This window comes from Xenopus laevis, chromosome 9_10L (assembly GCF_017654675.1).
Source record: "Xenopus laevis strain J_2021 chromosome 9_10L, Xenopus_laevis_v10.1, whole genome shotgun sequence".
NCBI classification, from domain to species: domain Eukaryota; kingdom Metazoa; phylum Chordata; class Amphibia; order Anura; family Pipidae; genus Xenopus; species Xenopus laevis.
This window is the reverse complement of record NC_054387.1, coordinates 61,942,442-62,003,389: the sequence shown is the minus strand read 5'-3', so window position 1 is coordinate 62,003,389 and position 60,948 is coordinate 61,942,442. Positions and strand designations below refer to the sequence as shown.

Genomic DNA, 60,948 nt, shown 5'->3' with positions numbered 1-60,948 from the left:
CTACAAGTCTACATCATACTCAAAGTTAGTTTAAAGGTGAACAACCCCTTTAAGAACAGTGTAACCAGCTGCCTCCTCCCCCAGCCCCCACTGACTTTTCCTTTTTTAATGGTCAGGGTGGCTGGAGACCACTCCTGCCTCTGGGAGAGACCTGATGTAATAACAAATGTTAAGAGCAGTGGGGATGTGGCTCCTTTCAAGTAAGGTGGCGGTAGCAACAGCTCATTCATATATTCTTCAGGTTGAGGGCGTGGCTGCGCGGGGTAGGTGTGGCTGATCTGTTGAGGGGCGGGGTATAGGGCGCAGGCTCAGCTCTACTGATCAAAGAGTCCAGCTGGTGCGGAACTGACAGGAGCTGTCCGTGGTCCTGAAGTGGCAGGCGCTGTCTGTTGTACCGAGCCCGACAGGGGGCAAGGAGGAGAGGGGGCGGCCTCTGTGGCCAGTACCCCCTAGAGGCAACATGCCCACTGTGTGAGTCTGGACATCGGACCTGGTGAGGCCTGCACCTTTCCACAGCGGCCTCCAGCGCAAGGATGAGGCTCAGTGCCGGGCTCACTCTCTGCTTTCTGCTCCTCTCCTGCCGCCCTTTGCTGAGTCTCTCCTCCCGCGGTCACGGTGAGCTCCGAGGGGGGAGGGGTCTGGATTCAGCACTGGGGGATCCACTGTCTGGGACGCGCTGTGAATGTCCCACTACTAACTGGGGTGCAACAGCCTTTCTTTCTATCAGAGGCTAAACTGAAGCTGCTCTGTCTTGTTTTGTGTAACCATAGAGGTGCACAACTACTACTATTATTATTATTAGTTTATTTCACTGTTTCTGGGCAATGGGAGTAAATGATATCCAGAATAATCCTTTAGCTCTTGGTAGAAGTCTGAGAGTTCAACATCAGCTGGAAGACTGCAAGTAGGGGGTGTCTGATGTGTATATATTGGACATATATCTTGTATATTCCCTTGTAACTTTCCTAGTGGTCCAGGAAAAATGCTCTCTCTGCCCTGCCCCAAATCTGTCTCTGCTTGTTCCCCTCCAGCTGTCACTAATTCGTTTTTTTTGGGTCTGCTGGGAGTTGTATCTGGAATTGTGTTGGTTGGTTCTTCAGTATAAGAGCCCACAGGTATAGAGACTGCAGCTGGGGGGGGGGAGGTTTTCCTTTAAAAACCTCAGTTTATTGGTTATTCTATAAATGGAGCTGTCAATACAGATGTGTCCTACTCCCTCTGCCCCACTTGTTACAGGTACAGGCACATTGACTACTGTTCCTGCTGGAACTATCCATGTTCCTCCCTTAGATCAGGCTAGTGATATCTCATACTGGAAACCTCTCCTAAATTATTCCCTGTCCATTCCCTGAATCTGCCAAATGCCCTTGTTCCTTACAAAAGTCGCGGTTTTGTCCTTTCAGCCTGTGCGATTCGTATGAGCACCATATGCCTCACTATAGGGACCAGTAAAAATAGGCAAATGATGCTTTCAGTCGCTATTGGAAAGCTACATTTTCTTACATTATGCAGCTTTGGGTTGTAGTTCCCCTTTTATGGCTTGAGTGTGCAATGTGATGTGCAGTATGTAAATCCCAACCTTTATACTTGCTCAGTAATTAAAGATCAAATACTTTGTGGGGAGGGGGGATCACTGGGAGGTCTTCCTATTGCAGTGGAGGTTTATTTGCAGGGGACAGACCAAGTTGGAGGGAACAATATTTATCTTGTGCAAATAATTGTGACCCCAGTGTGCATAGTGGCTCTGCAATCTGTGCAAAGAGATTAATGAATAACAGAAAGAGCAGCAGGAAGTCCCTTACTGTGTATTACTTCCAATTACTCTGTTGGTTTGCTTGGCAAATGCCAGGTCCCCAGTTGGGGTCAGAAGGATGGATGGCATTGATGTAGCCCTGTCCCCATTATAACGATGTCTCTGTGGCTGATCACTGATATATACGTATTTGCATTCACTGAATATTATGTAAGAGATGTTAAGAAGTAAGGACTGGCCCGAGGGGCACTTTCAAGGTGGGGAATCAGGGGAATTACCTGTATAAAATAGTACAATTTAAGGACAATTTGATTTTGACACCCAGGGAAAATGTAATAACACTCGGCACAGTGGCCCTGGTGCAGTAACCCATAGCAACCATTCAGCAATTAGCATTGATCAGTCTAATGCTTATATATCAATGGAAATAAATCTCGGATTGTTGCTAGGGGTAACTGCACTCATTTCTATTTGCCCACTTTTTGTAAACAGTTGTGTTCAAACCAATGTATAGTCCAACATGTGGTCAGCCCCTTCAAAATATTTTATAGACAGAAGAAACGGATGTTTCCATCATATTTAAGGGCCCAATCATAATGTTAACTGGGCTTCTAGGTATATCTAGAAGCGCAAACTTACCCCAAATGGTGCTCTTCTTTTGTTCCCTGTATGCTGCAAAAATGAGATTTATATCATCCTTTGGTTGCAAGAGATTTCTAGTTTGGCGGATGAGCAACAAAATGCTTGAGATTACCCCATTTATTTCTATGGCAACCGCCTCTGCCCCTGGGTGCACTCATTTGAGGTGATGTGGTAGTCAGCATTTTTGAGTGATTATTGTATCCCCCACAAGTGTGCCTGCAGAGCTAAGATATATATATATATATATATATATATATATATATATATATATATATATATATATATATGTCCAGAGTGCCCACACTCAAACCTCTATAAGCAGAGGTGCATGATCAAGGGTTGTTGTATAAATGAATGAAGGATCAGCACACTCTTTACAGGTGAATGTTTTCTTTTTTATTGAGATACCTGTAGCATCTTATCGACGTTTTGGTCCCACTTGGGGACCTTTTTCAAGGATATATATATATATATATATATATATATATATATATATATATATATATATATATATATATATCAGCATAAAGAACACAGAGCACTCATGGGACTTTTTATGTGCAAAGCTTTAATAGTGTAAGTCGACACTCAGAATCACCAGGTGTCCCATTGCCTTTTCAGGTATTTGTGCCTTTGTAAACTATTATCAGTATTTTTATTATTATTATAGACTCATATTGAATATTTTGAATGGCCACCAGGGTGGGACTGACAGATCCCATCATTTCTCTTATTCTCCTCCATAGAGCTGTGTAATAGACATGTTCGGTCTAATGGTGCATAGAGTGGGCCCTAGAGGTCAGGTTTTCTAGTAGGCACTAAGATTCCTCATCCCTCACTTCTGGATACAAGGCATCATTGCAATCCTCTAAGTGAGCTGATTACATACCAAAAGTTTATATTTTATCATTTATATGCACCCGACCCCTTTAATCTTCTCTTCCTGTCACTCCAGAGACTTCCCTGGTCATTAGAAAATAAAACATAAAACTTGTTCAAGTGTTTAAGAACCTGAAAAGTTAAACACTGAGTTTGGCAGTCTGTTGTACCACGTGCAGATATTGCTGTGTCTGTGATGTCTAGGGGTGGTTGTTATTATCCCTCACTGGGCAGGTTATTGCTAGAGAACTAGAGGCTGTGCAATCAGACGTGGGAAGGTACTTGTGCACCTTTATGTATAAATACAGCCATGCTTCAACCATCAGAAATCATTATTCCGGCTGCTTATAGACAAGTGTTTGGTGAGGTTTTGCCCCCCCCCCCATGTACAGTCTGGGTAGAGAAACGTGTTTATCTGTGGAACTATCCATCCATCCATCTGCAGATATTCTCTTATTCTCATTCATTCCTTCCCTCTTTATTCTGTATATAGTGACTCCCATATTGCAGCTTTACCCAGAGGCTCAGTTACTCTACATCTTTAAAACTGCTACTATTGGCATTTTATTTCCCAGTGAGGCAGTTGGCATTCTAGGCTGTATTGGGCAAGTACACAAGTGAGACATGCTACAATTTCTGTGTTGTGCGGCATGAGAGGAAGGCTACAGGTGTTGCTAAAGGGGGAACAATACACTTTCCAAATCTGGTCTGTACCATTTGGCACAAATCCATTCCTCATACTCGATCCACTTGGAATCTTTATTGGCCGCTAAAGAGTTGATCATGCTTGTAGGATCCTGTGCAGGAAGATTACCAGTGGCTGATCATGCACTCATTACTATACAAGAACCATGCTATGTTTAAAGTAGCAGAGAAGCTTGAATACAGCTACCCCTCCCCCCAATTAATACCCCATAGTTTAATACCCACTAGAGTATGATGGGAAAGACTAAAACAATGCACAGGAGGGCTACCCATGGCTGTTCATTAAGGCAAAGGTTGCACATAATGACTTCATCACAACATTGGCATACTGATGTCATTGTTCTTCTGGGCTTTTACCAGTTGTCCTAGTGCTGGTGTCTGACAAAGGTGGGCATGGGGGGAGCACTCCACCAACATACTAGACATTCCATTTAGGTTTCCTAATGACTCTAATTTGAATACACTAAATGATAACTTATTGCTGGGGGTAAGTGCACCTGTCTACATACTGTATATCAGCCTGTGTGTGTCTCTGCACAGTAATGTTAGAGTTTGCACCTTGCTTGGCTGTTACTATCATTCTCTGAGAGATAGTTAATGGCCATGTACACACTCTGGGGGCTGTTTGTGCTACTCCTTTATGTGGCGTGTTGGCTGACTCAGTCTCTGACGTTAAATTTGCTCTTCTTTCTCCCTCCTCCTCCTCCTCCTGTGACTCAACCAACGTCAAAGGATGGAACTGGCCTTTATACTGGCTTTAATATTCTGGGCTACCGTGCCTGTGTGTGTGGGTGCACATCTGTACCTCTCTATTCCCAGGCAGGGGGTTGGCAGCTCAGCCTGACCTTAATTAATTCCAATAACAACAGCCAATCAGTGCTCCTGTGTCTCACATTCCTGAACATCTCTATCCACTAAGGAGTAGCCGCTGATTAGGCTTCGGCATTCTTCATACTGAAATTCATACTCTCCCTAATATTATTAAATATAGATAGAGAGGTCTACCCAGTCATTGTATTAGGGGGGATACCACACACATCAGATAGTGCTGGGACTGAGAAGGGAGGGGGGCGGATTTGGGATGCTGCCCAACAATGAGTAGTAGAGGGAATGTGCCTAGACTACAGACTTGTTCCATATAAAGAGATGAGGTTATTTATAAGGATACATTTTACCGTATAATGTAATGGATATGCAGTATTGGTTGTTTGGGACCTGTGGCTTTTGACATCAAAGAAATTTAGCTGCAGAACAACAATGAAGTAAGTGCCTCTATGCGGGTGAAACATTGATTATTATAGCATGAGAAGAGCATTTGTATCAATATTTCACTCTGTTTGCCATAATTACACAGGGGTTCCAGGCTGTGCTCTGCAGCTGTTACTACATGTGTTGCTGCCCCCGGGGCAGATCAATATGAATGAATGTGTAGGTGTTACAAGGGATCGCTAGTTATACAGGGCAATCAGTGTTCCTGAACATAAGCACATATGTACAAAATCTGTATCAATAGCAACCTGTGGGCAAATATACTGGTCAAAAATAATTACTGGAGAAATCCCTAGAGCTACATACATACTTTTGTAACAGCCTGGAACTACAAATCCCAGAATTCCACAGCAGCTAGTTGATGAAGGTTCCCAGTAGCTGGAGGGCCATGATTGGAGTCTTGCAATGGAGAATGGATAGGGGCACTACATCATCCCTTTAATATCTGCCATTTGACATTAATGACATTATGTGTATTCTGGAGGCTGCACTGGACGCTAAGCAGCCAAACAGTATGCATGTGTAATACTGGGGGAATTAGCTGTAGGGAGTCACTGTTTTCTCCTCGCTGTTCTCCCCTGGGGGCTTTTGGGATCTGGATCATTTTGCTTTGCTTAACTTTCAGCATATTCAGTTCCCTTCATTCTGTAGGCAGTAAGAATAAAGCAATTTGTCTCATTTATCCCTGTGTCACTGCAGGGTGTCTGTTTGACGTCAGACTCTGCTCCAAGGAGGAAGTGTGTGTGCGGGGTAAGTGGATTCCTGCTTCAGGCAAATTCCCAGGTACCACTGTATCGTTTTGCAGAACTGGAAGAATCAGACGAAGGTTAAAACTGGATGTTAGAAATAGGAAGGCATAAAACTGGTGGTGGACTACAGCTCCTAGCATCCTGTAAAGTTCACAGCACTTGGTGCAGGGTGTATAAAGGCTGCCAGTCACTAGAAAAGTCTGTACTATCCTCACTTTTCACACATACAACCATGATATGCACAGTGCACAGGGCAGTGGGTTCTCTTTGGGTAGCTCCTTATGTTGAAATAATTACCCAGGGCCCTATTTTATGTCAATTAATTCCTACTAGGAGATCAGAAGTCACAACCAATACTCTGCTTGTATTATTAGGGCAATGAGTAAAATTGGGGTGAGGTTGGGTATAAATCACAGTTATAGGGGAGTAGTTGCCACTGGGAATACTGGGAATTACATATCTAACCATAAACCAAAAGGAGTAGTTCAAACATATTTGTGTTTTGGTGTTACTGGTCCCTTTAAATTAAGTCTAGTTAACCTTTTATTTCCTAGCTCCAGGCTGACAAAGGATTCTAGGAGTAGTTCAGTAACAGTTTAGGAGTATCCAGTATAGGTATTAGGTTTATCAATGGGAATGTGTGCAGCTATTACTGAAAGGGCCTTCCTGTTACAGATGGTTTGTTTGGTCAGTGCCGACCACGTGCCGAGAGGGATGACCCCCCATACCAGATGGCTACAGGGACGCTACAACAACTGCAGGGTGTGCTACAGCAACTTACAGCAAAAGGTATGTTCATCATCTATGCCACTGGTAATAAAATAGTCCATATCTGGGAGTGCAAATTGTGCACTCCATATCTGGGTGTGCTAAGCTACCTCTCCTTGTGTCCACACAGGGTTCTCCTGGAAGGATGATATGACGCCACGCTTAATGGCTCATAAGATGGGTCGGATCTCTCAGCACAGACCCCTAGAGCCCTTGGATGGGTTGGATGAGGACAGGTAAAGGTTGTAGTGGTTAAAGGTCCTGTGTAGGGTGGAGAGGGGGCAAGGCAATTGAATGCTGTTAACTCTCCTCCCTTTTTCTTGGCTCTTTTAAAGGTTCCCTTTGTCCCATGCATCTGGACGGACCATGCAAAGGTTATCAGGGGCAAGCCAACCTTCTACACCAAGATGGGCCAGCTCATCTGACAAACTTCAGTATTTCCGACCCCGGCTACCCTCTCCACTAGGAGACACTTCTCTTCAAAAACCAAGGCTTCCATTAGCCCTCAGACAGGATATTTCTCCTCTGGTGGATCAGTATATGACCTACCTTCTGCTAAGCTCCCAGACCCCCAAATCCCAGGTGAGACCCTGTTGGGAACTTGTGCCTCTCATTATTTCTGCTTACCAGTACCAGGTTAAAGTAAATGAGCTTGCTTACAATTAGGGATGCACCGAATCCAGGATTCGGTTCGGGATTCGGCCAAGATTCGGCCTTTTTCAGCAGGATTCGGATTCGGCCGAATCCTTGTGCCTGGCCGAACCGAATCCGAATCCTAATTTGCATATGCAAATTGTGGGGTGGGCGGGATTTCATGAGACTTTGTGTTACAAAACAAGAAAGCAAACCAATTTTTTTCCACTTTTTCCTTTCCCGCCCCTAATTTGCATATGCAAAGTAGGGTTCGGATTTGGTTCGGTATTCGGCTGAATCTTCCAAGATGGATTCGGGGATTCGGTCGAATCCAAAATAGTGGATTCGGTGCATCCCTACTTACAATGGGCACTATCAGAAGGCAAACAATAGACCCCTCTATTGGGCTTCAGCTTAAGCAGCGGAAACAAGTTTTTGTATAAGAGCAGGCACTCCATGAGCAGTCCTCAAAGCAGGAATGTAAAAGTAATGTAGATTTATTGTAGTACCAACAGCAGAGTCAGTCTTACACATTTTATGTTGTCTTAGCCTATGACTGTAAGTGTTATAACAACACAAAACACATAAGGCTGCCTTGCCTGTTGGTACTACAATAAATCTACATGACTTTTACATTTCTGCCTTAAGGACTGTTTACTGAGTGCCTGCTCTTATACACATGGTTGTAGGCACAGCAGCATGCTCCTCATAACCTGCTACTGGGTCTCTAGCACCAGGGGTGTGCCATGGATGCTCTTGGAATGGGTCAGCCTGAATTTTCAGTATGTTTCCCTTTTTCTAGGGACTAAGCAATATCTGTCGCCTTGCTTAATTTGTGTAATTAAGCCTTCTGTGGGGCCAGTAGATAGGCTAATTTATGAACAAAGATTCTGCTTTGTACTAATACCCTTACCTATAACAACCAATCAGATCTTAGCATTCATTGTCTTACTAATTGCTGATTGGTTGCTACTGGAAACTATACTAGTCCATTATATCTTTACTCCTCGTACTTCATTTAATCCATTAAAGGGGACCCGTCACCCAAACAAATTATTCAAAATACTATTTTATCACATTAGTCAAGCAAAATGAACTTTACTTACACTATATAAATTATTTGAATCTTGTTTCCTTCAGTCTGGGAATTCATAATTATAGCAAGCAGGCAGAAGCCATTTTGTGCACACTGTTATTAAGACAAGTCTTGTATCATCTAAGAATCTTGTTTGTGCACCAGAATGGGGGACCCGATGTCCATCCCCATGCCCTGGTTACACAATTAAATAGTAAAGAGAATGGGGGAATATGTGGAGAGCAGTGACATCTAGGAAGTGCTGAATGGAAAGTGAAAGTAATTGCCTGCCCCGCCTCTATGCCCATGGCATAGAGGAGGGGCAGACAATATTTGATTGACAGCTGAGATTTTTAAATGGCCTTACAACAGCTATGAATGCTTTAATAAAAAATAGAAATTGGATTTCATGTTCAATTTGAAAAGGACTTTTATTATACAGATTTTTGTGTCTGGGTGACAGGTCCACTTTAAGCGCCTAATGACTTTAAGTTCCCATCTCTCTTCTCTGTATTTGTAGTTTGGATACCAGGAGTCAGAGCGACCAAGGAATCCTCCCCGCGTTTTTAGTGCCACTCACACCCTGCCAGATGGATCCAGTCGCTTTCTTTATGGCAGGTACCAAGAAGGGCAGGATGGGCCTTCATCTCTTTACTTATCCTCTGACAGACGCCATCATTTGGCTGATTTGAAAAGGAAGCTGCCCCGGGATAGTCTGGACAACAGCCCAGCCGCTGATATTTTAGAAAGTTCTGAAGGGATTGAAGAGGTGAACCAGATACCAGATGGTGTCCAGGAACCTCAAGCAGATACCAAAGCTGAGCCAGCTAGAGCCATGAAAGGTACATTTTCAACTAGAGCAGCCAGTAACTATGATAAAATAGATGTTGTAGGACCTCCTTCTTTTATATGCAGTAGGACTGTCCTACGTGTGGTCCTTCAATTGTTTGTAAAGGACTACTCCTACCATCCACTTATCTTGCACTACTGTCATCATCTTACCCTACTGTTTCCATTTGTTCTACTATTGCCCAGTTGTCTCCAGCTTGCCGTATTGTTGACATTTTGCATTAACCTTGTGACATTGCCCTGTTGTCTCCATCTTGTCTTACTGTTTCCATCTTGTTCTACTTTCTCATTGAAAACTCATTAAGTCCACCTCTCATCCCTCTGCTTCTCTCCATGTGCCATAATAGGACTGGCTAATTGATTAGCTTGATTGACTGGTGATTGTTCTTTGTCCTTCCCATCACATGCTCAGGTGGGGCACAGAACGTACAGGGAGCTCAGATGGTCCCTGAGTCTCCACTCCTTACTGAAGTCCAGGGCTTAGCTGGAGATCTTGATAGATACAGAGTGGACTTGAGGCAGCTGAGTGACACCCAACTGGAACAACTTTCCAGTCTTCTGCAGTTCATTCAGACATCCCCTCTACAGAACCAAGGTGAGCCAATGAGGAATAGAAAACCATTAGAACTTAAATTAGGGAATTTCAGGGGTACTCCTGTTACACATTCCCGATAACAATTATAAAATGTCATGCAGATGAAAATGAAACAAACAATTAATGTAAATTGCAATTTAACATTAAGCTGTGTGGGTAGGTCCTAGTTAATGTTTTAGGAAACAGCTTTGTTCAATGAATGAGGGAATTCAACACTATAATAATTTTTTCCCTTTACTTTGGTATTTTATTCCCACCCACTACTTGTGTCACAGACTCCCGCTCACCCCTGTAAGCTTTCATCAGAGTGCCATCTATTCTCACCCACTGCTTGACCTACAGACCTCTTGCCCCCCAAATGCTGCCATAAGAGTGTTCTAGCCCCACCCACTGCTTGAGTCACAGACTTACGACCAGTCTTGCAAACGTTCCTTCCCAGTTGTGATGTGTGGACCGGCCCAAAACCGTGGGAACCGCTGGTCAGGCGGGTTTGGGCTGGCTCCTGCACAAAATCTTCGGATAACACTGCTGGCTTCCTGAACCCTAAATTTATAAATAGATGGAACTGTGGGGCGGGTGTGGGTTTGGAGGGTGCAGGTTAGGGTTGGGTGCAGATCCGCACACCACTACTTTCATGCAATTCTTTGTAAAACAATATGTACATCTGAATCTTGTTGCCACATGGTGATAAATTGTTTATGGTTCTGTTTATCAGGCCCAAGAAGCGCAGAGAGGAGCCCTTCAAAGCGAGTAAGTACAGATGTGGGGGGGCATGCTTGGCTTACACTCTCTTCATTTATTGTTCAGGTTTTCCCTTTGTGTGGGAGAGGGTTAATTATATGACTTTACTTCTCCTTTAACAATTACGTGTTTATTGAGGCACATGTCCATGTGGAAAAAGTTTTGGAACAGCGGAATTCAACTTATAGAAGACCCAAGCCACCGATCAGAATTTTCCATTCACTAGCTCTATAGCAGTTCACTGGTTAATCTATTTGCTGATTGGTTGCTGTGGATCCACATGCAGGAAACTGTCAGCTCTCTCTCTCTCTCTGGCAGATCACAGAAGGAGAGATGCAGCACATGCCGGAAGTGGAGCCCCAGTTGCCCCCTCCTGATACATCCCCTAAAACCTCCGCTCCCTCTGTGCTGCCCTCCGAGCTGGGTGATCTGCAAGGGCCACAGAATCAAGAAGGCAACGGTTTAACAAGTGCAATCTCCATTATGCTGAGCAAGCACCCGGTACCCAATGCCCAAACAATGGGGGCTTCAGAAGCAGTTGGGCAGAGGACACTGGAGAAGAAAAGTTATGAAGGAAGTACTGGGCTCATCAATATCCCTGTGCAGAGCGCGCGTCCCGTCACCGAAGAATATGGATACATTGTCACCAACCAAAAGTAAGTACCAAGAATACTTTCATCTGATCCCATAGTAGCGAGTGGCTCTGCACAATCATCCCTTCAAATCCAACCACATATGAAACCCCCATGCAGTGTGGTTGATTATCATCAGTGCAAATTCAAACTGTAGCCTGCATTGGTTATTATGCAGGCTTGAACTGGTTGACAGTCAGCCTCGAATCAAAGTAATTTCTTGTATGACCTTTATTAAAGCAGCAAGGAGCCAACCATTGTTACTTAGGATGTGAGCTATTGATCATCACCAACCCTCACTAGTAACCATCACTAATGGAGCAAATTCCATGCCCTACAGGTTGCCAGTGCAACCTGTAGGGTGAATTGTTAAAAAAATTAAACCCTCTGACTAAGCCAATGACTAGTTTAAATCTTAAAATAGTCTATAATCAGACTTTAACCCCTTGAGTGCCACAGACAGATATTTGACACATTGCCAACCCCAATGAATCCTCTGTCCCCGTTAGTTGTACAAGTGGACCATAATTCACAAACTGCTGAGCAAACTAATGGCTAAGGATGCTGGGAGTTGTAATGCAACATTCGCTTATGTATTTGCTCTGATATGAGCAAATTCATAAGCTCCATCATCTTACAATTTGTGGACTCAAGCATCAACCTCAATATTCACTTTGATGCGTAGGCAGGAGCCCAAGTACTAAACAGTGGGTCACATTTAGGTTGTGAAATGTTGTTGAGCTACTCATGAATATGAGTCTGAAAGTAGTTTAACAACAATGTCCATTACTGCTTTAAACTTGTGGCACCCAAATCTTCCCACAGGCTCCTTTAAGTACCCGCAACTTTGTAATATTGTAATATTTCATTAAAGCTCTAATTATTTAAAGATGTATATAACAGTGGCAGGGGAGCAGTTGTAGTGTCACTGAACCTTTGGTTCTACCTCATTCCCTGCAAGGGTCTCAGCCCTGGGCTCACTTCCACCCCTCTGCCTTTCTCTTTAGGCCCCTGAGCCTGCTAAGTGGGGCACGACTTCTGGAAACCTTGGCCCAGCATGTCCATCTGTCCACTGCCAGCTTCATCAACATCAGGTGAGGATGGGCGACCTTACCAAGGTAGATACAGGGGCAAAGCCTCAGAGCAGTGAGCTTGTCTCAAACTGGCGTCTACAGCACCCTAGTTGGCACGCAAGGGGTTAATGCCTTATCACACAAGCAAATTTACCAATTGGAAATAGAGAATATTGTTTAGAGCCTTGGTCAAACCTACTTAAAGGAACAGTAACACCTAAAAATTAGAGTGATTTCAACTAATTAAAATATAATGTACTGCTGCCCTGCAGCTTCATAAATGTATTGAAAAGGACTAGCACTCCCGTTTCTTCACTCAAAGTGGTTTCTTTTATAGCATGATGTATCCAGCGTTTCAGTCCCTATTGGGATCTTTATCAGGGATGAAGATTCAAAATAAAACAGTAACAAAAGTTCATAAAGTGCATCCAAACATACATAATCCCTGAGATAAGTTTTAGAAATGGTTTTTTTGGCCAACTGCAGTTATAGAAAAGTCCCACTCTTACACCATATGCCTCTTTCTATTTAACAGCTCCTGTGCATGTCTGTGTGTGCCTCTCCTCAATCTCCTTCTCTTTTCTCTTTCATAATTGCTCAGTGTTGTTGGATCTGCCCTCACATTCCGAATCCGACAGAACAACCAGAACCTGTCACTCATGGATGTTGCAGATCGAGCAGGTGTGTGGGGCTGATAAAAGCTATGGGGGAGACATTTCTGGGGAGGCTTTATTTTCTGCAGTACTACAGTGTTATCTAACAGTCCCCTAAGTTTGCTTATAGCCAAGATACCAAAAAGGCAATCCCCTGTATTAAGCACAATTCAGCAGGAACAGACTCCTTGTGCTTTAAAAGGTTGTAGTGCTCCTGGGTGGTGCAAGCAGATTAAGCTAACAGTGAGCAATTGCAGTCCTTTTTGAAGTGGTGCTTCCAAGGATGGTGATCCAGGAAAGTCACAGGCCTTAGGAGAGTTATCTAAGCCTTGGGGTGCTTCTTGAAAAAAAGTGTTTCTGAAGGGCCTCAAGAGGATACTTTGGAGCCTGATGCTGATTTTAATCCTGGTCTGCAACACAGTGACCCAGTATTCTAGGAAGAGGTACAAGAGACCAAGAGGTACAAATATGCAAGGGCATACAGCCTGGCCCCGCCAAAAAACAAGGTGAAAATAGCCGCTACATCGGACAAGCTGCACACACTGGAGTTTTGCAGTATATGAATCAGGATGGTTAAAAATGTTGTTTGCTAATTAGGGATGCACCAAATCCAGGATTCGGTGTGGGATTCGGCCAAGATTCGGTCTTTTCCAGCAAGATTTGGATTCTGCAAATCCTTCTGCCTGGCCGAATCGAATCCGAATCCTAATTTGCATATGCAAATTGATTTTTTTGGTCAAAACTCACATAGACACCATCTAAAATCTGTCATGGTCATGTAGGAGTCAATGGCTGAGGTCCCTTAAACCATTTGAAGATGTTAATTGCCTTCATGATGTTTGAATTTTTTTTTCGGAGTTTCTTGGCCAAAAACTCTAATAATTCACGTGATTCGAATCTTTTCGGGTTCCGGAATTTGAACACGCTGAATCGAGTCTTTTGCTAAATACTATACCATTCGAGTTGTGACTTCATTCAAGTTCATTTGAGGTATACAAAACATATAACAAATAACATTCAACCTTTGATGAATAACCCCTTAAGTGTGCTGCTTTAACCATGCAACTTGAATATGTTTAATCCTTTATTTGTTTGTTATGTTATTTCTTTAGATTTTTTTTTGTTTAGGATGCAAGAACTCAATAAAGAAAAATCTCCCTGTACAATTAAGCAGGAACGACCCCTTAACATTGCTCATAGCCTATACAGAGAGCACCCTTTGAAAAGCTGCAGTATTGCGTTATCTTGAATTCTCTTTACCTAAATACATTCTCTAGTTTTGAACAGATTTGTTCTCTTTCCTCCCAGTGGCACTGAAGTCGGACCTGGAAACAAAGACAGGAGTCAAGATAATTCAGACAGGAGTTGGGCAGGTGAGGAGTACTGGGGAGGGTATAATTCTCACAGCCAAATTAGCTGGATAATGAGAGAGACCTTCCAATAAACATTCATTGCACGGTATCACTGGTTGTTAGGAAAGTGCAGTTGCAAATAGTGTTTGTCATTTTCTACACTGCTGGTTCTGACTCTTGAAACAGTGTGTCAGAAGTAAGCTCTCCTCCAGCCAAGACTCCAGTTCCCACAATGCATAGCATGCTGCAAAGTAGGGATGCTGTTACTGACAGCTGAACGATTGAAGAAGAAGCTATATATCACTGCAGCCTTTGGTTCTGGTTCTAGTAATTGTTTCTCTGTGTGCTCAGGACAACTGACGGGCTACTTTGGAATGTAAACGGTTATCTGGTTGCTAGGGTCCCATTTACCCTAACAACCAAGTAGCTATGACAGAATGGAAGAAGAATTCGAGATGGTCTAAACAAAATAGTAAGCAATAGAAAAAAAGCCTCAGAACTGATTCATTTTCTGGTTGCCGAGGTGAGTGACCCCAAATACTAAAATTATGTTACATTTGAGGCTGGAGAGCGGCAGAACAAAAAGACAAATAGTCCATAAGGACATACAAAATGAAAGAGACCAATTGCAAATTGTTCCTAAATATCAGCTACCAGAATTACCATCAGAACGCTTGTACTGAAATGATGAAAGCCTTACTGTGACCAGCACAGCAGGGCCTTTGTAAGTGCCACCAGGCCTGAGAGTACCCCTCTACTGCTAAGCCGTGTGCCCCTAAACCAGAACTCTGCTGGACACCCAGATATTGCAGTATTAAAAAAGATATTGCAGCATTAAAAAAAATTATGCCCCCCTACAACTTTCAGCTGTCACCTCCGATGGTGGCTTTACTGTCTAATAAAGTGTATTTGAAAGTGCACTTCAACTTTAATTCCAATCCAATAATTTCTGTGTAACAGTTCCCTAAGATCCACCATTGGTTATTTATTGGCCTAGTTAATCAGTGGAGAGTAACTGGTGGTACGGCTCCCACAAACTGCAGAGGAACAGTTCTCTTAGCCATAAACCCACCATATCAGACAATGAGGGGCTCATTCATCACACATTCATCACAGTGGGACTGGCCCATTTTATCAGGCAACTGGCCACATTGATGGGCACAAAGCCTTGGGTTAGGAGACCAGCACAGTAGCAAATACAGTATAGACCTGGATCTTAAGAATCCCAGCGTTGTAACAGCTGTAAAGTGCTGTTGGGGATGCAGGAAACTGTAGTAAAGCTGGTGGATCTGCAAGTTTTGCAAGTTCTTTACCTTAACTATTCATGCAGGTCAGGAGCCCATCACTGTTGTCTCCCATGTTTATGTATCTAGTTACATTTGGAGCCTGCAGGGAGCCTCAAGCAGTGAGTAGAGCTAGAACACTGTGGCAACAACTTAAAGTGGAAGGGTCAAGGAGTCTGTAATGTAAGCAGTGGGTAGGACGAGAGCACTCTGATGGTTGCAAACTGGCAGTATTGGAACAAGTTATGGTTTCTTATTTTGCATTAATTTGCATATGTTGCCTCAACAATGAGGTTTAATGATTGCTTTGTGGATGCTGCAAATAAGCCCCATATTATAAGATGGAATGGGTAACCCCACTGTACATAGGGATTGCGGATATGCTCTCCATAGTCCTGAATGCAACCATCATAATATAATAAATACATCTTTTAACAAGAGGAGGCAAGAGGTGTGGCCTAGCAGCCCAGGGTGGGGCATGACATCATTGGAGGAGTGGCCAGCAGCAGTATATAGTACTCTGCACAGCAAGATTAGCTCACTAGGTTTTCACTGCTGTGCCATGAATACATTATATTATATAACATATGTAACCCTTATAATAAGTTCTGCAGGAAAGGGTGGCCTTTAAAGCTGAGACTCCAATCCGAGTGACATCTGGTCATTCCACAACTGCTATGTCCCATTACAAAGCGATCATGCCTCTTGCCCCACCCATGCTTTGAGAGAATAAATACGTGACTGGAAAATATTCGGGGCTGTTAGATGTATTTTGCTTTCCCTATGGCTGAACAAAATGCAATGTTTATTCACTATTAATGGACATAGAAGGGGGCATTGCACTGACGCCAGTTCTAAATATATACATGGATATATTCCAATCTTACATGGCTGAATCCTGATGTTGACTGGGCCTTCTAGACCCCACATAACCCCTCCCAAATTACTTACCCAAGTATCAAGCTATGGTTTTTTGTCTTCCCTGTTTTAGGGCTGCTCTCTTGCCCATGTTTAGGCAGGGTGATTTCCTGCTGGATAAGTTATTGTGACCTCCCCCAGTACTTATAGAAGTATTATGATTTTCTATGCTTCCAGGCTATGGGCTGTTTTCTTTCCATTGATTACATTGGGCACATAGCATATCAGAAATAACTGATGTCTATTTGTCATTGTGCTGATTTCTATGGGCCAGTTAAACAATACCATGGTTACAAAAGAACTATGTACAAACGTCTTCAAACAACTAAATTCCCATCACCCAATTTGTGCTGTCCCTCTAAGCCACTGCCTGACTTACATTCAGGAACAAGGCCCATCCACTTACCTAACCATGGGGAAGTAAGCAGCCCAAAATTTTACATTTATTTACCAACCAAGGGGGAGGGATTTTTTATATGTGATATGTTTTATTTTGCATCAATTGCTCTGCTTTAATAAATCACCCACCTTGGTGCTTGGGAACAGAGAGCTGTACATGCTTGTGTTACTGAAGCACCAAGGGACGGGGGGGTGTAATATGTGTGGGTTGGTAGCTGGGGTGTGCACTGTGCTTTGTGGGTAATTATAGTTTGTGTGCTGCTGCAGTAGGTATCTCTATGGCCCCCTTTTTCTTTTCCCAGAATGCTCTGCATTTTAGGATGTTTCTGTCTCTTTAAAGAGTGTTTGTAGAAAGATTAGGGTTTAGTGCTGTGTGTAGCTGAGAATGATGAGTCTGTATTGCTGTGTGTAGCTGAGAATGATGAGGCTGCAGTGCTGTGTGTAGCTGAGGATGACGAGGCTGTAGTACTGTGTGTAGCTGTGGATGATGATGATGAAGGTGTAGGTCTGTGTGTAGCTGAGGATGATGAGGCTGTAGTACTGTGTGTAGCTGAGGATGATGAGGCTGTAGTACTGTGTGTAGCTGTGGATGATGGTGTAAGTCTGTGTGTAGCTGAGGATGATGAAGGTGTAGGTCTGTGTGTAGCTGAGGCTGTATTGCTGTGTGTAGCTGAGAAGATGAGGCTGTAGTGATGTGTGTAGCTGAAGATGATGAGGGTGTAGTGCTGTGTGTAGCTGAGAAGATGAGGCTGTAGGCTGTGGTTGTGGATGATGGTGTAGGTCTGTGTGTAGCTGAGGATGATGAGGCTGTATTGCTGTGTGTAGCTGAGAACGACGAGGCTGTAGTGCTGTGTGTAGCTGAAGATGATGAGGGTGTAGTGCTGTGTGTAGCTGTGAATGATGAAGGTTTAGATCTTTGTGTAGCTGATGATTTTGAGAGTGCGGTGTTGTGTCAAGTTGAGGATAATTAGAATGTAGTGCTGTGTGCAGCTGAGGATGATGGTAGACCAGTGCTGTGAGTAACTGAGAATGATGGGAGCGTAGAGCTGAGGATGACGAGGGTGTTTTTCTATGTGCATCTGAGGATAATGAGGGTGTAGTGCTGTGTGTAGCTGAGGATCATGGGAGTGTAGAACTGAGGATGATGACGGTGTAGTGCTGTGTGCAGTTAAGGATGATGGGAGTTTAGAGCTGAGGATGATGAGGGTGTAGTGCTGTGAGCAGCTGAGCATGATGAGGGTTCCAGCCACTGCTCTCCATCCCTTATCTCTGTTTAATTATAGGTTAATACTTGGGGGAGGGGCCCTGAGGAAGTGTGGGGTGGAAGTGTTGTCCAGCTTCGGTGGGGGGTCAGTGGAGGAATATGGGAGGTTTGTCTAAGGGTGGGGGGAGGGAGGGTGCTTGTGAAGGGGGCACCGCCTCTCCTCCTCAGAAACATGGAGCTGTTGTCATGGCAACCTGTTTTGATGTGACAAGTGCTGTGATTGTGAGGGAGAAGCTGATATTGTAGGGAGCTTTCAGTAGCAGAGAGAGAGAGAGAGAGAGAGAGAGAGAGAAATAGAGAGAGAGAGAAATAGAGAGAGAGGCACTAGAAACCCCATCCCACACACACCCTGCCTGCCGCTCCCATTTCTCTCCCAGACTCCATCGCCTTTCCATCATCTCCCCGGCTGCCTTCCTCTACCTGCCTCAGTTCCACGCTCACTTCCCCGTCTCATCATCTTCCCCTCCGTCTCCTCCTCATCCCCTGCTGCTGCTTTTCTCCCTCCACATCCTTTACTTCAACTCACTGCAACTCTCCCCTCCCTCGCTGCCTTGTCTCATTCTTTTCCCTGCTGCATCTTTATATGCCCCTATTCATCCTGCTATCTCCTGCCTTCGTCCCCTCTTTATCCCATCCTCTCCCTCCCAAAATCTCTCCCCTTCTCTTTGGGACTTTTTTCATTGCCTCTAGACTTGCCTCCTTTTGCCAAACACAAAAGCTCTGGGCCTGAGCGCTGTGTGTTTGGCTGTTAGGGAGAAGGATGGATAAGGCATGGGGGGGGACTTGGGAACCCAATATTCTCAACTCGGACCTCTCATGTCCCTTTGAAGAAGTATGTAATGAGATTGCCCAGGCTGAGCTTCTGAAAAGCCACATTAGGTAAGTCCCATGGAACCAAACCTTTGATTTCTTTCCAGATCTGCCGAACAGGGTGGTGGTGTAGTATTCCTATTCTGCCTTGGCATCATGCTTTGCTGTCCTCTTTACCCCACCTTAATCCACCTGCTTTGGGGTTGACCTTGTTGGGGGTTAAGCCAGGTGAATGACCTTTTAGCCATGTGCCCTTGACCTTGATCCTATTAATTTATTGGGTCACATACAGAACAGAAGGTGGTTATGGCTGTAACTGTAACATTAGAGTTTGTTCTATGTGCCCAAATACCTGTCTCCATTATATTAGTCCATAGAAAGACAAGATGAAGGACAGAATGCCAATTTCTAAAGCATAACATCTATGCTAGATGGGTGGAAGGAACAGTATCTGGCTTTTTATAATTTTAATACTAAATGGCTTATTATGTATTTGCTATCCAATGGGAGCCCTAGAGTTCTCTAATAGATCTTCAAATGACACTATGTTTTTAGGTAGAAGTGGTAAAAATGGATAGAATGTGTCACTTCTTACTGGAGAAAATGAGGAGCACTGCCAGAAGCTCAGGATCCACAGTTGGCACTTGGATATGACATTGCCACTATTTACGATGGCTATCACATGTCCTCAAGCTTCTCATTCTCCTCTCCATTTTCCCATTGGCAAGAGTTTAGCAGTGATCCCCTATGTGAATCACTGCTGCATCTAACATCACATACCAAGTCTAGATTATGGTGCCACAGTCAGGGCTCCATGCTGTTTAATGTTGATCCCATGATCCCTATGATGTGCCACTTCAAACTACTACACACACTAGGATCAGTTTTACCAGGAGCCAATCAGCCTGTATGTATTTAGAGTGGGACAAAATCGGAGTACCTGAAGAAAACTCAAGCAGACATGGTAAGAACATACACACTTTTGGCACTGGTCAGGATTGAAGTGAGGACCCAGTATTACAAACCAACAGCGCCAACCACTGGGCCACCCTTGCCCTGTCTTTCACACAAACATATGGAATTCATTAAAAAAAATATTGCTTGGGTTTACCAAAAACAGGGGATGATAATCAGTAGGCATTGGTGTTTTAGTGAATTGGGGTGTTCCCATTGGTAATCTTGTCAATGATGTTTCTTAAAGGCAGCTTAATATCAGCAATGGCTTCTCTTGGTATCACAGTTTTACAGTTTTATGATGGGAATGATCAGTAATGGCAGTGGGAATGTTAGCGCTATATAAATAGTAATAATATGAGGCCCGTTCAGGGGGCCCAGTCTCAATGAACTTGACCCATGAAGGTGCACTCAAAGGAATTCTATCCTGCCCTGAGATTTCAGGTGGATCATGTCAGGGTACTAACCCTCTACACTTCTTGATGGGTCCTCATCTTACTAAATAACCCGGTCTATCCTTGTTGTGGGAGTGACTTAAAATGTAACTAAAGCTAAAATTCTCTCTTTTACCCCAGGGAATTTTCTTTAATAAGGCTGCACTTGCCTTCGGCCACTGACCATAACATTTTTTTTTAAAAAAAACATTGCCACCAGGTCCCCCCTTACATGTTCAAAAGAGACATTTGGGCCCCAGAGAATTTTTATTTTTTTTAAATTGGTGGCATGGGCCTATAGAGTATTAAAATAATATTGGTGGCCAGGGGTTTAATAAAATAAAAAAACAGGACTTCAAGTTTGGCTCCTTTCGTGGCTTCGGGACTTCAGCTATTCAGGCCCCCCTGACGGCGGCCCTGGTTACAGACACCGTGACCCCCCCCCACACACACACAAACACATACACACAAACTGCCATCAGAGTATTCTAGTCCCAGCCACTATTTGAAATACAGAATATCTTTTGCATTCCCCCTGCAAACCATTATTTCCCAAACTATGGAGCTTGCTAACCAAAGGGCTCAGAGCAGTGACTGGGGGTCCCCGCTAATGGTTTTAGGGAGAATTACTATTTTCCCTCCTAGATACTACTGGATGGTCAGTTTGTGTGGGCTTTGTGCTAAAAATTTTATTTTTCTGTCCTAAATGTTCCTAGAAATACTACTGAGTTACTAAACCGTTTCCATATATGTGTTTTTCATATATGTTTAATGTCGAAAAATGTCTCTCCTACAGAGAGCTGATGGGAAAGTTCAGTCTCCCCAGGGGTGGATCCCTCTGCATAGGGAGCAAATTTCCCCTTTCTGATAAACCTGCTGTGGAAGTTTGACAGGGAGAAACAGATCCTTCCTGGAGAGGGGGATTCTGGTGCAGGGGGCTAAGAGAGAGAATAGTTTAGCAGCCTCAGGGGTGTAAACCCTCAGATGGCTGCTGGAAAAATCATTAATCTCCTTAGGGGTGAAATCCTTCTGCACAGGGCTGATAGAAAGGAATAATTATGCTGCATGGGGGCTTAAATAGAGAATAGAGGCTTTAAGGAAAACTATACCCCCAAAATGAATACTTGAGCAACGGATAGTATATAACAAATTAAGTGGTATATTAAAGAATCTTACCAAACTGGTCTATATATTTAAGTAAATATTGTCCTTTTACATCTCTTGCCTTGAACCACCATTTTGTGATGGTCTGTGTGCTGCCTCAGAGATCACCTGACCAGAAATACTACAACTCTAACTGTAACAGGAAGAAGTGTTGAAGCAAAAGACACAAAAGTCTGTGAAATGGCTCATGTGACCTAAGAAGTATAGTTTGTTTGGTTTGTTTGTGAGTACAGTGAATCGTATGATCCCAGGGGGCGACGCTTATTTTTTAAAATGGCAATTTTCTATTTATGATTACCCAATGACACATACTAATAAAAAAGTATATTATTATGAAAATGGTTTATTTACATGAAGCAGGGTTTTACATATGAGCTGTTTTATGCAATATCTTTTTATAGAGACCTACATTGTTTTAGGGGTATAGTTTTCCTTTAAATGAGCTAGTCCTACTGGGAGGTATCCTGCTGCTAAGGGATGATAGTAACTTCGGAACTCTTTGGGGGAATTCTGCTACAGAGGACTGTTGGAGAGAAATTGCTTACCCCACTGTTTGGGGGGTTGACTGATGTAGAAGGATGTCACCCCCCCCCCCTGGGGAAATTCTGCTATTAAATAGGAATAGCACCTTCTGTCCCCACCCAAGAGAAACATGTGCCCCTTGGTGGGTGATGAACTCCTGCTGCAGAAAGCTGGTAGTGGGCAATGGCTGGATTAACAGAATAGAGTAGCAGTGGGGACACCAAGAGGCATAAGGCAACTCTGACACTCTGGGGTTACCCTGCCTATAGGGGCCACTTGCAGGCTACTTTGGCTACTGTACACGAGCAGTATATCTTTACCAGATATACACATTGTACATGTTTCTTATTCAGTGAGGATTAAATTATAATGTATTATCATGTTAAAGGGCTTTTAAGCGCATTCAGCATGGAGCTCCATCCCCCCATTCTGCATAATATCGCCTCTATGAGTATTATAGCAGTAACAATACATTTGTAGCCTTACAGAGCATTTGTTTTTTAGATGAATGCTGGTAAGAGTCAGAAGAAGAAGGCAGGTAATTCAAAAATAGTTTTTGAGCAGTCTAGGGGGCTATAAAAGTCTCTTGAAGGGCCACACCCAGCATGAGGGCCTCCAGTCCAACACCTCAATATATTGTGTTTTCTCTCTCCAGAGGAACAATTCCAACACATTTCCGCATCCCTCACATTTTGGAGACACCTTCCGATTTGTCCTGCTCATATTTATCGCTTTGGCCTGCATTGCTGGGATAGTCATCGCCTCTGCTGTCATCTTCTGCCTCCGGCAACATGCCAAGCAGCGGGAAAAAGAGCGGCTTGTGGCCCTGGGGCCTGAAGGGGGAGGCGACACAACCTATGAGTACCAGGTAATTTCTGGCAAGCAGGTTGTAGGCAATGCCAACAGGATCAGATTTACCATGGGCAATCTGTTGTTGTGCCCCCCATTATGCAAATGTTCTGTCGACCCTTGTGCCCCTGTTCTCTGGTGCCATATGAATAAAACCAGCAAAAATTCGGGTCACCAATAACATAAATGGAAATTTTCAGAAATAAATGCAATATGCATGTTTAGGTTAAAGGAAAACTAAAGAATATATTAAAATGGCATTTCTAGACCAACAAATGTGTCACTTGTGTAGAATCAGCAGAGAGAGAGTCTTGTGAAAGGCTGGGCCCCTGGAGGGATTACTGGGTCAGTCAATCTGTGTGCAGGTGATAAATGAAAGTGGAGTGGGGAATGGAGTGGAGAGGGGTAGAGGGATACAGAGGGTGGTTGGAGACACCAACAGGGAATGGAGCAGAGAGAGAGAGGCAGAGGGGAGCCCGGGAGTTGTGATGGAGACCACTAGGGAATTGAGCAGATAAAGACAGTGGGGACAGGGAAATAGACAGCCCAGCTGAGCATAGAACAGAGAGATATGGTGGAGGCTGCACCGTGACTGTTATGTTGGAAGTGGGTTTGTAACATAAACATTCTTTCTGTGGATTATATGTTGTGTTTTGCAGTGCAGGGGCAGTAACATTCTGGATAATAAGTGATTTCCTTTGGACGCTCAGTATCACTGGGTCCTAAGCAATCACTAACTAACTTCATTTAGCTAAACATAGACTTAGATTTATCCTCTGCCCACAGCTGCTATTATTGCCTCCTATTTACAGACACTCCGAGAGAATTAAAGGGGTAGGAAGCATTTGCTAGAATAGGTATGAAATGATTGGCTAGAGAAAACCATTGATTGACCCTTCTTGTATTATCAGTCCCAATACTTAATAGCTGCTGTGAGCCACTACCCATTGAGTATGCTCATTTAGTATTGGACCTAAACCTCTCCAGTGACATCACTGATGGGCATCACCCACCCCAGTCTGTACCAGGTGCAACCCACCTGACCTGTAGCTCTGTTCTTTGGTTTAAGTTCTGCCCATGTGGCAAACCATGGGAAAGATAGCAGTTCAAAAACTGGAAGAACATTGGAGCCTGTGGGGCTACTGCACATTGGTCCTGGTTTCAGCCCATAGACTTATCCTTTAGAAATACCAACACAGGTTATCCCAGTGTTGTAAATCTGACTTTCCCTATGTCATGGACCTAGTGAGATCAATGTAATAGAGAAACTCTTGTTCAATATCTAAGTCAGTTGAGCTGCCACTCCCATCTGTCTAGCCATGGGAATGAGAGCAGCCCAGCAACATAAAGTACAGAGAATCCCAGTTCTACATCTGTGTAAGCACTTGAGGGCAGACTAGCCTCAATTAATTCAAGTAGTCCCTGCCCCAGCAGTATGTTTGTAATGGACATATATGCATTTAATGGCACCTGTTAGGTACCACATGCTTCATACGATAAGTGTTATCTGAACTCGCACCAATTGTCTCTCTTGGGTACAGGACCTGTGCAGGCAGCACATGGCAGGGAAGTCGCTCTTCAGTCGCACAGAAGTTACTGGATCTGCAGCTGAGAACTCCCGTGTCAGCAGTGTGTCCTCCCAGTTTAGTGATGTACCCCAGCCCAGTCCCAGCTCCCACAGCAGCACCCCATCTTGGTGTGAGGAGCCAGTTCAGTCCAATATGGACATCTCAACTGGCCACATGATCTTGGTGAGTAAAGCTTGGTATGTTCACTGTCAAGAAGAACAGGGGAACCCTAGGAGTATATCCAATTATTTTAAATATAAAATTAGAGAGGAAATATATACAATTTCCTGCTGAATATCTGTGCAGGTATGGTCTTATATAGGTATTTGCGAAGAAAATGTAGGTATTCCTACACCCGCTTAGCTATTAGGACATGCCACTGTGCTATGGAATCTTAGAAACCCTTTGATACCAGATTACTGGATAAGAGGTAGGGGCTCTATAAAGAGGACCACACAGGGACCAACTGTTGACTAAGGTACTGAAGAACAAGAGCAGATTACTGACTCCTGGATTGGTTTAAAATCCCAGGCTGCCCAATCAGAGCAACTGTGTCATGTGCTAATAATTTGCTGAAAATATGTATAAAATAATATGCTTCCCATTTTTAGTTACTATAAACTTATGGATTTGGGAAATGTAAGATGAATATATATTTCAGGCCTACATGGAGGATCATCTGAGGAACAGAGACCGTCTGGCCAAAGAGTGGCAGGCCCTGTGTGCTTATCAGGCTGAACCCAACGCCTGCTCTAGGGCCAAAAATGACACCAACCTGAAAAAGAACCGGAATCCAGACTATGTTCCCTGTGAGTACAGAATCCACCAGAACTGTCCTTATTATCTTGCCCTAGGGGGAAAGAATCACAAAGAGTTTTAGGGGAGGGGGGTGCAGAAATTTCCCCCAAACCAGAATTGATCAGAGCTCAATGAATAAAGAACTTGCACACCTATACCAACTACAGCCACTAGATGGCACAAGATGGTAAGTGATGTGCGGATCAGATTTTCCAGACCCACACCTGTTCTAAACCAACCCCTTCCCAAACTGATCCAATTCAGCTTTAAAGGAACAGTAACACCAAAAAGTAAAAGTGACTCAAAATAATGAACATATAATGTACTGATGTGCTGCACTGGTAAAACTGGTGTGTTTGCTTCAGAAATACTACTATAATGAGAAAAAGCACAGGATATCCAGCAGATAACAGATAAACTGCGTAGTATACAATGGGATTCTTCTTATCTGTTATCTACTGTGTCTCCCATGCTTGAATGGCTGCCCCCATGGGTACAGAAGCGTGTTTATATAAACTATAGTTGCGTTTTTAAACAAACACACCAATTTTACCAGCTCGGAGCAATAGTACATTATATTGTCTTTATTTTAAAACACTTTAATTTTTTGGTGTTACTGTTCCTTTAAAGGAGAACCAAACCCCTTATTCATAAACACCCCTACCCTTCATAGTCCCCCCTGCTCCCCCCAGCCTCGGTGTAAACTAAGACAATTGCCCCTAAGCCTTTACTTACCTTTCTTTGCAGATTCACGCAGCGGATCTCACGTGGGCCATCTTCAGTGCTTCGGTAATCTTCAGGAAGTAAGTGCCGTAACGGTGCAGGCGCAGTTGTAGCAGTATTCCAGCCCCAACAAGTGCGTATGTGCCAAAAGTCATGGAAATAGCTGAAGGGAAGGAAGAAGACCCGAAGATTACCAAAGTGCCGGAAGATGGCTCCCGTGAGTTCCGCTCCGCTGAATCTGCAAAGAGAGGTAAGGAAAGACTTAGAGGCAATTACCAGAGTTTACACCTAGACTGCGAGGGATCGACGGGGGACTATGTAGGGTAGCGGGGTAGGGGTTTTTATGAATAAGGGGTTTGGTTCTCCTTTAAGTTATAAATAATTGTCAATGGAGGCACTGAGACTTCTTTGGTGCATTTTAGATAAAACAAAGACTAATACAACCTAATGGTGATACTTCAGGAAATTATTATGGCAGCTCCTACAATTGAATGGTTACTCAAGACTGGGAGAACAGAATAACTACATGCCTTTTCTGTGTCTGTTGCTACCAGATGACCACGCACGTATCAAGCTCAGGAGTGAAACCAACCCTTCGCGCAGTGATTATATCAATGCCAGTCCAATTGTAAGTATCATGTTCTAATGTAGAGTCAATAATTGAGGAGATACAGTCAGTGTCGGACTGGCCCGGCGGGACACCGGGAAAAAACCCGGTGGGCCCCGACCCTCGTGGGCCCCCGCCGGGCCAGACCCCCTCTAATAGTATAAAAAAAATTTAAAAAGTTTTCGGCGATGTGCATCGCATCACCGCTTGCGCATGCGCATCGGCGCATGCGCATCGGCGCATGCGCATCGGCGCTTGCGCGCCGAGAAGTGCGATCGCGCATGCGCGCAGTAGGGGGGCGGGGGCCCTGGACCAGCAGTCCCGGTGGGCCCCGGTCCCCCCAGTCCGACCCTGGATACAGTAGGGCCAAGGGATTTCCCTGTTTCATTATGCAAAAAACTGTTTTGGGTGGAGTTTCTCTTTAATCAGCCAGTGTGCCAGTGAATAAAAATATTCAAAAAAATATTGAACCCCTTAAACATACAAGCTCTGTGCCACCACAAGCCAGTGAGTTAGAATGCAAGTCTGTAAATGTATACACAGTGCTAGTCACTTGTATGTATGTATGTATAACCTCATTTGTAAAGCGCTGTTAAGGAGCCGAGCGCTGTACAGTGCATAAAAGTACAATATATATAAAAGTATTCATGGGGAGACAAATCACATAATAAATATACTGTATACAGAATCATAGGACAAAGAGCTTAAGTGCTATGTGGTAAGAGACATTTAGGAAGGAGGTCCCTGCCCCATAGGGCTTACAGTCTAAGTGACTGTACTCCATTACATTGTGTCAGCGGAATCTTATATCCATAATTCCCTGTTTGTTTGAATCAGATTGAACATGACCCCCGTATGCCAACTTATATCGCCACCCAGGGACCCCTGTCTCACACCATCTCCGACTTCTGGCAGGTAAGTGAGAACCAATGGTGAATATCAACCCATTTCTTCCCTGGCTTGTCTATGTACATAAGTACCGTATATGTATCAGTGCCCCAATTATGCTATATCTGTTCATTATTTCCTATGTATGGGATTTTATCAGAGTTACTACTATATACTATAGGAGTTTAATTGTTAGAGGGAATACGTGGGATACTAAGGGAGGTTTGGGGTTATAGAGGAATACATTACTATTTTTACTTACCTGACAACCCGGGTCGGTGCTCCGATCAGCAGAAAACTGCATTGGCCCAGGGGTTTTTCTAGCATGGGATACTATGAGAGGTTGGGGGTTGTAGAGGAGTACATGGGATACTATGGGAGTTTGGGGCTAGAGAGTAATACATGGGATGATATGGGAGTTTAGGGGTTATAAAGGAATACACAGGATACTATGGGAGGTTGGGGTTGTTGATGCTGATACTGCTGTTGTTTCTGCTTACAGATGGTTTGGGAAAATGGTTGCACAGTGATTGTCATGCTCAGCCCACTGGTGGAAGATGGAGTCAAGCAGTGTGATCGCTACTGGCCAGATGAGGGATCTTCCCTCTATCATATCTACGAGGTTTGTAAAGGGGAATCCAGGATTTAACAGTGGTCAGTTAAAGGGATTCTGTCATTATTTTTATGGTTTACTTTTTCTCTTTAAATGGCACTGTTTATATTGCAAATAATTCACAAATGTATGTTTTAGCTGTAATATTGGTGTGGGGGCAGCCATATCAGTGCATTGTGCCTGATTCTGAGCTTTGCGAAGGAGCCAGGACTTCATGGTGGAATTGCTTTGAGACTGTTATTGTTTCTCCTCTTCTCATTGTACTTCAATAAGAACCAAGTTTTGCTCCCTAGCCCCCAGCACCCAAGCAGAAAAAAGTTTCTGCTGCTATGCTCATGTCTTCCACTAGCTGGGGCTAGCAATACAAACAAATTAGCAGAGGTGTCAGGAAGCTGCCATCTGGTTAGCTGCCCATTGTTCTGTTGATGGGCTGCTGGGGGTGAAATCACTCCAACTTGCAGTGCAGCAGTATAGAGTGCCTGAAATTTAACAGAGCACAAGTCACATAGTTGGGGGCACCTGGGAAATGGACAGCATGCTTAACACCATGTCAACTTTCAAAATTAAATATAAAAAATCTGTTTGGTCTTTTAAAAAAATTAATTGCAGTGCAGAATTCTGCTAGTGCAGCACTAACTGATGCTTTTTGGAAAAAAATCATGTTTTCCAGAGACAGTATCCCTGGTATCGGTGATGTCTGCAATCTGTCCTCCCATGTAAGAACACTAACTGACCTTCTAGTCCTGCTTCCTGGATTATCTATGACATCAAATTATACCCTAATATGCCTTTGTGTTGACTCTTCCCTGATGGGGAGGGGGTGGCACCCTCAATTTAGGCAACACTTTATCAGTGTCGGAACTGGGGTGCCCGGGGCCCACCAGGAAATTTAATCTCAAGGGCCCACACTTCCCCCGTTCAAAATAGCGCCTACAAATAAATATCGAAAATTAACATTTTTTTTTTTAAACGGAAATGGGCGTAACAATATTAAATAATGTTTTCAGTGCAAAAACCATCTGGAGTGCTGCAGCCTTCATTCGTGCGGAGTTGTTTACCTATAAATGATCTGTTAGTATGATGTAGAGAGTGATAGTCTGCAACAATTTGCAATTGGTTTTCATTTTTTATTATTTGTGTTTTTTCAGTTATTTAGTTTTTGATTCAGCAGCTCTCCAGTTTGCAATTTCAGTAATCTGGTTGCTAGGGTCCAAACTACCCTAGCAATAATGCATTGATTGAGTAGAGACTGGAATATGAATAGGAGAGGCCTAATATAAAGATGAGATATAAAAAAAAATAGCAATAACAATACATTTGTTACACACACACACACACACACACACACACACACACACACACACACACACACACACACACACACACACACACACACACACACACACACACACACACACACACACACACACACACACACACACACACACACACACACACACACACACACACACACACACACACACACCCAAAAAAATTATTCAAAATCCTATTTTATCACATTAGTCAAGCAAAATGACTTTTAATTACACTATATAAATGATTTGAATCTTGTTTCCTTCAGTCTGGGAATTCATAATTATAACAAGCAGGCAGCAGACATTTTGTGGACACTGTTATTAAGAAAAGTCTTGTATCATCTCAGAATCTTGATTGTGCACCAGAAAGGGGACCCAATGTCCATCCCCATGCCCTGGCTACACAATTAAATAGTAAAGAGAACGGGGGAATATGTAGAGAGCAGTGACATCTAGAAAGCGCTGAATGGAAAGTGAAAGTAATTGCCTGCCCCGCCTCTATGCCCAGGGCATAGAGGAGGGGCAGACAATATTTGATTGACAGCTGAGATTTTTAAATGAGCTTACAACAGCTATGAATGCTTTAATAAAAAATAGAAATTGGATTTCATGTTCAATTTGAAAAGGACTTTTATTATACAGATTTTTGTGTCTGGGTGACAGGTCCACTTTAAAACTGTTGGGTTTTCAAAGAGTGGCACTAGTAAAAAAAAATTTAAAGTCAGTACCTTGTGTAGTTATGCAGCAGGGAATTCAGCCAGTAAAGTTAAGTTTCTTGTGCCAAAACCAAGATCTGCAGTATCACAGAGTAGGGGGCCATTAATCACATGACATGACGTCCTCGACTTGTACGCAGCACTATGGGCAGATGCAGAGTAATGCGAGCGGTGGGCATTTACCAGTGCTCTTCTGATTTTGGTGGGGCCTACCACCTGCATTTCAGTAAAATGTTCGGATGGCCCACCTGGTACAAAATTAAGTATTTTTACTTTGCACTGCAAAATCAATTAGAGAGAGAGCCTACCAAGTCCAGGGGCCCACCAGGTTTTTCCCCAGGATCCCGGCAGGCCAGTCCAACCCAGCACTTTATTATGATCAATCCAAGAATTTCATTGAGCAAACACATTATATATTTCACTTGCTATACAGTGAGACCATTCCAAGGCAGGTAGTAAGAAGGTGTTTGGTTACAGAGTGAGGAAGTCAATCCTGAGGCTTTTTTTCCCCAGGCCTGCAAAAACTATTGTGATCTATGTCAAAAAGCTTACAATCTGTCAGGTGACTTATATACTTGCATCCTATTATCTCTTTCTGTTTCTCCCAAGGTCAACCTGGTGTCGGAGCACATATGGTGTGAGGATTTCCTGGTACGGAGCTTTTACCTGAAGAACGTCCAAACCCAAGAGACCCGAACCCTCACACAGTTCCACTTCCTCAGCTGGCCAGCTGAAGGCATCCCCAGCAGCACCCGCCCGCTATTAGACTTCCGCAGGTAGGTTACTTTATGGTTTCAGAACTGTGGGTGGTGGCTGAACTACAGTTTATAGCTGCTGAAGGGCGCTCATTTGACCTCACTAGAGTAATAATCTCAATACAAGAGGCTAAAGGTGGTTTCCTTTGCTGGATCTGATGGACCTTCTCCCACCTTTAATGGAATCCTACAGAGCTCATGGCTGCCCTTGTCATTTTTGTGATTTGCAGCTTGTAATTTTGGTCTCAGTTGCATAGTCACAAAAGTGATCATGGGCAGGTGGGGCAGCATCGCTTTGGGTGTGTGCAGTTAGTGGCTTTATATAAGGTGTGTTTCATCACTAAATAGATCGATCCGGTGGCTTCGCACTGTGAGGGACTCAACTGTCTCCAAAGTAAAATGTTGTTTCATTGAGTTGTATCCAGATAATACTGAAGTACTTTCTGGAAATACTTCATCCTTGTACTAATACTGCCATGTTTTATCACCTACCCTATTCTAATTCTACAGGAAAGTGAATAAGTCTTTCCGTGGTCGCTCCTGCCCCATTATTGTGCATTGCAGGTAAGTTGGCTCCAAACGTACAAACAATACAATTACTGGCCATGCCACCTCCTAACAATAGGGAACAGCATTCGTAACTAGTTGTATCTTGAGTGCAGGGATATTCCCAGTGACCTTACAGCTATGTGGGAGTATTCCTACTAAAGCTGGCCATAGAGATGCTGATTTTAACCTCACATCTGAGGAAAGATTGTACATCACAATCTTCCGAACTGCAACAAACCATTCAGATTAAATAAAGTAGTAAAACAACAAATCAGACGATGTTCTGGCTATGACAGCAATAGTAGGAAAGTTATGTCCCACAAATAGTAGTGACAGTCTTCCATTGATATCGTCAGATAGGCAATACATGCAGAGATCTTATTGTTAGCCAATATAAATCGACTAAACTACAGTTTGCCATGGTAAAAAAAATGTTGGAACAATCCGAAAATTGTATGAAACAAATTTTTGGCCGACTTTATCTTGGCGTCTATGGCCAGCTTAACCCTACACCTAATTGTGTCCTGATTACATGCAAGTTTCCCAATGTCCCCAAATTCCCTACAGCTCATAATCTCCTTATTGCATTGAACCCTCCCACTGTTCCATTATAAGTTGTCTCCTGATAATTGTAGGGCTTTCCTTCTAGTTTTCCCCTGCTTATAGGGATTTTTCACAATGTTCCTGCAGCTAGTTGCCCTGTTTGTAGGGAATTTCCAATAGATCTTACAGCTAGTTATCTCCAGAATATAGTACCATTCTGAATATCGCTACAGCTACCTGTCTTTAGAATATAGGAACATTCCCATTAACTCTACAGCTAGTTGTAAGACTGTAGGAACTTTCCTACCAACCCTACTTCCAGTTGTCACCTGATTGTGGGAGCATTCCTACCAACCCCACATCTAGTTGTCTCCGGATTGTATAGAACAAAACCAGTTTTCCTGGTAGGAATGATCCCACTCTCCCTACAGCACAATTAACTTGCTGATGATGTTTTGGGAACATTATCATAGGTCAGGGCTGTCCATTTGGAACCCCACAGACCAGAGGTAGTCTTTCATGAGATTGAAGGTCAGGGCTGTCCATTTGTTGCAGAGCCAGAAGTAATGTCTGTGGTTTCTTTCAGTGATGGGGCTGGAAGGACAGGAACCTACATCCTTGTCGACATGGTGTTGAACCGCATGGCTAAAGGTAAGTTATTATAGATACATAATGGATGTCTAGCCTGGTAGTCCTCCAACTGGCTAAGGCTAAGGTATATGTACTGTATGTTGTACCTAAAGTATGTGTTTTGTATCCAGGGGTGAAGGAAATAGATATTGCAGCTACATTGGAGCATGTTAGAGACCAGAGGCCTGGCATGGTTCGCACCAAGGTAAAGGAAACTCATAGATGTATTAAACATGAAACACAATTCTTACACGTTTCTCATTTAGTGTTGGCCATCAGTCAGGACATTCACTGAGGCTTCTGTACTAGTCAATCCCTCCGCATAAAGCATTTTGATTGTAGAAAGAGATCCCTCTGATCACCTAAACTCCTGCTCAAAATAACAACGAGCTTCCTTGTCAAGAGCACTTTGGCTGGAGAATTTACTAGAATGGATGTCGAATCTTGGACATCATTGAGATGATTTCTATTTTTTTCTCTCATTTTCCCTTAGGATCAGTTTGAGTTTGCCCTGACAGCAGTGGCAGAGGAAGTCAATGCAATCCTAAAAGCCTTGCCACAGTAGCAACAGCTCCGTCACCCTCCGGCTGTCCAAGTTGGTGTTGTAACATTTCACCTGCCTTACAAAGATGGACCTCCCACCTGCCCCAAAGCGCCCATCTTGGTGTACTATATACTCCTAATGCCAGAGACCCAGGGCTACCATCCTATTCCCTCCTATGCCTTCTTATTCATCTTCAAGCTTCTGTTTCCTCTTTATAGCCTTATTCCCATTCAAATCTTTGCTACCTCATTGCCCACATCTGTTCCACTGACATGTTCTTGTGCCCACCAATGTGATACTATTACAGTCAAAGAAACCATGAAGAAAACCCAAATTATTCATTCATTCTATTTCCATCTCATGCAGAGAAGCACAATAAACACTAGGTTGTGCTTTCCTTCCATAATTGTATCACTTTATTGGCACAAGTCATTTTTATTCTTCAGCCCACGGTGAAGCTGCTTCTTCAACTGCCCACGCTTATATTATGCCAATGTCCGGGAGTGTGAGCAGAGCGAATGCACAGTATGGCCATGCAATGTGCAGGGAAAGACAAATATTAGCACTATTGCTCTGTATGCTGCATTAAGGCAAGTCTTCCTTGACACCATTACATACCATGAGCTGGATGTGGCTCTATAGATTAGAGGGCATTATTCTGTGTAAACTCCTTTAGGATTGTAGGGGATATGGAATGCTAGCTGTGTAACTGGGTATAATTAATACCAAAGGAAGGAAGACAGGCATTGCTGGACAAAGCAGTGTGCAGGGATCTGTCGAATGACAGAGGGGTAACACTATTTAAATTAAACACATTTCAATTTCTTTTTCAAGCTGATTCCTGGGATATCCAACAGGAAGTGGTCACATGTTTGTACAGACAGAAGGCAAGAAGGACTTAAGGGAAAGGGCAGCTAGGTGTAGTGAGCAAAGGTTATTACTTGAAAAAGGAACTGGAACATTCTGAAGATTTGCTGTGATTATAATGTTAGTCGGCCAATGAAGCTATCACCTTTACGTCACTTTTATTGTTTCCTCTCAAAAGTGTTACCCAGTAACTTTTTTAATTGGTCACCAGAGTAGGACGCCATTAACTAGAGGGGCAATGTGGGTGTAGCACTCGTAGACTCCTGGCTCCAAAGAAAAGACCTGAGTTTAGATGGGTGATGGGCTCAAAGTGTTGTATGTGAGAAGATCTGAGCTGAATTGTGTGATAGAGAAATTGCTGGGTGATAGATGCCAGTATTGCCAGCTGCTAGTGCCACGTGAGAAGTTATCCACTTAATACCCTGATGAGAAGAGTTCACTTCGATACTGCATGCATTACTCGCTCTTCCTGCACTGCTGCTTGCTATGCCAGTTCTGCCACAGCCATTCCGCATGCCCTCGCGTTTCACCCTGCTCTCTCCTCATGAGCATTACAAGGTAGTGCGAATCAGTTAAGTCCATTACTGCCCATTCCTTACTACTCTTCATTTTTCCCCATTATGCATTGTATTGACATTGACCATTGGCAAAAGAAAAAAAGAAACATTATAGAGAAATCTAATAGACTTTAATTTTGTATCTTGATGTGAATAAAGTATTTGTGTTGGGTTTGTGCAACTGCAAACTGGGCTCCTCCTTATTCTTATTTATGCTGCATTGTGCAACTGATTTGTCAGGGTGGTTACAATTCTGGGCACCAATAAAGATCGTGCCACCCACAGATTATCTGGTAATGTTGTACCCTGCAGTCATTCCTTGGAAAGTGTCAGCCAGAAACATGGCACAGAGCCCACTCCATTCCCTCAAGCCATAGGTAGGGAATTTGCAAGACTGATCCCATGTGACAAAGCTAATATCCAGCATTCGGATCTACTTTATTTACAACCCATGGGCTTAACCAATGAGCCTTTTGATCCTCTGGATCCTGATTGGCTTTCTGTTACAATGGCTGCTCCATTACTGACTCACTGAGCTAGCCTGCTTCTCTTATGGTTATTTATTCCTTGCACATTCTGTCTTGCATAACAATCCAGTGTTCTCTTCCTTCTTGCCACAACTATCCTTATCTTCTCCCCCAAGTCCTTTTGCAGTGTGATAATGCCCTTACATGAAGCTAGATGGAGGGTTGGACTAGTGGTCAGCAGGTGTAGGAATTGCAAAAACAGGTGTAGCATAAGCACAAATGCCCCCATAACAAACTTGCTCTGGGGTTGTAGACTTTACAAAATATGACCAACTGCAAGTAATCACATTTGGAAAAGACCAGGCATAGCATAAGCAAAAACAACCGCATAGCACACTTGCTCAAATAAAACTACACCAGGATAATTATTCCCCTGTACTGAAAAAAACTATGGCAGCATAGGTAGTCCCCTGTACTAAACACAACACAGCAGGAACAGGCAGCTAAGTTTGCTCATAGCCTGTATAGAGAGATGCCATAAAACTATGCCGGCGGCCTGTGTTACTGATGCCAAGTCATGTAAAGCATAAATTAGGCAGAATTCATGTCAAAACATGAATAAGTATGTCATAAATACATTTTTATTTACGTTTAACTTATGTTACATATGTATCAAGAAACAAACTAACAATAAAAGAAAGGAGATTGTATATTCTAACTATGCAGCCCCTTAATGCTTCTCTTCCTGCCAGTCATTGCCCTGTATTCCTGGGGCTTTTATTATTTTGTAGCAGGATAAAATTGGTTTCTTTGTTGTTTATAGGGCCTGCCATGCTGACTGTCAGCAAGATGGCCCCTTAGAACCAGACAAAATGGGTTTTAGTTTGCCTCTGGGTAATGTTACCCCTATTTTTAGTGTATTTTACCAAACCCTTTTACCATTATAAGGCAACAGCCAGGGCAAGCAGGCGAATACCTAGTTAAAGGGGAACTCCACCAAAAAAGAAAGTTTTGGGGTTTTTTTGCATGAAAGAAAATGTAATTATAAGCAACTTTTCCATATAGATAAATTAAATTGTAATATATAAATTGTAAATATAATTGCAGTTATAAGATGTCGCTATTATGGAAACACGCTGCAGACACTGCACCCCCTATACCAGTGAATATATTGCACATACTCTTCTCTCTGTAATACATACTATTTGGGAAATGGGGAGTCTGATTGCTGTTTGGGTGCGGAGAGGTGCAGTTCAGCAGACAAAGGTTGGTGTAGTCTGGGAATCGGAGACCGAAAAGTAGGGGAAGACTTTTGTGGCTATACAATATAACATGTGGGTAGAGCATGTCAGTAATGAAACCAGGGCCAGTACAATACAAGTACCAAACATTTCCACACTGCAGATATTCAGTCCAGTTAAATATTGCATGATTCTTGGGTCCAGCCCTTTTACATTATAGAAAGGATTTATTGAAAGTCCAAGGTAAGTATCCAGATTATATAAGGGAAGTGCCCCTGCGCCTCAGGATGGTCTGTGCAATGAGAGCGTGCATGGGGCAAGTTTTTTCACCTATAGCCTCAGCGACTGGAAGACGTGAGGGCAATTGTGTGACTCCAGGCTCAGAACACACCTAATGAAAGAAGCACAGTGTTCAGTTTAGCAGCGTTTAAGTGCAGTTAGTGGCAGTGCAAAGTATTACATGATTACAATATATACACAAGCCAAAGGGCAGGTGCTACACCCAATGGGATTCAAAGGGCACTGATCACATATATAGAGAATATTGTACAGAATGCAAAGCCAGGGTGCAGGCAAGCGAAAAGTGCATGATACAGGCCTTAGCCAGTCAAAATATTCTGTTCTTATATCGCACCGTTGTCCGGCCACCAGTAATATATTCATTTCTATTAGGAGGTATATACAAATGCTACCCCATGTTATGTAACCAGAATCCAGATACAGAATACCTGAGGAATACATAAGGCACAACAATATGGAAGCTTTTGGACTAGACAGGCAGCAGATTTGCTCATGCAGTGCTTACTTAACCACCAGCAAAACTGATTATATTTTAACCTAAATCCAGGGTACACAGTATGTGCAGCACCCCAGTGCCTTATGGTGGGGACAGATTTAACTGCAACTCATCAGGAGATGCAGCATCTGATTTTGCTAGGTTTGGGGTTGTCTTTTTCCCCAGACTCAGTCATACTGCTCTCCTCTCTGCCCCCAGCTCCCTCACCAGTTATCTGCTTATCTGGCCTCTGATGCCCTTCCTGCATTCCTGACACCTGTTTTCCTTGGTGGTTCCCTGCCTGCAGATGATTCTGTTGTTCACAGTTTGGCTTGTAGCCACATTGCCCTTTGGCTTGCTGCTTCACCCCTGGCTCTTTACTCAATTTCTTCCTACTCTGCACACCTTCTGGGTGTTGCCTGGATTGTTCAAACTCAGACAGGCTGTAAGCCATTGCCAACTGAAGCTCCTCATCTTCATCATCACTGTCCAGCACCACAGGTGTGTCAGGTGGAGAACGTCGCTGGACATTGTACAATGTGCCATCTGTCCTGGTGCTGGCTCTGGGCAGAAAGGCTTGCTCCCTTTTGCTCAACTCAATTGCCAGAGCCAAATCATCCTGAATTCCTGCAATAGAACACAGAGAACAAAACCATTGATGATTTGACGATTTCCCATGACCACAAATCTTGTCTACCCAACTGCAGCCCAGAGCACACTGAGCATGAGCAATGCAACTCACACACAACTGAAGGCATATTAAGATACATGGTGTTGGGGAGCTGCTGCGGGTAACTTTAAAAGTCTGGATCATTACTGTTATAGCTTGTTGGCAAATCCCAATATCAATCATACCAAAATGGAATTTTATGGCAAACCATTCCTTTAAAATTGATATAGCTATTTTATTGGCTCAAAAAGTATACTTAATTCAACAGTTCCGTGTAAAAATAGATAGGCTGTCAGTGACAACAAGTTAACAGTGGCATAACTATCTAAAGTGATCTAGGGGTAACGTACAGAATTATAAATGAATCAGAGTGTATACAAATGTACAGGACTCAAATATATTAAATGCTTACGCTGTACTGTGATAATTATAAGATGGAACCACACATTATAAAATGTTTTTTTGTTTATTGTTATAAAATGCAAAATAAAAACCTTTAAAAAAAATAGATAGGCTGTGCAAATACAAAAAGTTTCTAATATACCAAAAATAGCCAAAAATGTAATGTATAAAGGCTGGAGTGACTGGATGTCTAACATAATAGCCATTACACTACTCCCTGCTTTTCAGCTCTCTAAAGCTGACCATAAATGTAGATTTTTAAAGATCGAATCGTTATCGTGAGACCACGATTATCTCAAAATGATCGTTTAAATGTACGATGTGTCCATCAACTAAAAAGACCATTTCAGGCGATATTGCATGCAAAACTGAAGAGTAGCTGGAAAGAGCAAAACATAGATAGATCGCACTGGGACCGATAAAGATTTTTAAACCTGGCCGATCCAATTTTCTGACAGATGTCGGCTGAAAAATCGTAATCATACGATCGTTCAAATCCCACTAACTGCACAATAATTTGACGGATTGGTCGGACTGCTCTGAAATCAGTCATTCACCAAAGAAGAATCGTCGCATCTATGGGGACCTTGACTCTGAGTTAGTCAGTGACTTGAGAGGGACCACATGGGACAGTGAGTTTGCAATTAATCCTCAGCATGCAGCTCAGATTCAAAAGCAACAGTTGTGACCCATGTGCCCCCCTCAAGTCACTGGTTACTGCCTGGTAACCAATCAATGGAAACCAAGAGAGCTGCAAAGCAGGAAGTAGTGTTCTGGCTATTATGTTAGAAATCCAGTTACTCCAGCCTTTATAGATTACAGTTTTGGCTAACTAACTATATTATTTTTATTTTTCACAGTCTATCTATTTACCTAATTTTTATATCTACACTGAACAATTCCTTTAAAAGAATTTACAGATGAAGTAAGCGAGTGATACAGTAGAACTGCCATACTGTGGAACTGTATTTTAATAGAACCTGTAAGGCCAAAGGTTGGGAAACACAAATATAAAGTATCATGGTGCCTATTGTATCCTACTAACACATCCTGTCCTACTGTTGCCACCTTCCCTAGTGTCTTCATATTGCCCTGCTGTTGTCATCCATCTGTAGTGACTCAATTCTCCCCTTCTGTAACTATCTTGTCTTAGTGTCACCATCCTGCCCTAATTCACACATTGCCCTACTGTCACCGTATTCCCTACTGTCACCATTTTGTCTTAGCTTCACCATCTTGCTCTTTCCTTACTCTCTCCCCTACTATCACCCTCATGCCCTGTTATTATTCAACCCTACTGTCCCCATCTGATGTTATAGTTGCGATCTTACATTACTTACTCTATCTTGCCGTATTTTCTCAACCCTTTCCATGTGTGCTAACCTGCCACATGTTCTAGCTAGTTTTATCTCCCATTTTAAAGGACAGCATCATGCTTCCATTTATAGCCTTGTCCTTTTCCCCTTCTCTAAAACCGATAGGCTGTTGGAGAATTTCCCCTTGGTTCATGAGAACAGAATGCAACCTTTGCTATAAATACCTTGTCAGACAAAGATGTAACTATGTATATAACTAGTCTATATGTATAAATAGGCAGTGACTGATAAGCAGAGACAGACCTGGGGGCACTGACAATTTATTTCATGCCTAAGGGGCAATTTTTCTATTCTTCTTTCTCCTTTCACTGCCGCTATTCTGAGTCTGGCTCCATAAGGTCAAGGACGATCTTACTGCTAGGACACTGGAGTATCTCCTTACCATTAACCCAGATGGACTTTAGCTCCCCATCCTCTTCTACCTCCACACGTTCTACACCATTTTCCATGACCCTGTATGGGAGGGTAAAACAAAAACAAATGTAAGCTACCATCTATCAAGCAAGAAGTACAGAGAAGCTGAAAAATATTACATCTGCCTTTCTCGGGGAGACACAAAGCCTGTGTTACAGTGTACAATACTATTCCCAAGCAGTCACATTTTGCTCATGCTTATAATATCAATAACTTGATATATACAAAGATAGAAAAGCCACATCCACCAGCACTTCCCTACAGGGAAAACTTGATAGTGTCTTACCTTTTAGTTGTAATTTTCTTGCCATTAACAAACTTGGTTGATGTAGACACTGAGCAGAAATTCCCAGACCCTCCAAGGTCTCCACTGTGAAAGGAGAATTCTGTAACAGGGGTAGATATAATTAGCATTAACATGTGATACATAACTCGTTAGCAAAACATCAGTATTTGGGTAATGTCTGGTCCACTTACCGCTGCCAAAGGGGAAAGAGGATGGAAACATGGGCACAGAGTTAGCGCGATGGGAACCGCCAAGGGGCTGATTGGAGAACATAAAGAAGTCATCACCTAGGAGAGGAAACAGGAAGCTAAGACAATGAGTTCAGGTATAGGGTGACAACTGTAGGCAGTGCCGGATTTAGTGGGTGGGCTCCCCGAGGCCACGTGGTCCAAGCTTACCCCCTGTGCTCCCCAGGAGGCGGCTGTGCAGCATGTCCCCCCTAATATTCTGCCGCCCAAGACCCAGGCCTTTGTGGCCTTGCCACAAATTCGGGCCTGGCTGTAGGGACATTTAGTGGAAGTGACTGTCTATATTACTATTTCAAAAAATTTCATTTCTAAGGAATATACTGTGGGTTTATGTCTTACTGAATACTTAAATAATGAAGTAAAAGTAAACCTTACCTATAAAAAGTGTACATTTAACCTAATAATTAATCAAATATTCTATTACAAGTATAAAGGGAATATATATATATATATATATATAGGCACATTGTTTGCTGAGGGTGTCCCACTTCTCTCTGAAAGACTCAGAACTTGGATGAGAATACATATGACCTACCAAATATATCAGAGAAGGGGTCTCTCCCATCAAAAAATTCCCGGAACACATCTTCTGGACTACGGAAGTGGAATCCAAAATCAAAAGGTCTTTGGACCCTTGTTGCCCTAAATGACCCTATGGAAAGGAAAGTCAGACAGAAAACAGTTGACGTTTGTGAAACCATTTGGAAATAAAGTTTCAGAACTGGTTGCAAATTCCCTCACCTGCATCAGAGAAACCTGAAGTCATGTGATTATCATATGCCTCTCGCTTTTCTCCTGGGAAAAAAATAATTGCAAAATGACACATTTGTTGGTGTGCATTAATAGAAATAAAATCAATCCCATGCCCACTTGAGATAAGACCCAGTGCCATAGGCATTAGCTCCATGTGGCACCTCGCTGTGCAAAGTGAATTCAATCTCAATTCAAACATTTGTATCTACCAAAATAAAAAGGTGTGTCTGGCTGTTGGCTTTCTCCTGGCCAAGCAGGTGGACCGATTGGTCTTGACTGAGAAGCGCTACAATTTCCACAATAGTATAATACAGCCGAATGGAGCTTTGGCCATGGTAAGAACTGCTTGCTGCATGAGACTGCTTTGCACTTTCCCCTGGCCCATAAAGATCAATTGAATTAGAAAACACCAGGCAACCCTGCCTGAACATGGGAAATAGAGAAGCCCAGGAGCAGGATGTACAAAGCTCTGTACCTAGATAAGAACTGGACTGAGACTGACCGAAGGTCCAATATCTACCTTTATCTATATTAACATAAGCAACATTTATGTAGTTATACTTACTGTCTGATAAGACTTCATAGGCTTCTGCTATGTCTTTAAATTTCTTCTCTGCATGCTCCTTGTTGTCAGGGTTCTTGTCTGGGTGCCAGCGCAATGCTAACTTCCGATACCTGCGTGAGAAGCACAACCAGTCCCAATCTGAGAGCACAAATATCACAAACACTTTTCAGTAGCACCAGAAACACATGAACTTGCTGGGATCATTGTCAAATGTGCAGTCATGTCTGACTAAATCAAGGTGGCCATAGACATTAATTCTTAGACCAATTTTCATGCGATTCGACAAATTATCGTGAGGTTAGTGGGGCACCAAATGATCAAGCATCTAACGATTTTCGTCTAACATCGTTCAGAAAATCAATCGGTCAGGTTAGAAAATTCTCATTGGTGAAATGCTGTTTGCAGGACCAAGCAGTCAGCTACCCAGTCTAGCTTCAACTAGACAATATCGCACAAAATGGTTGGTTTTGTTGATGGACAAATCGTACATTTGAAGTTGTTTCAGGTCCTACGATAATGAAAATATCTTTTAAAATCTTAACATCTATGACCACCTTTAGGGTCCATAGCCCTATGCAGGTACAGCTGAAGTGCAGGAAGGTGGATTCATCATGCTCAGAGTCCCATCTTATGAATGCAAGGGCAACTGACAGATGGACTGTCCATCATTTTATTCTCCTAACATATTTTCTGCAGGATATACTCAATTGCCTCTACATATGGGGCTGTTGTACTTGTTGCATTAATGGCATTTGACAACCTCTAAGAGGTCATCAAAACTGCTGGCCATCTGTCAGGGACGCTTTGTGCCCCAAAGTTGTGGGGGTAGACTAGAGACTTGTTAAAGGGGACCCGTCACCCAAAAAAAATATTCCAAATCCTAATTTATCACATTAGTCAAGCAAAATGAACTTTTTAATTACACTATATAAATTATTTGAATCTTGTTTCCTTCAGTCTGGGAATTCATAATTCTAGCAAGCAGGCAGGAGCCATTTTTGTGGACACTCTTATTAAGGCAAGCCTTGCATCATCTCAGAATCTTGTCTGTGCACCAGAATGGAGGACCTGATGTCCCTCCCCATGCAATGGCTACACAATCACATGGTAAAGAGAGAGGGGGGGGATGTGGAGAGCAGTGACATCTAAGAAGTGCTGAATGGAAAGTGAAAGTTATTGCCTGCCCCACCTATAGGCCTAGGCATAGAGGAGGGGCAGGCAATATTTGATTGACAGCTGAGATTTTTAAATGAGTTTACAACAGCTATGAATGCTTTAGTAAAAAAAAGAATTTGGGTTTCATGTTTAATTTGAAAAGGACTTTTACTATACAGATTTTTATGACTGGGTGACAGGTCCACTTGAATGCAGCCCCATACAAATCACTGGCTCTGGCAGACATCTAAGCAAAGCTGTACTTTTTTCCCAAGAGATCATAGTACTTCTTAAGGGAGTGATAACATTTGCTTTTAACTTAGAACTGCTGCTCCATTAACTTTACAAGATAGTTTGGTCATCTGTGTAACTAATGATTCACCATTAAACAAAAGTGTCACCAGTGTCGGACTAGGACACCATGGGCCCACCCAAAAACCTTTGACCAAGGGCCCACCAATTAATCTTAGACCAGGGGCCCACTCTTAGTACTATTTTTCTTCCTCTCTTCACTCAACCTTTATTCTCCTAGTATCTTTTCTTTATATACTATACTCTTCCATCTATTTAGCCTCTCTGTTCTTATAGAAATAGGGAATGGCCATGAAATTGGCCAAATGTTTAGCAGCATGAGGGCCCACTGACACAGGGACTTTTCTTGGTATACCGGTGGGTCAGTCTGACACTGAGCGTCACTAACTCAGAGTTCCAGAATTAGAGAAAGTCCCAAGCTGCTTTGTAAGGGTTTATGGGTACACTACCAAACCAACTTTAAAATTTAGCATGAAACCCAAGTTGATTTGCATTAGTCCTGGAACCAACCACCCCAGCAGAAAGCAATGGAATCTCTCTGATTTAATACACACTGATCCTTGCTATTTCCCCATAATTAAGCAGTGGGGCTGGGCTTGGTCTCATCAAAGAAGCCATTTGGGGTGCTTTTCCATAGCACTGATCCCTGAGGACACTGTGAAGCTAGTTGAAAGATAAGGCAATGAATAGAGAGCAGTCCAAGAAGTACAGAGAATATTTTGTACCTGGGTAAGAAACAGAACGGGAGTGCAGATTCACTTGGCCAGCTTAAGAAGCGGCTAATGGGGCTAATGTGGCCCATTAAAGTAGTCACATATGAACCAATTCTCAAGACATTCAAGTTGATGCAACCACTCAGTTCAGGACTGGCCAGTGACCAAATTCACTCACCATAAAGAAATCATTCACTTACCTGGTTTTACCTATTGCCTTATCAACTGCGGTGCCATCAGACTCGTGTGCAAGCATTACCAATAAGGAGATTATAGAGAAGGGGCTGTTTTAGCCCTAGCACAGTTCTACTAGCAGTCAGGACTAAGCATTCCCCTCTGGCAACTGCAGTGCTTCTTTAGCCTTTATGTGACGCTAATTCATATGAAGGTGTTCATAATACAGAGCGGGTTTATCCCAATTTCAAAACCCTCTTGCACTGGAAGCACATCTGCTTTAAAGAAATGGTCATAAGGGGGCATTTGCCAAGGACCCACCAACAGTCATTCTATATTGCACAGGAACTGGCATTTCTACTTACGCTCGTTTAATGTCATCCTGAGTGGCATTTCTGGGAACCCCAAGCATATCGTAATAATCTACCATGGTGGGATTCTTTACAGTGTCCCTATAAAGAAATAAATGAGATTTTAAAGGAAAACTATACCCCCAAAATGAATACTTAAGCAACAGATAGTTTATATCAAATTGAATGACATATTAAAGAATCTTACCAAACTGGAATATATATTTACATAAATATTGCCCTTTTACATCTCTAGCCTTGAGCCACCATTTCGTGATGGTCTCTGTGCTTACTCAGAGATCACCTGACCAGAAATACTACAACTCTAACTGTAACAGGAGGAAGTGCGGAAGCAAAAGGCAGAACTCTGTCTGTTAATTGGCTCATGTGACCTTACATGTGGTTTGTATGTGTGCTCAGTGAATCTTACGATCTCAGGGGGCGGCCCTTATTTTTTAAAATGGCAATTTTCTATTTATGATTACCCAATTTACATGAAGCAGGGTTTTACACATGAGCTGTTTTACACCTTATCTTTTAATAGAGACCTACATTGTTTGGGGGGTATAGTTTTCCTTTAAAGGAACAGGTCAGTGTAACTCTGAGTTAGTCAAAGAATTTAAGGGGGGCCACATGGGACATAACTGTTCAGTGAGTTTGTAATTGATCCTTAGCTTTCAGCTCAGCTTCAAAAGCAACAGTTATGACCCATGTGCACTCCAAGTCACTGATTAGTTGCCTGGTAACCAATCAGTGGAAACCAAGAGAACTGCAAAGCAGGAAGTAGTGTAATGGCTATTATGTTAGGCATTCAGTCACTCCAGCATGTATACATTACATTTTTGCCTAACTATATTAGAAACATTTTTTATCATTTTTATCTATTTACCTAGTTTTTATTTTTACACTGAACAATTCCTTTAAAGGGTTACGGCACTGCAGCACAAGCTCGCACATTGATACAAACTCTATTGGCTCCCAAGACAAACTCATGCTCCAGAAGTGTTATGTGCTGTGACTTTGAAAAAATTCCCAGCAATGGGACACAGGTACAGAGGAGGCACCTAACATCTGGGCAACTTAACATAGCTCCCAATAAAACTACAGATAATAAGAGTCTACTGTATATAGAGAAAGGGCCACAGTGCTGGGCAAATGAGAACATAATGTGTATAAATGTATCAGACATGCCAGGGACTTCCATTCAGGTAATACATAAACAGGTTGGTGCAGATCCTCTAATAATAAACTGTGTTGCCCGTGACTCAGGGGACTTTTCTGGCCCACATGAGTCACATTGCCCAGACCCGCCTGACACAGAATAATCTAATTTGCACCCTATTTTAGGAACGTTTCCACATGGTTTGGAAAGTGAAATGAAAACTCAGAAATATGAATAGAGTCAGACTAAACCCCAAACCTAAGGTGCAACTAAAGAATCCCCCGGCAGCCCAATTCCCATCTTTCTGCAGAGAAAGTGATGCAGTGGAGGTTACTGGGCCCTAAAGTCAAATAATGCTAATAAGATTATAACTGAACAAATGTAACCTTTATGGGACAGAAGGGTTTAACAGGCAGTATGGCACCATTAGAACAGCAACTGGAATAATGTTCTCATTGAGTGCTAGTTTATCGCCCCCCAGCCTCAGGCTATTGCAGGATAATGGGAATTGTAGTCTAATACTGAGACACGGAGGAAGTATAATTACAATTTTAGATTTACATTACTTAAAGGGAAAGTTCACCTTCACAATATATATATTGTTTTGCTATAATAAACCACAATGTTCAAATGATTTCAACTTTTGATGAAAATGTGATCCACGACACCAATGGCTGAGTCACAATGATGCTGCAATGTGAGAGGGAGTGATCATATTTCATATTAAATATTCTATTCATGGATCACAGTGATCGAGTGGTGTAATTATAGCGGAAGCAGACCTTGCGATTTCCCCGTGGACTCCCAGTGGGGCAATGATTGTATATATTATTCTCAAAGGTTAAGGGGGATGTAAATTGATTTTGCTGTGGGGTCCAGATAGTGATCCCTCAATTACCTTACCTCTTTTCAGTCAGTAAATACCCAGGGCTGATGTTGGGTAGAGATCTCTATGGGCGGGAACCAGTACAAGTCTCCAGATGGTAGGCGATTAATGCACAGGCCATTAGTCCAGACTCAAATCATCAAGCAAGAACCATCAGCCCAGACTTGTCTTTTAGAATGTGACAGATGCCATGGGGAGCTACATGTCCAGGACAAGAAGGAAGAATGTTGGGTTCAGTTATACAGTTAGCACTCTAGCCAGACAGACAGGGAATTGACAATATAATAATACTAATTCCTGAGTGGCCCAGCTCTTTTCTGCCACCCTGAGGTCAATTGGATCTCCATTCATTTATATTCCCTGTAGGTCTTCAGATAATTTGGGGCCAAATTTCCAAGCACAACTAGCTAACCTCTGTTCTCTGTGCAGCCCCTGAGGGAGGTCTGGCTATCTCTTGCTATCATAGAGACAGTAACAAGCAGAATGAGTGACAGCAGTTACATAGAGACAGTCAGAGACAGTAACAGGCAGAATTAGTCTCTATGTAACTGCTGTCACTAATTCTGCCTGTTACTGTCTCTGACTGTCTCTATGTAACTGCTGTCACTCATTCTGTCTGTTACTGTCTCTGGCTGCCTGTATTTAACTGCTGACACTCATTCTGCCTGTTACTCTCTCTGGCTGTCTCTATGTAACTGCTGTCACTCATTCTGTCTCTGACTGTCTCTATGTAACTGCTGTCACTCATTCCGTCTCTGATTGTCTCTATGTAACTGCTGTCACTCATTCTGTCTGTTACTGTCTCTGACTGTCTCTATGTAACTGCTGTCATTCATTCTGTCTGTTACTGTCTCTGACTGTCTCTATGTAACTGCTGTCATTCATTCTGTCTGTTACTGTCTCTGGCTGTCTGTATGTAACTGCTGACACTCATTGTGCCTGTTACTCTCTCTGACTGTCTCTATGTAACTGCTGTCACTCATTCTGCCTGTTACTCTCTCTGACTGTCTCTATGTAACTGCTGTCACTCATTCTGTCTGTTACTGTCTCTGGCTGTCTGTATGTAACTGCTGACACTCATTCTGCCTGTTACTCTCTCTGACTGTCTCTATGTAACTGCTGTCACTCATTCTGTCTCTGGCTGTCTCTATGTAACTGCTGTCACTCATTCTGTCTCTGACTGTCTCTATGTAACTGCTGTCACTCATTCTGTCTCTGACTGTCTCTATGTAACTGCTGTAACTCATTCTGTCTCTGACTGTCTCTATGTAACTGCTGTCACTCATTCTGCCTGTTACTGTCTCTATGTAACTGCTGTCACTCCTTCTGCCTGCGGCTCTGTATATTACTCCAGCTTGTGCTACTCATACTACCTCTGTCTGTTTACCTTTAACTGGTGCTACTCACCCTGCCTGTAGCTGTCTCTTGTTGTCTCTTGCAGTCTCAATACACCTGGTGCCACAGACTCAGTGCGCGTACCTCTGCCCGTCAGACGCTCTCATTCCCTTGTGTTTATATCACCTCTGTCCCGACGTCACGCTCAGCTGACCAAGAAACATCCAGAAAATACCAGACGTGCTTTCACCCGCCCAGCCAATCGGCTTTGCAACCCCGCCCCAGACAAACAACTTTGACAGCTTCTCCGCCCACTTCCAGAGAGAGGTATTTCCCCGGCCGCTTTCGATTGGCTGTCTCTGTCAATGTGATGTTTACTGCCTTGCGCTTCTATTAATTTCAAACTGTAACAAGCAGATATTCTGGGAGTTGTAGTAAAAAACTGTAGTAAAGTTGTAGTAAACCAAACACTTCCCCATCAGGGGTTTTATTGCAGGGATCTGGGCTGTTCTTTTCCTATAGTCTCCTCCGGATATTTGCAGGAAGGCAGGACTTGTTCCGGTGCTTTTAGTATTAGACAAACAAAACCCAAATAATGCCATTGCCTGGTTATCTTCACATCTGCTCAGTGACTGTCCTGAAACCAGTGCAGGCTGCAGTGTACTACTGCTTCATAATTAAAGGGCAACTATAGCAGTCGGACTGGCCCACCGGGATACCAGGAAAACTGCCTGTGGGCCCAGGTGTTCGTGGGCCTCTTGCTTCTAAACATTTGGCCTATTTCGTGGTCATTCCCTATTTCTTTATGGGGAAAATGCTTAATAATGGGAGAGTATTGTAAATATATATAAAAGACTACGAGAATAAAGAGATTGAGTAGAGGAAGAATAATAGTTTGGAAAGGTCCACTGTCTAAGGTTTTCTAGTGGGCTCACGGTTTTAGGTTTTCTGGTGGACCCAAGGTCTAAGGCTTTCTGGTGGGCCCCTGGCATCCCAGTCTGACACTGTATAGCATTTCAGATTGGGTGTAATTCCTGGCACAGGGCAGAACTAAGCCTATAGATATACGAGAAAGAGAGGCCCTGGATCTGCAGTCATTTACATTCCATTCCTTGTCCTCACTTTGCAGAATCCATGTGCCAGGTGTTCACCATTACTAAGGGCCCTTAGTACCTGCTCATTAGGGCCACGCATTATTGACACTTTTCCACTATCCATAGTAGCGGTGACGTAACTAGATGTTCTTGGGCCCCACAGCAAATTAATTTTAGGGCCCCCAACATATACAGAGGTTGTCCTGTTTTACCAATAAATGTTGAAATTGCCACAGTGTCTGCTTCCTTTATAGTTATGCCTCTGGTCTGTAGCACGTTTCCTAGTACGAATATAGAGGTCAGCTGGCAAACATTGTATAGCTGTTCAAATGGGATTGCATTCATTTTTTATTATTTTCTTAAATTTTTTCACAGCGCCTGTCGCGTTTCACCCAGCAACCCCAGGCTTTATCAAAGGCAGCGTTTGCGGAAATGGAAATTGAATTTTATAGCCGCTCGCACCTGCTGATGTAATTATTGTCTGCCAATTGCAGACAAGGATGTCATGTTAGGAGGAGGTAGCGATTTGATTGGTCTTATCTCTGTGACAGGAAACATTGATGATCCACCAAAAAATGACGTGTCAAATTATGCATAATTCATCTCCCAAGGAAATGATCAATTATATAGTGTTAACATAATATATGGTAAACTATGCAATGTATCCTCTATGAAAATAGGATAAGAAACATTGATACTCATACTCGGATTGGACACTGTTGCAGTTAATAATGTGGGTGTGTCCAACAGAGGAACTGGACACAAAGTAACATTTAAACAGCATTATACCCTCCAATTGATACCCAGATAATACTTGTAAATGAAGCCAATAAAAATGTATTTATTTATCGGAGAGTCGTATATCCTTTGTAAAAACAGCGCACGTAATATAGGTTTCATTATATGAACATATTCATAACAATACTTTCGTATAATCCTACAGGGCTGAGAGTGTTCATCAGGAAAATCCATTCACTCTCTTTAATTAATAAAGCTTTCTCCAGATCTCCCCTGATACCTAGTGATAGCTTGGAGAGACCCATAGCTTTCAGTCCCCTGCTGGATTGATTATGGCACTCAGAGAAATGTCGACTGACAGGTGGTAATTTTTTGCTTGCCTTAATCCACTCTGAGGCATTCTCAATACTGGAAACATGTTCTAAAATTCGTTTTTTGAAGGGACGGCTGGTCTCGCCGATATATACCTTATTGCAAGGACATGTTAGCAAATATATTATGGCTTCAGTGGTACATGAAAGCCTATATGTGGTGGGATACCGTTTGCCAAACCTATCAATTACAGACTTTTCTTTATGTATGTAGCTGCAAGCTTTGTACTTTCTACATGGATAGGTGCCCATTTGCGTTGATTTCTGAATTGGTTTCGCAAAGTGACTCCTAACCAATCTGTCCCTTAAGTTGGGTGCTCTACGGCAGCAGGTTAAAGGATGAGCACCAAGGGCTGTTGCTAATATAGGGTCAGTCCTCAAAATGTGCCAATGTTTACTGAGCACAGAATTAATTGATTGCCATTGATTACAATACGTGCCAATAAACCGTATAGGTGGATTGTCCTTCGATGGAGAACGTTTATGGCCTGTAAGTAGAGTATCACGGGGAGTCTTGATAGCTCTGGAGTAAGCTTTGCGGATCACTGTCCGAGAGTATCCCCTTTCAATTAGTCTATTGGTGAGTTCCTGTGATCTGAGCTTAAATGTGGTTAGATCAGAGCAGTTACATCGCAGGCACAGAAATTCACCCACTGGGGTTCCTCTTTTAGTAGCAATTGGGTGGTGGCTCTCAAAATGTTAAGTCAAATTAGTTGCCGTGGTTTTATGAAACAGATCGGAAGAGATGTCATTCTCATTGATTGATAATGTAACATCGAGAAAATCAATACTTTCCTTACTGATCGTCTGTGCCAAATTCAAATTATTGTCATTAAGTGCCACTGGGAACTATTGTAAGGAGTCCTGACTGCCCGTCCACAGAAATATCAGATCATTGAAGTAACAAAACCACAGGGATATATGCTGGGTATATTGGGATAAACGATCCCCAAATACCTAGTTTGCCTCCCACCATCCCATAAAAAGGTTGCTAGGAATGCCACCTTTTAAAAAAAAAATTAAGGGCCAGTGGTGGGGGCGGGAACTAAAGGGGCGGACTGTGATGCAAAAAGAGGTGGAGCTGGTGGGCTGTGCGGCAAAAAGAGGCAGAGTCACAGGGGAGCTGTAGTTTTAGGGCTAGTCCACACGGGGAGATAGCGACGCGTTTGCGGTCGCGGCGACAAAGCGCCGCGACCGGCGCAGGCGACAGTTTTGTATGGGCGCCTATGTAAAAACGCCTGTGCTAACCACACGAGGCGATGCGCTTTTCAACAGTCGCCTGAAAAAGCCTGGCGAGGCATTTTCAGGCGACTGTTGAAAAGCGCATCGCCTCGTGTGGTTAGCACAGGCGTTTTTACATAGGCGCCCATACAAAACTGTCGCCTGCGCCGGTCGCGGCGACTGTCGCGGCGCTTTGTCGCCGCGACCGCAAACGCGTCGCTATCTCCCCGTGTGGACTAGCCCTAAGAGGCTTAATGTAGTAATAACAAAGTACACTACTTATATTAAAAGGAAGCATTGATCCCGGGGGGTGGGTAACAGTTTTTATTCGAGTTGGGGCAAAATGAATCCATTAAACAGTTCCAAAAGGCAGTAATCATTGGTGGTTACGTCAGAATTTTTATATGCCAAAATGTGCAGCCAAACGAATAAGAAAGAGTTGGTTTAAAGCCTTACTCCCTGCCGATTTGCTGTTGATTTCTTCTGCTGGATAAAAAGAGGGGAGGCAGCGTGAGGGAGAGAGAGCCCTTTGCAGCAGGCAGGAGAAGCTGCAAGGGAAACGGAACGAGAATCTCCGCCCCCTTTGTGACATCATCGTGCTCACAGTCTATAGTCTGGCTGTCACAGTCGGCCACAGTCGGATGCAGAACTACATTTATGAAGTGAAAAATAGTTTTAAGAAGAAAACAGTCAGCATGACCTATAGGTAACTTCAAATGAAGAATCATTTTTTTAAAAGAAGTTTTTTTGCTGTCAGCTTCCCTTTAAGTGGATTATTGTTCGAAGCGTGATTGTAAGTTGAACATGGGGGCTGCCATTATTATTCATGCAATGGAAAGATGTGTGCTAAACAACAAGTTCCGACCAAAGATAGGAGTAAATCAATATTAAAAGAGTGTGAATGTGGGAGCACCAACCATCTCGAGAAGCAATGGTGGTGTACAGGGTCTGAAATATATGATATGAAACAAAAAAGAGCATAGAGGATCGACACTTTTGAAACTGCACCAACCCACCTAATTGGTCATATCACTCTACTGGAATGAGAAAAGTAAGACGCCAATCTAGTTTCAATGTTTGTCTAAGCCGTTATGGAATTACAACTATACAGTGCACAACAGTCCTGGTTGCTGTGTACTGTGGCTCCCACACATATTGTTCCACTGCCTATTAACCTTTTAATCTCATATTAGACTACGGTTATTTTCAGGCCCGGATTTACAAACTTGCCGCCCCTAGGCCGGCTCTACTCATCGCCCCCGCTCCCCTGCCGGTGCCGTCCCCTTCGCTTCCCCTGTCCAGCACTGTTACCTCCACTTCCGGTTTCCCCCTGTCCAGTGATGTCCCCTTGCCTTCCAGGGCCTTCCGCTTTCTGTGCGTGCGCATGCGCATAGCTTAAAACTCTGGAACAGCACTGTGCTGTCCCCTTCGCTTCCCCCTGTCCAGCGATGTCCCTCCCCTTCCAGGTGCCGTCCTCTTCCCCCTCAGTGTGTGCGCGCGTATGTGCACATCTTAACACTTGGGAACAGCACTGGAGACTGACGCGGCTGGGCCGCCCCTGAAATTGCGCCGCCCTAGGCCCGGGCCTATGTGGCCTTGCCACAAATCCGGGCCTGGTTATTTTAAGTCTCAATAAAAGTTACGTAACTTTTCTCATTCCGGTAGAGTGATATGACCAATAAGTGGGTTGGTGCAGTTCAAAAGGGTCGCTCCTCTATGCTCTCATTAAACAGCACACAAACAAATACATAGAAGAATTAACCAGCATCTGTGATTAATCGCCAGAATTGCATTATTACATCTATTTCAGTGTTGCCCATTGAAAACATAGCAAATATAAGATAAGCAGTGCACGCATACGTACATGCAATACTTATTACAATATAGAGTAGGAAATGACAAGCCAACAAACACCAATAACAAAACAATGTATATAGTATAGGAAATCTAACGGTATGTATTTTTTTTTAAATAAGAGTGCCTCCATGGCTTAAACTGCTTGCAAAGCTAGGAAAGTTGTCAGCTCTTACTTATAACAGTATATATGTACAGGTATGGGACCAGAATGCATTGGACCTGGGGTTTTCCGGATAAGGTGTCTTTCTGTAATTTGGATCACCATATTATAAGTCTACTAAAACATTAAATAAACCCAATTAAGTTTTGCATGCAATAATAATTCGTTAAATCTAAGTTTGGATCAGGCACAAAGTATTCTTTTATGATTACAGAGAAAAAGAGAATAACTTACATTTTTTAATTGTTGTTTAAAATCTATGGGGGCTTTCTGAATAGTTTCTGGATAACAGATCCTATAACTTTACACTTAATCAGCACATAATTGATTTCCTTTAACACTCTTATTCCCATTTGTGACTGGCACACCATGCTTTTTTCACCATAGTGGAAATAAATGCCTGGAAATTCGGAATTTCTGACATTCTTGATATCACTTAAGGGGGTTACACCGTTTATGTCAGAATAAGGTACAGTACATGCTTGGATTATACTAGCATTCAAAATAAAAATAATGTACCACTGAACATTGAGTATAATGCTTTATATTTAAAAACAAATCACGACAGGCTTTAATACCAAAACAAAGCACTGCAATTATTTTTTTTACATTTCAGAAATAAATATTAAATATTAGCTTTTTGTCTTGTTACCAAATTTAGTGGTGTTATATGTTTCATAACTGGATACTGAAGTAATCCTTCTAATAGGGAATATCCTTCATAGCAGTTCACAAAAGAAAGCATGCAACCACCTTATTTTCAAAATCACAAAGGACACATGACATTTGTCAAAATATACTTAATATTACAGGATATAAATTGTTGTCTTCACAATTCCCAAGAAGCATGATAATTGAAATGCAGCACCTAAGAAGAAAACATATAGAATAATTAAAACAGATAATAAGTTACTACAAATTGCAAAGATTTCTCTTCTACAAAAAGTTGACATCCTCCAATATTGATGTTATTTATCCAGGTGGTAGTATAGTAGTAGTAGTAGTAGTAGTAGTAGTAGTAGTAGTAGTAGTAGTAGTAGTAGTAGTAGTAGTAGTAGTAGTAGTGTGCTAGTCTGAAATATAGTTTTACAGGTAATCTATCGCAAAAATGAAAATTTAATATAAATTTCATCTCACTGAAATAAGACACTTTCTAAATACAAAATATTAAAAAATCTGTACTGTTTAAGTTAATCTTCAACGTCTCACTATACACAACCTGTCACTCTTCATGCTGAGGTCTGGGTCAGACTTTGATTGACAGGTATGTTTAATACGTCTTTTAGGGGGCTCCCTTTCTTAGCAGAATAACTCAAGTAACCAACTCCAGCACAAACTAAAGGTAACAAAATAAAAGACTCTGGCAAACACCCTGCACACAGAGAAACAGGATTTTCATCAGAGCCAGTTATTTTTTAAAGAGTGAGCACCTAGGTTATGGGTGCAACACCCCAAAGGATGTATTATACCTAACTGACAATCAAAAACTGACTCCACCTAGTGTTTGAAGACAGGTTGAAGAGAGACAGGTTGAGACAGGGGAGAGTGAAGAATAACTTGATTATTTAATTAAAAAAGGGCAGAATCTGTAATTGATTGTACCTTATTTCAGCAAGATGAAGCTTATAGTACACATCCGCCATCAGTGCCCCATGCAATGGATGGGTGTCCCCATCCGTCGTCAGTGCCCCATGCGATGTATGGGTACCCCCATGGGAAAGCCATAATATTTGCCCGTACACTAACTGCAGTGCATACGCTGGTGCAGAGAGGCATCACAGTAGGGGGTAGTTAAATCCCTGTAGAACCCCTAGAATGATTAGGCAAAAACATAGTCTTATCTAATGTGCCCCCTTCCTGCAAGACCACTTATTGCTACCCCACCTGCAAGCCCTCGGTGAAATAAGTCAACTATTTTTAAACTTCCTTTGGGTTGCAAGGAGAGCAGATTGAGACATATCCTCTCTTTTAAAAGGCAGGTGCAATTACTTTTGCCTCGGGGTCAAGATACTATTGAGGGGTCCTTTGGTGTTCCATTTGAGGGGGTGCTGTATAAAAATTTTAACAGCACAGAAGAAGTGAGGTGCTTCCTTTGCAAGAACCTGGGGCACACTCGCCAGAGTTGCCCTAAAGGGCATATTAAGACCATAGTCCCTGTTCCTGCCCCCAGTACCTCTAATGCAAAATCATCTATTGTATACATCTATTGTTGCAGGCTCCTCAAAAGAGAAATCCCCTTCAGTAAAGAACCTCAAGGTGGTTGTTACACAACCCACCTCTGAAACCTCCAAACCTCCTCCTTCTTCACTCAAGTTATCTAAGGCTGCAGCCTGCATTTCAACTTCAGCAAAATAGAAGGGGGGTGTCAATGCAACCTCCAGTGCTGCAGTTGTTCTTGCCAAAAACCAACTTAACCCTGTTATGAGCACTCCTAATGGTGTGGGGGTGCTGGTGGTTGTAACACCTGTCGTGGTGGGAGCAGAGAGTTGCATTTCCTTTTCAAATGACAAGAAAAAGAAGAGAAATTTTAAATCCAACTGTCTGATACCCGAGGAATGGGTTTCAGTGGTCAATGATGGAGCACCACCATCCAAGGGCAAAAAGGGCAGCAAAACATTTGCTCCTCGTGTGGTAATATTGTCTGGTCCAAATGTTGGATGCAGTCAACTGGTGCCAGACCATGCACCTATAGACCCAGTTGGGGAAGATGAGATAAATGGTCTGGAGAAACTTGAAAAGGGGATTATGACGATCTTCCCCTGGAGTATAAAGGGACACCTAATGAGACCCCTGCAGAGTGGACCATAAGTGTTCCTGAGGTTTTGAGCTTTGGGAACTACAACCAGCCTCACTGTTTAGTGCCTCTGGGTATTTCACTCCAAGAAATGATGAATATTGGGACAACCCCCATACAGGCTCATGCAGACAATGCTGCAAGGGAGGATAATGAGACTGGAGTTGTAAATATGGAGGATAGCCAGACAGACTCTGTGAGGTCTACTGTGCATGTTAAGATCTCTCCTCCATTCTCTTCCACTGACCCCAATGTTATTGCCCTTCAGGAGGCACAGGAGGCAGTGGAAAGGGCAGAGGTTGCCCATCGAGCCTCTAAAGCTCCTGTAGTTAAGGAGCCAATTTCATCTGCTACCCCTAAGTCAAACACCTCCAACGGTGTTCCAAGTAAAATCCAAGTATTATCTGAGCCGTTGCAGAGTCTCCAGATAGCATGTGCTTCTGATCCTTCTCCTGCAACTTCTTATGGAGAAATTCTCAAAGCTCCAGTGGAGAGGGGGGAAATTATCAATCCCTTAGCCAGGAAGAGCTCATGGATGAGGGGAACATTGAAGAGGAGGTTGACACAGTTGTGCCAAATCCTTCTACCCCAATCATACCAGCTGAGGAACTCAAGAAGTTTCTTGAGAGCACCCTTGGTGTTAAATTGGAGAAGAAGCTACATATGGCTCTGGAGAAGTGGCATGATTTGACTTTGGTGATCAGTTCTGAGACAATACATCATGGTCATAAAAGAGGCCAAAAACTATGGAACTGCAGAATATCTCCGTATTGTTAAGTTCCACAAAAGTGTTTGTCTCACCAGACCTCTGTGAGGGCTAAAGCACTTACTAACACACAATAATGGCTCTAAGTATAAGCACTCTTAATACAAATGGCTGTTGGGAGCCTTTTCGAATGTTTCAGGTACTCTCCTTTCTTAGCCAAGGAGGGTACTCTGTGAGTTTCCTTCAAGAGACCCATAGCACTCAGGAGCTTGAAGCAACCTGGAATCTGGAATGAAAGGGCAGAGTCTTTTTTAATCACCTCACATGGACCTCATGTGGGGTGGTGACCTTGTTCTCAGAATCTTTCCAGCCAGAGGTACTGAGCGTTAAATCTGTCATCCCAGGCCGTCTGTTACATCTCCGGGTCTAGTGGAACATATAATCTGATGAATTTGTATGCCCCAACTACTGGACCAGAGGGTGTGACTTCAATTACACCCTTTAGGCTCGGGACCGAAATCTTCCCCAGAAAAGGGATGCATCTGAGTCCGCTTTGTGGGAACTCATTGCCCATTTCTCCTTGGTTGACATCTGGAGAGAACAACACCCAGAAACAGATGCTTTCACCTATGTTAGGGTGAGGGATGGCTGTGTGTCTCAGTCCCGGATTGATAGGCTTTATATATCAAGCCATATTATGTCACGAGTCCTGTCCAGTACAATTAGCTTGGCACCATTCTCAGACCAAAATTGTGCTTCCTTGATAGTGGCAGTTGCACCATCTCTGCCCAAAGCAGCCTATTCCCACTTTAACAACAGCTTATTAAAGGATGAAGGGTTTGCAAAGGCAGTCCGGAAAATGTGGACAGAATGGAAGGGTTATCAGAACACACTGAGTCAATGATGGGATGTAGGCAAGGTTCACCTAAAGCTCTTGTGTCAAGAGTATACAAAATGTTTGAGCAGACAGCAAAACGCAGAGATTGAGGCTGTGAATAGGGAGGTACTTGATCTTGAGCAAAGGCTGTCAGGCTCTGAAGACCAAGCCATGCAGTGTGAATATGTAGAAAAGAAAGAGACTCTGCGTAACATAGAACAGTGACAGGCTCGTGGTGCTTATGTGCGAAGCCGCATGCAGTCTCTGTGATATGGATTGTGTCTCGTGATTATTCTATGCTTTGGAGAAGAAGAATGGGAACCGAAAACAAATTACATGCCTTCTTGCAAAGGATGGCACCCCCCTTGAAGATCCGGAGGCTATCCGAGACAGAGCCGGGTCCTTCTAGCAGAACCTTTTTTCTCCGGATCCCATCTCTCCAGATGCCTGCAGGGAGCTATGGAATGGGCTTCCAGTGGTCAGCGAGGGGAGAAGAGAGAGTTTGGAAAAACCAATCACTCTGACTGAACTCTCTCAAGCACTCCACTTAATGCCCCATAATAAATCTCTGGGGCTGGATGGATTGACTGTAGAGTTCTTCCAGTTCTTCTAGGATACTCTGGGACATGATTTCCATAGGGTTCTAAATGAGGCCCTCAAGACCGGTGAGATGCCACGTTCATGTCGTCGAGCAGTGAAATCACTCCTACCTAAGAAGGGGGATCTCAGCCTTATTAAGAATTGGCGACCGGTCTCATTGCTCAACATAGACTACAAATTTGTAGCCAAAGCTATATCACTCAGGCTCAAGTCTGTGCTGGCAGAGGTGGTTCTTCCTGACCAGTCCTATACAGTCCCGGGCCGGACAATTTTTGACAATGTCTTTCTGGTTCGGGATTTACTACATTTTGCCTGGAAGGCTTGTCTATCTCTCGCTTTTCTCTCCCTGGATCAAGAGAAGGCATTTGACAGAGTAGATCACCTATATCTGGTAGGCACTCTGCAAGCCTATAGCTGTGGCCCACAGTTTGTGAGCTATCTGAAAACACTGTACACCTCTGCAGAGTGTCTCGTTAAAATCAACTGGTCTCTGACTGCACCTCTGGCCTTCAAACAAGGAGTTTGACAGGGATGTCCTTTGTTGGGACAGCTGTATGCACTGGCCATTGAGCCTTTCCTGTATCTACTAAGGAAGAGGCTTACAGGACTGGTGCTCAGGGAAGCTGATATGAGGGGACTTCTTTCAGAATATGCTGATGATGTCATCCTTGTGGCCCAGGGCCTAGTTGATCTTGATCGGGCACAAGAATGCAGAGAGGTTTACGCTACTGCCTCATCAGTTCGGATCAACTGGACCAAGAGCTCAGGCCTTCTGGGAGGTCCTCTACATGTAGATTCTTTGCCTTCTGCTTTTCGTGACATCTCGTGGGAGACTAAAGTCATCAAATATATAGGTGTCTATCTGTCTTCTATAGCTGAAGAGCGTCCTGTTCCACGGAATTTCATTGTATTTGAGGAGCATGTTCTTATCTGCCTGGGGAAAGTGGAAGGGTGTTGCTAAAATGCTTTCTATAAGGGGGAGGGCTTTGGTGATTAACCAGCTGGTGGCCTCTCAACTCTGGTATAGGCTGACATGTCTTAGCCCAACCCAAGAATTCATTGCTAAAATCCAGAGAAGGTTGCTGGACTTTCTCTGGATGGGAAAGCACTGGGTCTCTGCAGGTGTTTCAAGCCTACCCTTGAGAGAGGGAGGACAGGGGGTTGTATGTATACACTCTCAAGTACATACTTTCCGTCTCCAGCAGATACAGAGATACTTGTATGCAGATCCTTCTCCACAGTGGTGTACCCTAGCATCCAGCTTTTATCATCAGGTACGCAACATGAGGTATGACCGGCAATTGTTTGTTATAGAACCTGATGGATCCTTAAGATGCCTCTCACTGTTGCCGGCTTACTACCAAGAGACTCTAAAGACCTGGAGCATGGTAACTGTGCTAAGGCAAGGAGGCATTCAGGGGGAGGACATTCTAACTGAGCCCCTACTTTACAATCCATCTTTAAAGACTAAGATGTTGGAGTCCACCAGCATCTGCCACTGCCTTTGCAGGGCTCAGTTAACCAGAGTTGGGGATCTCCTGGATTTCGAGAGGTTAGATTGGGTGGAAGCTCGGGCAGTTATGCCATGCATGGGGTACCTTACCACTAGGGTTCCACATCGTCTGCTCCAGGAGATCAAGAATAACCTCTCTACTGACTCACACACATTTATTGATGGGGTTTTACGTGGTGGAGAACCACATCCACCTTGGAACTCTCCACCTCCAGCCATAATAATAGCACCCAAGACCCGTCAATCCCCTGACACACCTCCTTCCCCCAACTTGAGCCAGTTGGAGAATTTTAACTTGACGTGCTTTTATGACATGACAAGAAAGCTATTGTACTCCCTCATGCTCCACACTGTACACTTTCTTGCTCTTGTCTCCCACTATGATACCATTTGGAGGCAGGTGTTTAATGAGGGCGAGAAACTCCAGTGGCGAGCCCTTTATTCCATCCTGGTGCCCAGACCCACTGGAGACTTGAGTTGGAGAGTGCTCCATGGTGCTTTAAGCACAGGAGAATACTTGGTTCATTTTACAGACTCCTCAGCTGCTTGCCCATTCTGTGGCAAAGGGGAGTCTGTGTTTCATGCTTATTTTTCGTGTGCTAGACTGCAACCTCTTTTGGCTCTTTTGAGGAAACTTCACCTACAGTTCTGGTTACATTTTTCCCCTCACGTTTTTATTTTTGGACGCCCAGTATCCCGGGATAATCGAGAGAAAGACCTTCTCTTCAACTTGCTCCTAGCTTTAGCCAAACTAGTCATACATAAGTCTAGAAAGTAATGTTTGGAAGGTGGGAATCCTCTACCAGTAGAGGCTTTGTTCCGGGTGCATTCCTGCATCCGAGCAGAGTACACCCAGGCAGTGTTTACTAGGCGGTTCAGTGAATTTGCTGACCAGTGGGCAATTGATGGGTTGCTTTGATCAGTATCCCCAGATTTGGTTTCTGTCAAGACAACTCTCACACTTCATATTTAAGTGCACTTTAATTTAAGTGACAGATCTATTATATTCATCATCAACATCTCCTTTGAGGTGTAATTAATTTTGGTGAGCAATCACTCACCTGTAATTTGAATAATATTCCAAATACTGCAAA

At 43.1% G+C, this 60,948-nt stretch overlaps 2 protein-coding genes across 5 annotated transcripts; one reads left to right on the top strand and one right to left on the bottom strand.

Moving 5' to 3' along the window:
* Window positions 1–304: 304 nt before the first annotated feature.
* Window positions 305–34,827, top strand: ptprn.L (protein tyrosine phosphatase receptor type N L homeolog). 3 transcript variants are annotated; one of them, XM_018234328.2, is made up of 23 exons: window positions 305–615; window positions 5,948–5,998; window positions 6,673–6,786; window positions 6,896–7,001; window positions 7,101–7,347; window positions 8,994–9,315; window positions 9,735–9,917; window positions 10,633–10,667; window positions 10,977–11,314; window positions 12,298–12,384; window positions 12,965–13,044; window positions 14,325–14,389; window positions 22,772–22,984; window positions 24,507–24,716; window positions 25,195–25,342; window positions 26,609–26,682; window positions 27,499–27,576; window positions 28,052–28,171; window positions 30,804–30,970; window positions 31,460–31,513; window positions 32,628–32,692; window positions 32,803–32,876; window positions 33,165–34,827. In XM_018234328.2, exons 1-23 carry the CDS (start codon window positions 534–536, stop codon window positions 33,234–33,236), a joined length of 2,985 nt encoding a protein of 994 aa, XP_018089817.1. In that variant the 5' UTR covers window positions 305–533; the 3' UTR covers window positions 33,237–34,827.
* Window positions 34,828–35,727: 900 nt separating this feature from the next.
* Window positions 35,728–48,162, bottom strand: dnajb2.L (DnaJ heat shock protein family (Hsp40) member B2 L homeolog). Of its 2 annotated transcripts, none has more exon segments than NM_001091605.1 (11): window positions 35,728–36,738; window positions 37,528–37,749; window positions 39,953–40,023; window positions 40,271–40,370; window positions 40,462–40,557; window positions 41,054–41,170; window positions 41,260–41,313; window positions 41,837–41,946; window positions 44,556–44,642; window positions 46,606–46,786; window positions 47,996–48,068. In NM_001091605.1, coding segments are annotated over 9 exon segments (846 nt in total). In that variant the 5' UTR covers window positions 44,621–44,642; window positions 46,606–46,786; window positions 47,996–48,068; the 3' UTR covers window positions 35,728–36,727.
* Between the last annotated feature and the right edge of the window lie 12,786 nt (window positions 48,163–60,948).

Bases quoted from the DNA above. Each gene is read 5' to 3' on its own strand.
- ptprn.L (XM_018234328.2), top strand. From the start codon at position 534: ATGAGGCTCAGTGCCGGGCTCACTCTCTGCTTTCTGCTCCTCTCCTGC. The intron at 5,999-6,672 runs GTAAGTGGATTC...TTCCTGTTACAG, and splicing joins GGAGGAAGTGTGTGTGCGGG to ATGGTTTGTTTGGTCAGTGC. The intron at 7,348-8,993 runs GTGAGACCCTGT...CTGTATTTGTAG, and splicing joins CCCAGACCCCCAAATCCCAG to TTTGGATACCAGGAGTCAGA.
- dnajb2.L (XM_018234269.2), bottom strand. From the start codon at position 44,620: ATGGTAGATTATTACGATATGCTTGGGGTTCCCAGAAATGCCACTCAG. The intron at 41,171-41,259 runs GTGAGGGAATTT...TCCTTTCCATAG, and splicing joins TTCAGGTTTCTCTGATGCAG to GGTCATTTAGGGCAACAAGG. The intron at 40,371-40,461 runs GTAAGTGGACCA...CCCCTGTTACAG, and splicing joins CTCTTTCCCCTTTGGCAGCG to AATTCTCCTTTCACAGTGGA.